This window comes from Bos mutus, chromosome 13 (genome assembly GCF_027580195.1).
Source record: "Bos mutus isolate GX-2022 chromosome 13, NWIPB_WYAK_1.1, whole genome shotgun sequence".
Lineage (NCBI taxonomy): Eukaryota > Metazoa > Chordata > Mammalia > Artiodactyla > Bovidae > Bos > Bos mutus.
Window position 1 is genome coordinate 28,871,480 of NC_091629.1, and position 72,089 is coordinate 28,943,568.

General features: G+C 43.6%; 1 long non-coding RNA gene across 2 annotated transcripts; it reads right to left on the minus strand.

The window, feature by feature from the left end:
- Window positions 1-11,479: 11,479 nt before the first annotated feature.
- Window positions 11,480-54,293, minus strand: LOC138990410 (uncharacterized). Of its 2 annotated transcripts, XR_011466500.1 has the most exons (3): window positions 53,961-54,293; window positions 51,754-51,866; window positions 46,992-50,090 (listed from the first exon to the last, which is right to left on the minus strand). It is a non-coding gene; the product is annotated as an uncharacterized lncRNA (long non-coding RNA). The 2 variants fall into 2 exon arrangements; XR_011466499.1 differs by lacking the exons at window positions 46,992-50,090; window positions 51,754-51,866 and adding an exon at window positions 11,480-14,674.
- Window positions 54,294-72,089: the final 17,796 nt, after the last annotated feature.

The following is a 72,089-nucleotide window of genomic DNA, read 5'->3' on the forward strand; positions in this document are numbered from 1 at the left end:
CTTAGATTAAATGCCACTTTATTGGAGAGAACGTAGCATCAGCTGTTTCACTCTGTGTGGCGCTTTTCGGTTTTCCTGTTCCGTTTTACAGCACCTCCACTCGTACAGCTGTGACTTTATATGATGCCTTGCCGGCATTTGCAGCGTAAAACATTACATGTAGTTTCAAGTGCCAAAAGGTGTAGGAAGTTTTGTAAAACTCTGGAAGGGGAGAGAGCAATAGGTTTATCTTAAGGTCATAAAAATTTTATTTGATTTTTTTTTTCCCTCTCCTTTATACTTGTTGCTGTTACTTTAAAAGTCTTCTGGCATTTAACTGACAATAAACAGGGCAAAACAAACTGTTCCTTCCTTTAGGTTGTGCAATTTTTATTGCTCCAGTTTACAGCCACCAAATATGCCTTTTCGAAAAATGCTTGTTTAACCACCTTCTGTTTGTAAGCAGTAGAGCTGTGAGCCAACCAGCCCCGGGGGTGAAGTTGGACTGTCTGAGCACCCCAAGGTTTGCAAAGATGCTTAGAAACAATCCAAAGTTAAGTGACACTCATGATGCTGGTTCCTCAGCCAGACAATTGCATGGAACTGAATCAAAGTCAGCTGAGCTTGAGTTGTATCCACCTGTCACGCCCAGGCGTTTAAAGCAAACAGAAATGCCAGCAGGATCGCGGTTGTAACCAAAGGAATCAGGGTGGAATTGTCCTTTTCCACGATAATTCAGAAGCCAGTGACCAGAGTAAATGCTTCCACACTAAATCGGGGAACACATTTTGTATCCCATAGGCGATGTGGGCAGGGAGGATGAGTTTTATTTTAGCTGACACTATGCCATGCTTCCAGTTTTCATATCTTTTCAGTACATCTCCACCTCAACCTCAAAAACTTCAGGGTAATGAGTCAGGATCAAGCCGGATGGTGGGGGGGGGAGGGAGATTGGGGGTGGAAGGTTGCCTACCAGTATATTCCTTGGGCAGGAAAAGAAAAGTAGGATTTCAGGGCAGTAAGTACTGTCAACATAAAAAATAGTCACACCCTAAAAGTTGAGAGTTACATGTTATTTGGTGGGAACTTTTTAAACTTCAAGCCCACAAGACAACATCTCAAACAATCCTGAGAAAACTGCTCTTAGGAGGTAGAGGGTGGCGGTTTGGGGGGGTGGGGGTGGCGGTGGTGGGGGGTAGGGGTGGTGGTGGGGCAGGCGGGGGGAGTCAGGTTATATAGAAGTTTGCAACAAAAGGTAACTAGTCTGAACATCAAAAGTATTTTTGTGAATTAAAGAAAACCAGATATCTCAAGTTCCTAGAGAAGGAAATGGCAACCCACTCCAGTATTACTGCCTGGAAAATCTCAAGGACAGAGGAGCCTGGCAGGCTACAGTCCACAAACGAGTCGGACATAACTGAGCACACACAAACATCTCAAGTTAAGGAATTTAGCGCTTTTCTATTTACGGGAAGATGCAAGAGTCTGGGTTCACTGAAATCATTCCTGTATCTAGGGCCAGTGTCCTGTGCTTTTCACACCCTGAGCTTCTCAGGGCTCCCTTCGGGGAATGGCTACATACAGGCTGATGGCTGCAGGTGCCTCAGGTCTTCTTCCTGGGTGCCCTGGAGGGCTGGAATCTCTGAGGACTGTGACATCCTTGTTCACTGAGATGGCAGGAAACACTCTGTTTCTCAGTACTTAAACATTTAAAGACAAAATTCGAAGAATTTGGAGGATTTTTACTCTTCTCTGAACACCTATATTTTTTGGCAATAAGTTTAGCCTCCAAGGCAAATAGAGCAATAATCTCCACCATCACATAGCTTTTTTGTTTGTTTTCCATCATTGCCTTCTTTATTTTTTTATCTTTGTAGTCATGGCAGCAACCTGAAATGAAAAGGTTATTATTTCCTATTTGAAAAAAGCTTCCAGACACCCCCCGGCTCCACAAAAACTCTTCCTCCAGAGTTTTCTATCTCCTGTCAGTTATTATACAATGCAATTAGAATCGTTTGTCTCTAATATTGCTTTATCATGTTGCCACCTTCCTCAAGAACACTGTAATAATAACAACAATATTATTTAATTTTATGGCACATTTCCTTCCCACTAGACACTTTGCTAAGTACATTATCCACACTGCTTATTTAGTATCACATTAGGAAGCTCTTATTATTTTATTGTATCATTTTACCATTAAGAATCATCAGCAACTTAAGTAACAGCCAAATATAGCTAGAAAGTTGAGCTCAGCTCTACAATAGTGCATAAGTGCTCAGTCACTCAGTGGTATCTGATTATTTCCGACCCCATGGACTGTAGCCCATCAGGCTCCTCTGCCCATGGGATTTCCCAGGCAAGAATACTGGAGTGGGTTTCTGTTTCCTCCTCCAGGGCATCTTCCCAACCCAGGAATCCAACCCCCGTATCCTATACTGGCAGACGGATTCTTTTACCACTGCGCTACCAAAGAAGTCCCTGCTAATAGAATGTTGAAAGCTGTCACTTTCTCACTGTAGCTCTGACAATGTTTCCTCTCAGTAGTTCACTGTTCGGTGCACCTAAGCTTAGCTGTTTGTGCATGGCCAGTTGCTTCAGTCATGTCTGTTTGCGACCCCGTGGACTGTAGTCCACCAGGGTCCTCTGTCCATGGGATTCTCCAGGCAAGAATACTGGAGTGCATTGTCATGCCCTCCTGCAGGAGATCTTCCCGACTCAGGATCGAACTGGGGTCTCCTGCATCTCCTGCACTGCAGTCAGATTCTTTATTGCTGAGCCACAGGGGAAGCCCCAAGCTTAGCTAGAAATCATATCAAATACATATGTAAATATTTACTTATTTATTTATACATATATAATTCCATAGATGTAAATTAGATGAGCTAAATTTGCTATAGTGTCTGGTTATTTGAATCTTATAACTAAGTATGAAGCACATACAAGTCTGAGGCTCTTTCACACAGGACACGCCAAGTTTTCAAATGACCAATCTCTGGGCAGGGTCCCAGTCATGTCATGACCATCTGAGGATGAGAAGGGACAGCTGATGGGGTCGCCAGGTGGCCTTTCTCTCTGGTGCTCTGTTGATCACTGCTGGGGGCACTCTGCACAGACTCCCCAGCTAGTGGCTCCCTGTGCAATCCTCTCCATGGTTTCAGGACAGCTCCCACCCCTGAGCATGTCCAGCCCCTATTTTAATGCTGTGTTTGGGGGTCATCTCATGCCCTTCACATGAAGGGCTCCCTGTGATGAGCTGGCAGGAGGTATACCTCATTTTTAATTCCAGCTCCATTGTTAGGAAACCGTGTGTCTTGCATTTCCGGCCTGATTGTAAATGGGGGTGGGAGGGCTGTGGTCCTTCTCATCCCTGGGAGGAAGATGAGATCATATTTGTGCACATCTGTGTGTTGGTGTGTGCACACGCACGTGGAGTATTTCTTTCAAGAAGTGGGAAAGCCCATGAATAGCAGGAAGCACATTTTTCCCCCCGCATCTGTCAATGTTTTCTGGGTCCTTGGAGAGGCACTAAACACCTGGTTCTCACCGTAAACGCTCTGCAGAAGAGCAAATCCACGCTTCCCTCTGGGCAGGACCTGGGGGACCCAGGGACCACAGGGCCTTCATCCCAGCCTCGCCTGCCTTCCCAATACAGGCAGCCTATACCCACTCAGGCATAAGGGGAGTAAGCCCTCTTTTTAATACGTTCATCAGTATATTTGGAAAGATAGTTTCTGTGAGCAAGAAAACAGAGAATTGAGTTGCTTACTCCTTGTAAGGGAAGACTGTTCAGTTTGATTGTATCTTTAATAACCAGAGACTTAACTCTAACATGTTTAACTGCCACTAGGAAGGGAAAACAAAAAGCGAACAACGCAGCAACCCCTTGCTTCACTCTGCATGTGTTTGTCTTCGAAATGTTAGGAATAAAGACGTTAAATATTGTCCAATACTCATGAAGATTAGAGAATAAGACATTACTTTGCCAACAAAGGTTCGTCTAGTCAAGGCTATGGTTTTTCCTGTGGTCATGCATGGATGTGAGAGTTGGGCTGTGAAGAAGGCTGAGTGCCGAAGAATTGATGCTTTTGAACTGTGGTGTTGGAGAAGACTCTTGAGAGTCCCTTGGACTGCAAGGAGATCCAACCAGTCCATTCTGAAGGAGATCAGCCCTGGGATTTCTTTGGAAGGAATGATGCTAAAGCTGAAACTCCAGTACTTTGGCCACCTCATGCGAAGAGTTGACTCATTGGAAAAGACTCTGATGCTGGGAGGGATTGGGGGCAGGAGGAGAAGGGGACGATGGAGGATGAGATGGCTGGATGGCATCACTGGTTCGATGGACGTGAGTCTGGGTGAACTCCAGGAGTTGGTGATGGACAGGGAGGCCTGGCGTGCTGCGATTCATGGGGTCTCAAAGAGTCGGACACGACTGAGCGACTGAACTGACTGACTAACTGACTTCTTCTTTTTAAATATATATATGCATACATACATGTATAGTTATCATCCTACTCTTTTATTATGAAGGATAATTTGTGGGTAGACAAGAGGGCCACATCAAATCCTAGCTGCAGGGGTCACTAGTTTTATGAACTTGGAAAATCACTCCAATTCACTTTGCTTTATTGATATGTGGGATCGCAGTGATGCCCACCTCAGGAGGTTTCGTGAAAATTCGATTGGAAGAGTTCATAAAATTTACTCTGGGGCAAGCAATAAGGAACTTCAACCACACAAGTGGCAATGAAAAATTAAAAGTAATCTTTGTTAAAAAATGTGAAGTCAGGTTTTAAAACGCCATAAACGCATGAAACCACCAGTAATTCCACAATGGAGAGGAGTTCCTGTCTAACTGCATACTGGCTTCTTGCCGTGCCAATACCTCCCTCTCTGGTCCCATCTCTGTGTGTGGTTTTTGCTACAGAAATAGGACAGGCTCCCTGAGATTCATCACCTCCTTCAGCCAAGCAGTGCTATGCTCGGGATGTTGCGAAATGTAAACATAGACATGGATCAGCTCGTTGTCATTCATGGGCGCCTGCTAGTCCACAGGACCTACCTGACCAGTCTCCCACTGACAGCCTTCATGGCTCTTACTTCCTTTTTGCCTTTTCTGTAATGATGATGCTTACTTTTCAGTTTTTGTGAACGTGACCTCTTATTGGATGAATTCCAGAAAGTGAAACTGGACACTCAAAGAGTCCACGTTGCTAAGATTTTGTGTCCAGGCTGACAAGTTGCCCCCAAAACTATCATGACAATGTACACCCCCACAAACAATACATGAGGGTACCTACTTTCCCACAGCTTTTCAGCCTTTGCTAATTTTATAGCCCAAAATTATCTTTTCATTGTGATAATGCATTTAGTTTTGATTGTTAGTATAAAAAGATGTGGTGAGGTGACATTCATGAAATTAAGCCACGAGGTTGCTGTAGAAAGTGGGAGACAGCAAACCACAATGACACATGGAGAGGACTGCACGTTCTCTGGACACAAGGGGAGGCTGGGGCCCTGTAGATGACCAAGAGCATCTGGCGTGTCTTCAAGAGACAAGCTCTGACAAGGCTCTTCCAACCCACGGTTCTAAGGGAGGACAACGTACTCATGCTGGAAGACACCTTGGGGGTGAATGGATTTATGACACTGGGAGGGCTCAAGCCCACGGAGGGTGTAGGCGAAGCTGGAACAGCCTATCTGGGAGCCACCTCGGGACCCCCTTTAGTGTCGAGCAATGACTGTGAACCACAAAGGTTACAGACCTGAGGGCAGCAGTCCAGTACCCAGACCAGGAGAAGCATTCCCAGCAACAAACACATCCATCTACAGAGCACAAGCCTGACCCCCGCATCCCTGTTCTCCTTCTCTTTGCCTGATATTTGGAGTAGGATGGCAGCCTTTGGGGCCACATAAGCCCCAGGATCTCTGGATAATTGAAAGGAAGTCTCAAGAGGGTGGAAATGGTGTTCCATAGACTCTGCAGATGAGAGCATGTCGACATTGGAGCAATTTGCTGGGAAAGAAAGAAAAACCAAGCTGGGGAAACATACCCAGTGTCATTGAAAGAAAATTTCACATGATTGCTGGCCTTGTAGAATTCATGCTCCAAAATTGTCCTATTTATAGCCTCCATCCATTTTTCCTGGACTGCTTCTCTGGCTCTTGGAACAGGAAAGAGCTGTTTATACGCTGGTGATGTTAACATTGTTGTGAACACTGGAAACATCAGGGAAGGGAAAGACCTGGGGGAGAGAAATGGAAATGCAAAGTGAAGCAACTTCTGGTTTGTGAAGACTTTTTGTTGACTTCTGCTCTCACCAATCAATTTTTAAATAGGTTAAGCAATAAAAACATTTTAACACATTTAGAAACCTTTTAAAGCATTCAGGGATTCCTAAGGGAGCCTAGGAACCTCAACTTCTTTGGGGATTAGAAGCTGCAGAATGTGAGCTGGGGTTGCAGGGATGGGTAGGGGAGAGGACTCAGTCATTCCACAGGTGGCCCCGAGAAAGAAGGGCTTTGGAGCAAGGAGAATGCCTGTGGTCAGAGTACTCTCTCTTTTTTTTTTTTATTTTATCGAAGTATAGTTGATATACAATATTATGGAAGTTTCAGGTGTACAAAACAGCCATTCACAACTTTTAAAGATCATATTCCATGTATAGTAGTTATCAAACATTGGCTAAATACCCTGTGCTGTGCAATATGTCCTTGTAGCTTATTTATTCTATACTTAGTAGTTTGTACCTCTTTCTCTCTTATCCTTATATTACCCTGGTAACCACTAGTATGTTCTCTATGAGTCTGCTACTGTTTTGTTAGTTGTATCTTTTTAGATTTCTCATATAAGTGATATCATACAGTCTTTTGTGTTTCTCTGTCTGACCTGGTTCACTTAGCTTAATGCCCTGTAAGTCCATCCACAGTGATGCAAACAGCATTATTTCATTCTTTTTTACAACTGAACAATATTCCACGATGTATATATACCACATCTTTTTTATCCATTCTTCAGTTGATGGACACTTAGGTTGCTTCCTTGTCTTGGCTATTCTTGAACATTCTAGCAGTCTAATCCATACTCCCAGTTGGAATTGGGACAACAAGGAATGTATCATTCGGAAAACAAGTTGACCTATTTTTGACAAAAAGTAAACCGTGAACCACATTTCAAAGAAGAGTCCAAAGTCTGATTTCAAATGGGAGCATGAATACTTACCATCCAGAAGCCTTGAGAATTCTCGAGCAAACATGTTCTGAACATCAGCTCCACACCAGGTCACAGAGCTGTTTGGGCACCAGGAATTTTAAGGATGTGAATGAAACAAACGATTTCAGTCAAGAAGCAGCCCAAACTCTGTAAAGACGTGCAGATGTGTAAACATACAAGTGCAATTCAGCCTCAGGTAGTGGCGTGTAATGACAAACAGCTCAGCAGAGCAGTTAGGATCGGAGGAGCTGAGGAATAACCAGGTTCCAGTTGTTAGCTGTGCGACCTTGGCCAACTTGTTTAACTTCTCTGTGTTTCACTGCTTCATCTGTAGAAGAGAAATAATAGTAGTCCCTACTTCCCAGGTTTGACTGAGGATGAAATTAGTTGATACTCATGAGTGAGCAGAACAAAGCCTGGAACATAATAACTGCTCAGGGAGTACTAGCTGTTGTATGTTCATCAACAGCTCCCAACCTCAGCCTTCCCATCTGTAACATGGGAGTAATAATTAAAGGCTGCCTTTAAAGGATGAACATGGGGCTTTCCTAGTAGTTCAGTGGTAAAGAGTCTGCTTGCCAATGCAGCAGACATGGGTCCAGGAATATCCCACATGCTGTGGAGCAACTAAGCCCGTGGGCCACAACTTCTGAGCCCCTGCTCTAGAGCCTGAGAGCCTCAACTACTGAAGCCTGTGCGCCTGAGAACATGTGCACCACAACCAGGGAAGCCAGTACGGTGAGAAGCCTGTGCACTGCAACTAGAGAGTAGCCCCTGCTTGCAGCAATGAAGACCCAGCACAGCCTTAAATAAATAAATAAAATTGTAAAAAGGATGGCCATTACCAGATGGGACTGTGTGAAGACTTGGAGCCTGGTCAGGACTGTTAGGCAAAGTGTTCCTTAACTTTCCACAGTGTTACACTTTGTGATTTTACAAGTGTTTGTTGGTGATGAGGCCAAAATCACCCTGTGATGCACTGCCTCCCACATCACACATCCCATTAAAGAGAAGCAGAGGGAACATATATACACCTATGGCTCATTCATGCTGATATTTGAGAGAAAACAACAAAATTCTGTAAAGTATTATCCTTCAATTAAAAAATTTTTTTTCCTTTTTTTAGAGAAGCAAGTAATGGATACAAATCTATCTCACACAAGACTGACAATAAAACCTTTTGCCTTCCCAAAGATACAGGAACCCAGAACCCTCTTGCCTCTGCTGGGCCACCAAGGAACCACATGCATGCAGCCTCTGGGGATCAGGACCAGGGTAATGGATTTGCGCCATCACAGAGTCAGGCCCAAAACAAAGTCTTTGCCACCAAATGGAGGATTAGTACAGATGAAGTGGCAGAACTAAAATGCTGACCTCATGAGCTGCTGTCATCATTTGCCATACCTGCTCCACCGACTGTGCAGGGAAGTCCCCTCTGGTGCCTGAAACCCTCCCACCCCAACAAACGACCACTGAGGATATTTGCCCATCCTACTTTGTCCACAGGCTTCCCCTTCCGGCCTCTCTCTCCACCTGTCCTGCTCCTAACCACCTGGAAAACCCCAAGTGTGCACTTTCCAGCTTGAATGTATGGGCAGTTCATTTCTAAAGCCCCTCATGCTTTTCTGCAAAACCTTTAAAAAGAGAAGATGGATAGATGAGGCCAAAATGAGCACACAGATCTTACTCAGCCCATCAAAGATGCTCCAACCCGTGAAAACAAGACTTTATAAATGTCACTCTGTTAATACCAGGTCAAATGTTCCTAATCACTAGAAAATAAAGTAAGATTTCTGTCAAGTTAAATGCCATTGTTCTAATCATTAGATCCTGGCATCTGAAAATAAGAGAGAATGTGTCTTCCTCTCTGCTGTGAATGACAAGCCATGAGCCATCCCTACTGTTAACTGACAGCTGTTTAATAAGCCATGTGATTGGATAAAGCTCGTCTTTCAGCCTAACTAGTGGCTCATATCAGTCCCTAAACACCTGCTGAAAGTGAAAGTCGCTCAGTCATGTCTGACTCTTTGCAACCCATGGGCTATAAAGTCCATGGAATTCTCCAGGCCAGAATACTGGAGTGAGTAGCCTATCCCTTCTCCAGCAGATCTTCCCAACCTAGGAATCGAACCAGGGTCTTCTGCATTGCAGGCAGATTCTTTACCAACTGAGCTATCAGGAAACCATAACGTCATACTCTGTTACTGCCACAGTCACAAAAATCTTAAACAAGGCTGTAAAATGGACATTTCTTTTTTCTTTTCCTCCCAGTTATTGAATTTGGAATGTTTCAGGTTACTGAGACAATTAAGCAAAGAATGGTTAGATATCATTTCTAAGTGTCACACCAAATGCTTTGGGAATGCCTCTTTTTTGTTGGCTTCATATGGTTTGGGGATTTGTTTTCCATTCCTATCACTGATGCAGAAGTAGCTAAATGCAGTGATCCTTGTCTTCCAAGAGTTTATCATCCAAAGAAGGCAGTGGGATCAACCACTGTGGAACAACTAGAGAAGGCCGGACAATCAGGGACTGCATGATGGTGGGTTTCTGAATGAAGAACATCCCTGAGAGCTGGCACAATCAGGGAGAACTTCCTGGGGAGGTGTTCCTGCTGGTCAGAACCCTCCCATGATAAGAGAAGACAGACCATGAGCTGGCTCTGGACTATGACAGGTGAGCATCAGGGTCAGTCCCTGGAGGACCTCAAGAGGCAGTGGTGGAGGACCTCATGCCTTGCGATACATGTGGTGACGGAAAATGAATGAGCAAAGAGACAGATGAAAGTAACCTTTGAGGAAGGTTAATCTGGCTGTAGTGCACAAAATGTAGGGGGAAATGGGGAGAATAGTCTGGCCATTCGTCTGTGAGGCTGTCTCAGTGATTCTGGGGTAATGGTCGCAACCTCTCCTAAAAAGACACTCTTAGAAAAAAATTGAGGGGAAATAACAGGACTTGGTGATCTGAGGAATATTGAAGGTATCTTTGGGGCTTGGAATATGTGGTTCTCCCTGTTTTCCAGAAAAACCAATGACTTTGAGTCAGCTTCGGGAGCTGCACTCAAGACTAAAGGAAGCAACGGCTTTGAAGGAGACCCTGCACAGGCTTCCTAAAGGACCAACACGCTTCCTTTATGGGGTGCTCCTCACCCACAACCCTGCCATTCCACTGTTAAATGGAACATACTTCCTTATCATTATGTGAGCCTCAGCCACTCTACAAATCTTACAGGAATAACTTCCCGCCTTCTCTGGAGGCTTGATCCCAGAGCTGCGGACCCCGAGCCCCTCATCAGGCCGGAACGACTGATGGCCTGGGTGTGGCCACAGAACCGGGTTCCGTCAGGACGCCTTCAGCACCCTTGGTGAGCAGGTCCAACTGCAGGTCAGCCAGTCTCCCATGGGTCGGGTTGCAACCCTTAACAAAGCAGACCTGGTATTCTTCTCACGGAGCACAGTATCCAAAATATCCTTTGTAATGAAGCACATTTAAAGGTTTCTTTTCAAAGCATCCTCCCAACTACTGAAAACAACTTTTTTCTTTACTACTTTTCACAGTGCAGGATAGCACTAACAACCTTGACCACTCATGTGTCTAAAACACCATTCTAATGAAAGCGATGATAAATTGATTTTGGCTGTCAAAGGCCGTTTAGATTTGGCAAATTTGGGGCCTTCATTGTGTTCACCTGGCTAAGTCATGCCCAGGACTGCAGAGTTTCTAGTAAGGACACAACACTCCTGAAGTCCACTTCCAATCTCTGAATCCTGGGAACATGAGTTACGCCCCAAAACCAAACGCTGTGATACTGTCATAAGGCCTTGTAAGCAATGAAGAGACGGTTAATACAGTACATGACACCAAAGATAAATTATCCAGCTGCACCTCCCATAATTAAGAAGGAGGCATGAAATCAAAGGTAGAGACCTAGACAAAAAAAAAAAAAGGAAAGCAGTTATACTTGTAATTCTGGTTTTCTGGCTATTCTTGTTTGGCAGACAAATGTTGGAGGTTTTTTATCTGTCAGCTCTCCCTATAAGTTCTCCATTTGGTGAACTCTTATGTAATGTTTATGCTGATTTATTTCTTTTTTTCAAATTTTTTTCTTTCCCTGAGCCCAATTATCTTATAGACTATATTTTTAATGTATTTGTTTTTAATTAGAAGATAATTGCTTTACAATGTTGTATTGGGTTTTGCCTGTTTCTTTTAAAAACAGTAAAAAAAAAAAATCCTCTAAAATGTAGTATGAAAATCTTTAGAAAGAAAATTCAGATGAAACTGTCATTTTCTGAGCCAGTTTATTTGGAAAGACTCATTACACAGACTTAAATATCAGTGAAAGAAATGGCCCATTTTCTAAGTCAAAATGTCTGTATTGTTCTGAAAACCTGTATTTGAAACCTGTCACATGAGTTCAAATTTAAATGAATCGCTACTTTCTAAAAGGGCATATTTTTAAAAAGCAAAGGATAGTTGCCATGTGTAGGGAAACGATGGTATTTAGAATTTAGTCACCAGTTTGAAAACTTAAATATCCTATAATCTTTTCTGGGGCTTTTCTGGGCTGCCCCACCCCCAGGCAGCATCAGAAGCCAGGCTGCTTCCTCCTGCAGCCCGTCTGCTCCTCCTCTGGATCCCCACGCCCTCCGCATGCTGACCTTCAGAGAACACAACTTCTCTTGTCCTCCCCAAGCCCAGCGGTCCTCTCCCGTCAAGTGGGGGGGCCACTGGGGAGTGTAGCTTACGTAGAATCTACTGAGGATGCGGGGCCACAGACAGGGGGCCCAGGCAAGAGGGAGTCTTTCAAGGAACCCTGGTTTAAAAAAGACTCTTGGTGTCATGGGCTGAACTCACATTGACATCCTCACTTCTGTGCCTCAGAAAGTGATTGCGTTTGCATGCACCTCAGTGTTCATAGCAGCAATGTTAACAGCCCAAATATGGTAGCAAAAGAAGTGTCCATCAGCTGATGAATGTTTTCTATTGCCTGCCAAGGCAGGAGATGCAGAAGACGTGGGTTCAATTCCTAGGTCCAGAATATCCCCTAGAAAAGGAAACAGTAACCCACTCCAGTATTTTTGCCTGAGAAATCCCAGGGACAGAGGTGCATAGTGGGCTATAGTCCATGGGGTTGCAAAGAGTTGGACACAACTTAGCAACTCAACAACTATGTATCTACATAGTCACATCTTCTCCATCCATCATATATATATATATAACCACCGAAAGTGAAAGTCACTCAGTCATGTCCAACTCTTTGCAGCCCCACATACTATACAGCCCATGGAATTCTCTAGGCCAGAGTACTGGAGTGGGTAGCCTTTCCCTTCTCCAGGGCATCTTCCCAACCCAGGGATGGAACCCAGGTCTCCCACATTGCAGGCAAATTCTTTACCAGCTGAGCCAGAGGAGAAGCCCCATATATATATATAACTGCTCAGCCATAGGAAAGAATGAAATTTTGCTGTTTGCAATAATACAGATGGACTTATTATTTTGCTTAGTGAAATAAACCAGAGAAAGAAAAATACTGTACTTCTCACTTATAATGTGGCATCTAAAAAAATAAAACAAACTAGTCAATGTAATAAAAAAAAGAAACAGACTCACAGATATAGAGAACACACTAGTTGGTTACCAGTGGGGAGAGGGAAGAAGGCAGGGGCAAGCAGGGGTAGGGGATTATGAGATACCAACCACTATGTATAAAATAGGCAACAGGATATACGGTACAGTACTCCTGGTATTTTATAATTACTATGAAAAGTATAATTTTTAAAGATTGTGAATCACTGTCATACATGTTAAACTTACATAATATTGTACCTAAACTATATCTCAATTAAAAACTTTATAAACTCATCCCTCACCCCCACCTCCGGTGTCTGTAAAGAGGTAATTAAATAAGAATGAGGTCATCAAGGTGGCCCTGGTCATATCTGACCAGTGTCCTTAGAAGAAGTGTTCAGGACAGAGGAAGGGTCACCTGAGGACATGGGAGAAGATGTCGACATGCCCAGGAGAGAGGCCACAGAGAAAACAGCCTGTCCTCACCTTGCTCTTGCACTCCCAGCCTCCAGGACTATGAGAAATAAGTTCCTATTGTTGAAGCCGCCCCACTGGTAGTGTTGGTTATGGTAGCTCAACACACCTGGTGTGAGTGTGTGCCCAGTTCGACCTCGCTCCTCCTGCCAACTCAAGCTTTTCCATCATCCCAGGCCTGATAAGTGGCAGGTGGTATGACAGGACCCTGGCAGAGCTATAGACAGCAGACCCACAAGTCATCAGAGTCCAACTTCCTCTACCTTCCTGCTGGGATGTGCAGAGGCCACAGGTATGGGAAGATCCAGCCAAGATGAAGGCCTGAGCGGAAGAGCATCAAGCAAACCCTCTGCAGGACCACACACCCTGCCTGGGAGAGCTGGTTCCTCCAAGCAAAGTACCTTAATATAGATGCTGTGATGTGGGGAAAATGGGATCAAACTGGTTGATCAGAATTCAGACACGAAAGAAAAGATTGAACTTGATTCATAGAATAACAGAAATTTCTGTCCCTGAGACAAAAACCTTGGGAACAGATTTGATAGTTTTTCATTCTTAAAAATAGAATTTAACTGTCACATCCTCACACCAGGATGGGTTTCAGTTCTGAAATCAAATGTGTCCTTGTTCACAATCAGTGTTCCATGGCAGTAATCAGAAGATGAAAATTTCACTTTCTGTCTCTTTTTCCATGTTCATCTGGACAATGCGTTGCTTTTCCTTTGAGCCTGTTTTAAACTTTCCCTATTTCTTCATTTTCTTTAAAACCAAAGGCTTCACATTTTAAGATAAAGATGAGAAAGAAACATATTGTTTATGGTGCAAAGAATCCCAGATCTCTCTCAATCACTGATACACTCTCAGCCAATGTATTTCTATGAGTGTAAACGTCTCAATAATTTATTTATGAAACAGCAGTAAATCAACACGACCTCATCAGCGGACACTAACTAGTTGTGTTGTCTAGAAAGTGCTGATGTGGTGCTACAGCTGTTGGTGTTTCCTTCTGATGAATGGAGGGGAACAGAAATAGAATTTCTTGGCACTGGATGGCTGTGTCTCCACACATGCAGTCAATTCCTTCCACTACAGGAGAGGAAGTGTCAATCCACGTGGCTCCAGGAAGATTAGATGCAGGGAGGACAGTGGTGGGGTGGGGAGAAGGTGGGAGGTGAGTGCTGGGAAGTGGGGTCAATGGAATCAACACGGATGACAAGACGGGAGCAGCTAACACTTGGTGTGTCTTGGGTCACAGCTCTCGACTGGCTGATGGCCGTCAACAGTCAACAACGCCTATCAGAGGTGCTGTTCCTGTCCTCACTCGAAGCTGTTTCTTATCACTTGGTTGATGTTCTTCATTGCTTGTTTCAGCAGCTCATCAGACTGAATCGACTGCATGTCAGGCACTGCGGTAGACTCCAGAATCGCGGCCGTGAGCTAAAAAGACAAAAATATTAACATCTGTCCTTGCAACCTGTTATTAGCATCTTGAAGCTGTCACCTTAGGAAACAGAATATAATAATCCGATTTCCTGCATTTTTAGGTTACAATTAAGATTTGAGTTATGTTTTGCCTTCATTGTTGTTCAATGACTAAGTTGTGTCCGACTCTGCAACCCTGTAGACGTGGCCTGCCAGGCTCCTTTGTTCTCCACTGTCTCCCACATTTGACCTCCTAAGAACCCCTGAATGATGACAGAATAAACAGGATGTGTTTTTCTCACTCAAGGAGTAGTACGTGTAGCTAGACCCTTAATGATTGGGCTGCATTCCATCCCCTGGGTGAGTTCTGTGTCTCTGGTGCTGTTTAGGACCCCTTGGAGAGAAGTTCTTTCTCTTCCTTTGGAAGCAGTATGGGATGCAAACTCAATTCTTGGGAATTTTGCAGCCATTTCATCACCATGAGGGAAATAACAAAGATGAATCATGGGATTGGTTAGCAAACCTTAGAGAAATCCAAACAATCATTGCCAGGGTACTGCTCAAACCATACTGTAAGGATAATGTCCACTTCCTACAGTTAGACAATTGTGTATTTTCTTTTACTGGATAGTGTTCATGTTAGTCACACAGTCATGTCCGACTCTTTGTGACCCCACGGAATGTAGCCGACCAGACTCTTCTGTCCACGGAAGTCTCCAGGCAAGAATACTGGAGTGGATTGCCATTTCCTTCTCCAATGGACAGTGGTCAGTGTCAAATCACTGACCACATGGAAGAGTAACTGAATCATTTCATTTTTTATCTATCCATGTTACAGCTTACTGAAATTTACTTCTCTTGCAATTATTTAAAATCGTGAGGAAAAATTTTATATGTTGGTTTAATAAGGATTACGAGGTTGCAATTTTCAAAATAACAGAATATAACAATGAAAAACATTTGAAGATTATTGATTTAGAAAGCATCACAAAACATCCATTCCAAAGCAAAGTTATCTGAAATTTGGCATTTTAAAATTTATTTTAATATCTTTGTCATTTTTCTCAAAAGAGTGATCAATGACAAATACCTTTCATGTTTCAGTGGTGAAGTATGTATTATTTGGTTTAATTAACTAATAATTGCATCATAATTTCCAGTGATGATCTTTCCTGAAGCTATACCTCTGATGATATTTATTTTGTTGGATTTTTTAAAAATCCCCTCAGAATAAATGTTTTAATATTTTTTAAGTAGTGTGGTTCATACACGTTTTAGATCTTCCCTTGTGGCTCAGAGGGTAAAGAGTCTGACTGCAATTCAGGGGACCCAGTTTCAATCCCTGGATCTGGAAGGTCCCTTGGAGAAGGCAATGGCTACCCACTCCAATATTCTTGCCTGGAGAATCCCATGGACAGAGGAGCCTGGCGAGCTACAATCCATGGAATTGCTAAGTGTGGACACGACTGAGTAACTAACACACACATACACATGTTTTAACAGAAACATAAAGCATTTTGATAGAAACACACATATGCACATGTACTTAGAGATTTTAACTTCTAGGACTTTAGAATGAATTTGGAGTTCTTATTGTCTTAAATAATTTCAGCAAACATACAAAAGAAAATGAATTAAGTTACAGTAGGTGGTAAAACTGTACAGTGTACAGTCCATAGATGTAACCATCTGGATGCCTGTGGAGAGGAGCAGAATATAGCTTTAACTGATATGTTCTGGTCTGAACAGATGTTTCCAAACCCACATGGAGGATGTGTCTCTGAAAATAACACACCAGTTCCAGGGGTAACATTAGAATTGCTAGCAACAAACTGCTATTTGCTAAAACTAATCGAGATAGAACATCAGAAGTGTTTTATAGGGGAGAGGGTCATAATGCACCCTCATTGAGAGGTACCCAACAAATATGTATAAGTGCAGCCACACTCACAATCATGTTAACAAAGATGTATAAATCCTGCAAATAAGGCAAAAGGATGGGTATTTGTGAATGTGTTTGTGTGTGTATTAAAATTATTTCACACATGAGAAAATCCTCCCTGGCAGTAAGTTTCAACATTCCTTCTCAGCTGAAATCTAAGAATAACATTTTCCCTATTGAGAGGCATTCTGTTCTCGTCACACTCCTGAACTGAAAAGCGATCCCACCGTTTACATGCCATCATCCTACCCTTTAACGTGCAATGACCAGCTCTTGCCTGTTTAAGTGTGACAACCAACCATCCAGCATCTTGTCTGTAAGTGCTACCCCTATTGCGTAAAACCCGGAGAAGGCAATGGCACCCCACTCCAGTATTCTTGCCTGGAAAATCCCATGGACGGAGGAGCCTGGTAGGCTGCAGTCCATGGGGTCGCTAAGAGTTGGACGTGACTGAGTGACTTCACTTTCACTTTTCACTTTCATGCACTGGAGAAGGAAATGGCAACCCACTCCAGTGTTCTTGCCCAGAGAATCCCAGGGATGGGGGAGCCTGGTGGGCTGTCGTCTATAGGGTCACACAGAGTCGGACATGACTGAAGTGACTTAGCATAGCATTGCGTAAAAGCAAAAATCAGAGAGGAATCCGTAAGATGGGGAAAGAAGAGGAGGAGAAAAATAATCACAAATAACGATTTGCATTTGTTTTACATGTGGTTTTTTTTGGGGGGGTGGGGGGGCATGCTCCCTAAGGCAGGAATGAAGTAAAGGGGACTGGGACAAAATGGTGATTTCACCCTGAACATACAAGCAGATTACCAAAAGCAGGTATTTGTCTTTATGAAGAAGTGAGAGGAATCCAAAGAAGTTATATATCAACTTCTAATATATTCAAATTTGACATAATAAGTTGTGGATGCTTTAATTAATATGGGATAAAATATACAAGACTAAATAAAACATCAAGGTAAGAAGTCAACATGGGAAGTATTTGTCTGAACGTTTTATAATTTTTCTGATGAGATTAACAATTGACATAAGAAAGTCTGTTTTTACACAAAACTGGAAATAAGTGTAAATGGTGTCCTTTTAAAGCAGGTTTCTCAAGTGGCTCAGTGGTAAAGAATCCACCTGTCAATGCAGGAGATGCTGCTCTTGTTTCTGGGTCAGGGAAATTCCCTGGAAAAGGGAACGGCAACTCACTCCAGTATTCTTGCCTGGGAAATCCCATAGACGGAGGAGACTGGGGAGCTACAGTTCATGGAGCTGCAAAAAAGTCAGACACAACTTAACTACTAAACAACAACAACAAAGAATCATTTCCTTTCAATGATTCTAATATTCTTGTTTCTCTCTATTTCAGAATGCTGTCCCCAGTGCCTACTAGGATTAAATTAGATTTTTCCCTCAAATTAGGAAGTCTGTGTTATTAATTTCCAACAGATGAGTAAAACCAAACTAAATTGCAAAGTTTATTGCTTATTTTTGTTAACTCCCTTACCTGTTGGTGTCAATTATGATTTAGGGTTAGAGGCAGATAGCAAAGAACTGACATAAACTCAATAACCAGACAGCTCGGTTCTTGGAGTTAAACTTTGAAAAGGAATCTCCTCGTACATAATGTAATTTGCTTGACAACAAGAGGGAATATTTTGTAACTGGACTCTCTAAAGAATACCTTTATGGCTTTGAGTAATATACGGTTTCTTACCAGAGTAAAGTGAACTGAAAGTTATATAAAATTAATTCTAAGCTTTTCAATTTTCCCTTGAAGAAGAAATCTCTCTATTGCACTCCTGCATGTGCAGAATGTGGGAATCAACTGAAATAAAGGAGGTTTCCAGGGTGCTGAGACACAACCTCGAGCCGTATTTCATTGTCTGGCCAAATATTTGGGAAGCAAACCAGAGCACAGACATGGGGCTAGAACTGTAAACAAATAACTGGTTATCTAAAACTCCAAAGCCTGCAGAGTTAAGCTTGGACTTTACCAGAAACAGCCAGCAGGCTCCCCTACAAGAATCTGGGTGTCAGTCTGTCCTGAGGCCATAAATCCCATGAGCCTGATGTGCTGGGACATAGATTTCTCTAACAACCTTCTTGCCTTTCTTACCCATGCCAGACACTGTGATCTGCTTTCAACCGTCAGAGACCAGCACAGATGCTGACGGACAAGAGAGGCCCTCCTTGGTGTTTATCAACCTCAGTGAGTTATGTGAGATGCTCTGCGTTCCTGAACATCCTTTTATGGTTATTAAGGACATACAAGGACCTAATGCTTAAGGGGCTTCAGAAACGCCGCCCCGCGCACCACTTAGGCATATTGAGCATTTCTGCGCTGGAGGTCTGGAGAACCAGCAGACACAGGAAGAGCTGTCTGACCTCCCATTTGCTATCCAAAAGCAAGTCATCAAATTCCCATGAGAAGGGTGCCCTCCCTGGACCAGGAAGATCAGAATGTTCTTATTGATGCCTAAACGAACCCATATAAGCCACCTGCTAAAATGAACTGAATGATCCATTAGACTCCCCAAAATATCTCCCAGTCCCTGTCCCACAATGTATCGCCCCCAATCCAAGCCTCTTCTCCTTGTCACCTCCCTACCGTTCCTCATTCTTTATATAACAGGCATATCAGCTTTGGAAACGCAGAGCTTCTTCAGATCTTCATTTTTCTTCTGAACACTTCCCTGGGCACATAAAAGTATTCAACACAATTTGAATGCTTTTCTCCTGTTCATCTGTCTTGCGTCCGTGTGATCCATGGGTCAGTGGTGAGTCTAAGAGTGTGCAAGGGAGGTTTTCCTCTTCTATGAGCTCACCTTGTTTTAATGCTCCTTCAGAGGAGTCCTTCTCCCTCACACACTTCTGAAGCTTCTGTTTCTAAAAGGATGACCGCAGGGCTCAGTGATGGGGTTGGGTTGGGAACTTTCCTGGGAAAAGCCTCTCCTCTGACATCTAAATAAGACATGAGTAAACCTTGAAAGACGTTGTCCATTCTGCCAAGCACATGGCAGAATCTCCTTAAATATTTGTGAAGTAAATATCTGTCAACCCATTAGTTCTTCACATGGAAAACGCAGCAGAGGTGGGACTCAGTCTGTGGGGCTGACAAGCCATTATGGGTCAGCTTTTCTTGTATTTGGAGTTGACTAAACTGCTCATCTTAAAGTGAAAAAGAATTTATCTGAAGTTATTTGCTGACTGTGCACAATTTGCCTCTTCAGAGTGATACAGTGCAATACAGTTGGGGTTTTTTTAGGAAAACATGAAAAAAGAAAAAACAAAGAGAAAATTGTACTTCTCTCTTTAGGAAAAAAATGTAATTCTTCAGTAATAAGCCCTAAGTTGAAACGGATATTGAGAGGTATGTATGTATGTGTATATATATATATATATATATATATATATATATCTCCAGTATCAACATGGTCTGATGGTTTAGTTGCTCAGTCATGTCAGACTCTTGCAACCCTATGGACCGTAGCCCACCAGGCTCCTCTGTCCATGGGATTCTCCAGGCAAGAATACTGGAGTGGGTTGCCATTTCCTTCTCCAGGGGATCTTCCCAACCCAGGAATCGAACCCAGGTCTCCTGCATTGCAGGCAGATTCTTTACCAACTGAGCTATGAGGGAAGCCCAATATCAACATAACTGAAGGTTTTCTGGTCATTTTCTACTTAGATGCATGTCTATGAGACACATCATTCAATGCTCGAGCATCCAGCTCAATAGACACTAAACCTCCTTCACAGCAAGCAGTGTATGAGACACTGGACACTGTGATAATGTGGAATAGATAATGCCCAGTTCACACTTATTGAACTTATTATATAATACTTATTATTAAAGTAGAGCAGTCCTATTAGAGAATTTCACTTCAGTTCAGTCACTCAGTCGTGTCCAACTCTTTGCGACCCCATGGACTGCAGCATGCCAGGCTTCCCTGTGCATCACCAACTCCCAGAGCTTGCTCACATTCATGTCCATTGAATCGGTGATGCCATCCAACCATCTCATCCTCTGTTGTCCCCTTCTCCTCCCGCCTTCTATCTTTTCCAGCATCAGGGTCTTTTCCAATGAGTCAGTTCTTCGCATCAAGTGGCCAAAGTACTAGAGTTCAGCTTCAGCATCAGTCTTTCCAATGAATACTCAGGACTGATTTCCTTTAGGATGGACTGGTTGGATCTCCTTGCAGTCCAAGGGACTCCCAAGAATCTTCTCCAACACCACAGTTCAAAAGCATCAATTCTTTCATGCTCAGCTTTCTTTATAGTTCAATTCTCACATCCATACATGATTACTGGAAAAACCTTAGCTTTGACTAGATGGACCTTTGCTAGCAAAGTAATGTCTCTGCTTTTTAATATGTTGTCTAGGTTGGTCATAGCTTTTCTTCCAAGGAGCAAGTGTCTTTTAATTTCATGGCTGCAGTCACACCATTATTTTGGAGCCCAAGAAAAGAAAGTTGTCACTGTTTCCATTGTTTCCCCATCTATCTCCCATGAAGTGTTGGGACCAGATACCATGATCTTAGTTTCCTGAATGTTGAGTTTTAAGCCAACTTTTTCACTATCCTCTTTCACTTTCATCAAGAGGCTCTTTCGTTCTTTGCTTTCTGCCATAAGGGTGGTGTCATCTGCATATCTGAGGTTATTGATATTTCTCCCGGCAATCTTGATTCCAGCTTGTGCTTCATCCAACCTGTCATTTCACATGATGTACTTTGCATATAAGTTAAATAAGCAGGGTGACAATATACAGCCTTGATGTACTCCTTTCCCGATTTGGAACCAGTCTGTCATTCCATGTCCAGTTCTAACTATTGCTTCTTGACCTACATACAGATTTCTCAGGAGACAGGTCAGTGATCTGGTATTCCTTTCTCTTGAAGAATTTTCCAGAGTTTGTTGTGGTCCACACAGTCAAAGGTTTTGGCATAGTCAATAAAGCAGAAGCAGATGTTTTTCTGGAACTCTCTTGCTTTTTCAATAATCCAACAGATGTTGGCAATTTGATCTCTGGTTCCTCTTCCTTTTCTAAATCCAGCTTGAACATCTGGAAGTCCACGGTTCACATATTATAGATGTTACATTGTTCCAGCAGCAGCAGCAGCACCTTGTGAGCTGTGAAGACAAAGAAGTTTGCCCAGTGGCACCCAGCTAGCAAGCTGCAGAACACTTTGGATTAAAGGATTCTCCCAAAACAACACCCACTGTACATATCCACGGGGGTGGGGCAGTCACAGAGGTTTATGTGTTGTGAGAGGACAGTCTGTGTCAGACTGTGGGATCATAATGGGCAGTGACTTTGAGGATCGGGAAGGCTTTTTCTAAGTTTTATTTTCTCTTACTTTTTATTGGAGTAGAGTGGAGTTACAATGTTGTGTTACTTTCTGCTGTATAGCACAGTTAATCAGTTATACATATACATACATTCACTCTTTGTTAAATTCTATTCCCATATAGATCATTACAGAGTACTGAGAAGCGTTCCCTGTGCTCTAGATAATATAGATATTTATGCACTGTATAGATTATAGTCCATAAAATAAAAATATAAGTATTGTATAATATATATGATATGTTATATATTAGATAAAGTATATTACATATTATTGCATATTTCTATATAGTAGATACATTATTTGATATATAATTATATATATTCTGTTTATTGTGATTATATCATTATAATACAAATACTATACTATATAACATGCTATATAATTTATAATATTGAATATTATATATGCTATATAATTTATATATCATGTATATAATATAAATTGTACTATATATGTATATATACTGTACTATTTATATTATATATAATATATAGTAGTTATGTGTAATTGTCCACTATTATAGCATGTTATATAACAGTGACCATCCCTGTGAAGCAGATGATCTTGGTCACTGCCCTGGAGCCCATCTCTCTCCTGCCAAGGTTACTGGCTGCCCTACTTGCTGTGTAGGTCTCTCCCTGCACCCCCAGATGAATTGCTGCACCCCATCCCTCCCAGCCAGCCTGAGTCCTGTGGTCTGATTTGTTTTACAGCCTCACAGTAGCTCTTGTCTCAACGCAGAGCAGGTTCAACTAAGGTTGAAAATCTGGCTGTATATGTTCAGGCTGATATCCACCCAATACCAACTGGCCATGCAGTCCCCACATTGCCACTCATCCTACCCTTGTACCTACAGGTCACTCTTCAGTCAGGCAATCCAGAAAGACTGTCCAGCTAGTGCTAGCTTAATGAGTCAAATCCTAAGAACCATGAAAACCTCAATATTTGAAAAATGAATATGTTTTCAATAATCAAGGTCTGAACTGTACCCAATCATGTTCGCCTACTGGCAAAAGTGAACGTGAATGTCTCAGTAAACCTAATGAGATGTGAAATAGGAGACTGAAGTCATGAGCGTGAACACGCTCAGGGGAAAGATCCAGAGCCCGCATCTCTCACCTGCCAGTCCTCACTGCCCAGCCGGGACGACCCCTCTGGTCCTCTGTCCTAGGTGACCAATCCAGGGCAGTACTAGCCCCACCCAGGATTCTGGCCCTGAGAAAAGGTTTCACTTAAAATAACACATTTGGGAGAAACTCTTCTCTGCTGAAAAAGATGAAGAATCTTACCTAAAGCATCTAAGCTTGTAATTCAGATGTCTTATTCTTCTCTTAAATGTGTCCAAAAATCTTACCCTTGATACGGAACTTATGTGAAGAGGGGGACCAATCATCAAAAAGAATGCCTCTCCACACATTCTTGCTAAGAAGTGGGCTGGGGAGGGGGGTTCAGGCTAACTCCACCAGCGAGGAGCAGAGCCTGGAGGAAGACAGCTCTAAAATAACAACCAGACATTCCCTCTTCATTTAAACCTCCCTCACAGGCTGTTAACATTCCATTGAAGTGGCTGACATATTTGTAAAAATTACTATATTTCTCAGCCTTGGGGGAGGCCCTGCCTGAGAAACAGCAAGTGGGCTGCCTTTGAAATAAAGTCTCAGATCCAGAGCAAGAAGATGCCATGCACCCAAGAAACCCAGGTCCCTACGGGGAAGTGCACTTTCCTGTTGGGCTCTCCAGTTCCCGGGGAACCCAGGACCCCAAGGGTACAGGGGTCCCAGGCCACTGGCCCATGGGGGCCCCACACTTTGACATCTAATTGCAGTGTTTCTCTCCCTGAACCCGAGTCACCCAGCTTCTTCTCCTGATCCCTGAATTCTGCACTTCCCTCATCAGGTTGCTCTTGAGAATTCCTGCCATCCCACCCTGGTCCCAGCTTCCTAGAGAAAGTGTTTTAGACACTTTTATGAAGTAGAAGGAAGGAGGAAGCCCAGCTCTTGGATGCCCTGTTTCTGGGCTCTGCAGCCTTTAACCTTAGATGGAGAAGGGCCACGCGGAAGGGATGACCAACCCCAGCCTCCTGATGTGACTGTGACTGGACAACACCAGGGAGTGATTGGCCCATGCTTCTGGCCATGGACTCCGACCCACAAGCTGTAAACTCATCTGTGGGCACAGGGGGCGGGTCAGGGACCAGCCAGGTCAATGGGCCTCATGTAAAGAGGGTGGTGCAGAGCTCTGGACAGGACTTGCTTCAGAAACATGAGCTTTTAATATTCATTTGGCTCCTAGTTCTTAAATTCCCATCAGACGTATGGCAGGGGCTTCAGAGATGAACTTATTTACAAAACAGAAACAGAGTCACAAATATGGAAAACAAACTCATGGTAACCAGGGGGTAAGGGAATGGGAGGGATAAATTGGGAGATTGGGGTTGACATATACACATTAGTATATACAAAATGGGGGCTTCCCTGGTGGCTCAGATGGTAAAAATCTGCTTGCAGTGCAGAAGGCTCAGGTTCAATCCCTTTGTTGGGAAGATTCCCTGGAGAAGGGAATGGATACCCACTCCACTATTCTTGCCCGGAGAAATACATGGACAGAGGAGCCTTACTGGCTACTGTCCTGGCGTCAGAAAGAGTTGGACACAACTGAGCCTCTAACACGTTTACTTCACTTCATATATAAAATAGATAATCAACAAGGACCTACTGTACAGAACAGGTAAGTCCACTCACTACTCAATAATAACCTACATGGGAGAAAAGTAGGTACACATATATGTATAACTGAGTCGCTGTGCTGTACACCTGAAACACAACATTGTAAATTAACTGTACTCCAATAAAAATTAAAAAAAAAAAAAAAAAGAAGTGAGAGACTTGGTGGTAGAGCAGACAAAGCAAGAAAAGTGCACAAGTAATGACTTGAGGAGGTGGCTGGAAGGTACAAGGACACAGCATGCCAGGGAAACCGGACAAGCCCCATTCTTCCTCTAAAAGTAGCCACACATGGATAGTCCACACTCCAGGGACTGGCGCCTAATGAAGCATATTAATTATTGAGTGATGCAATTAACTTCTATTGTGCAAACAGCTATCTGTGTGGTCTTTGTCTTGGACTCTTGGACGAAGCCTGGTTTCTCTTGCTCCTCAGAATTGGGAAAAAGTGACCAGCTCTAGATTCCCTGGTCACATTATGAATCCAAGATTCCAAGGTGGCCTGAGTGGTAATAATAGAAATTGAGGTGATTATCCCTGATCTAATTAAGTTGTGATTAGGGAGCAGTAACGTGAGGGGCTGCTGACTTCTGCTCCTGGGACTGGCTCTCTGCATGGTTCTGAGTTTGGATCAGCACAGTGATTGCCAGACATTGTTTTTATGCTCCATAGCTTTCAATTAATTGCATGAAACACTGACTCATCATTGGCCAATGTCCTCATTCAGAAGAATGTCCATTAGAGTCAAGTCAACTAAAATTCATAACGGAATGGATGCCCTGAAGCTTTCCTTTTAGAACAGGAAAGCTTGACTTGACTATTTTAGGGGTTTTATTTTGTTGGTTGGGGATAGTATATACATATTCACTTGACATCTTGAGTACTTTTATGCTTTGATTTACCCGTGATCATTTCGGAATATCAAGGTGAAACAAAATTCTATCTGAAAAACTAACTCTGGGAAAGAAAGAAATATCTTTCCCTCTGAGAATCTTTAGGGAAGGTAAAATTTGTCATGGTCGTGTGCTCAGTCACACAGTAATGTCTGCCATTTTGCAACCCCATGGACTGTAGCCCGCCAGGCTCCTCTGTCCATGTGATTCTCCAGGCAAGAATGTTGGAGTAGGTTGCCAGTTCCTTCTCCAGTGGATCTTCCCAACCCAGGGATTAAACCATGTCTCCTGCATTGGCAGGCGGGTTCTTCACTGTCTGAGTAACCAGGGAAGTCATTAAAAAATGCTAGCTTATTCATTATTGTCAAAACATGACATCAACCAAGACGTCCTTCAGAAGGTGAATGGGTACATAAACTGTGATTCATCCAATGGCTATTCAGCCAAAAACAAAAATCTTGTATTTCTTCTAGTCTTAATTTCTGCTTTTTTGAACATTGCAGTATGTTGGTTATGCAGGAAATAAAATGTAGCTCTTGCTGTGGATCCACAGATGACTGAAAGGTAATACCCAGCCTCTCCCCATCCTCTCTTATAGGTATATGCATATATTTATATATATTCATAGATACATATATATCTACGTACATATACATACACAATCATGTAATTTTATACAAATACACACACCTCAGGGTTTTTCCACCTCAGCACTTTGACATCACTTGGGGCCAGTGATGTTATTATGTGCTGAGTTATTATCTGCTGAGGGGACCATCCTGACACTGTAGTACCCTTAGCAACCTCCCCAGGCTCTGCCCACTAGATGCCCATAGCCCTCCCCACCCCTATCCCTCCCCTCCCCACCTTCCGACAACAGAAAACATTTCTAGTCATTATCTCCCGGGTTAGGGCAGACAAAATCCCCTGATTGAGAGTTACTGATATATACACTGTTTTCTTTTTTCAAGAAATATACATAAAATGTAAAAAAATGCTTTGTATCTTAAAAATAAATGAAATCATTCTTTGATTTCCATCACTGAACCAGCATTTGAAGAATAACAAAGAAAGTAGATCTAAAAACCACTTTGCCGTCTCATTCTGTACAGACCACACCATACCACAGTTGACATGTCAATCAGATCTTCCCAATTCTGAAATCACTGTTTGATCCATATTTCCATAAAACAAAGCACTCCAAATAGAAAAAAAAAGGAATATAGTTCTACCATTTATCTTCAGATTTCCTTCCAACTATTTTTGGAGCTTTGCCGAATAAACATGACTGTCTTGTGACTCTGTTTATTAGTGGACCACTTCACTCGTGTCTGGAGATGAAGATAGAAAACACCACCTCAATCAAGAGACTTGTGACTGATTTTTAAATATCACAGAGCCACGTGGTTCCCATCCCCGCAGTTGGCCAAGCCAGTGGGATGAATGTTGACTAAGCCCTGGTGTGGGGGCTGTCAGGTCAGGGGTGCCCGCAGGGAGCAACTGGACCCCAGGGAGGTGGACCACAGCAGGCACCCTCCTCCACAGGCCCCCGTGGACATCGCTGGCTATTTCTTCATCTCCCCTCTGGCTTGGTCACTGCCTGGGAGCATGCTCCCCGTGAGGTAGAGCTCAATCGATCCAATGGTCTCGTGAATGACTTCCACCCCCCTGATGTCCACCTAAGCGGTGCAGAAACAGTCAAGGTCCAGTCTCATCACAAAAAATCTCAGCAGAGCTGACTTTGGACTTATCCACAACCAAGTTCCCCCAAAGTCGAAGTCTCATTCCAACCAATAACTATTCAAAGGCTGTGATTTTCAGGACTGCCAAACAAGACTGATATTCTAGTGTCTAAAAATAAATAAACAAAAAATAACCAAGCACAACATCTTGGGTCATTTATCAATAACATCGTTGAGCTCCAAAGCTCTAAGAAGTGACATCGGCCAAAAGTGAGAGGAAACGAAAGACCAAGTTTATTCTGGAAATAAGTAGGGTATGGCTAACAAAACATGTCCATACAGTTAAACAGTCCATGACCTGAGGTGGGAGGCAGGCCGTGCTCCTGTCAGATGAGGTTGCTGGTAACTGTGCCCTGTAGGTGGGAGTCCTGGACGGGTCTGGGGAGCTGCACAGAGAGGGAGACCCCTGTGCTCAGAGCCCAGGGAGCCCAAAGTGAAGGCCATGAGGCGGCCAAGGGGAATTTGGGGGAACTGGAGTTGACCTGGCTTTTCCCAGGAGACTGCTGTGCTTATCCCAAACCCCATTGCCTTCCAAGGCCTGACAAGGTAAGTTAGTACGAGAAATCTCAAACATCTTTTAATCTAGATTTCATTTTCCCAGCTTGGACAGACAGACATCAGGAAAATAGTTCCACGGGAGCAAACATGAATGGGCAGCTGACAGGTGATGCTAACTCATGTGGCACGTCAGCGTGGCTGCCACATGGTATCTGGCCACCATCACTCAGCGGTCTCAGCCTCAGGTAATAGCTCCAAAGTCCAATGCTCCCAAAGGCCCCTCTGCCACCCCTTCTAGTCCCACGTGGGATTTCTCCGTGTTTAGCCATTGATTCAGAATTCTTTACCCCACTCCAAGAAAATCATGTCTGTGGGTGAATCTGGCCTTCAGTCCAACAGAGTGGGCCCTCTGGGTCCTGTCCTCAGGTGACATGTGAGGAGCCGGGGCAGGGGACTGTGGTCACTCCAAGGCCTGGAAGGCTGCCCATCAGACCCTGCTTCTTTCGGGTCCAAGTGTGGATTCACTGTGTCCCCAGTCGGTGAACCATCCTTTGGTCTGACCCATTGCCTTCTGCAAGGAAGCAGAACATTGTGCACTGAGGATCCTTTCATTTGCCATAAAGTCCGTGATTTCTTCAAAGCCGGCATTGCAATGCCTTTCTCCATAGCTTCATTTACTTCGAATTTGGAAAATGTGCACAGATGTCCAACTACTCATCTGTCTTCATTTCACTGCTAGTCTCTAGCTTGATACACAGACACACACACACTCACATACACACACACAGCCTTTGCCTGCTCACTAGAGACCACATTCTGCTTCAGTTAAAAAGGCCCTGCACTTGTGTGTGTGAGTGTGTGTGTTGTGTGCAGTAGTTACAATGCCTACTGACAGTTCCAAGTATAAAAACCTACATATCAACTCTGAGCTGATTTGACACTCACTCTACAAACACAGTGACAATGGCACCGGGATCAGATTCTGCCCTACTAAAAGAGAAACCATTTTCTTCAGAAAAAAATTAAGATTGTGAAAGTCACATATGCCAGGAAAATGTAAATTTCACTCTTCCTGCAACACTGATGGGAAATTCATTGCACCCTTTCATCTAAGACCAAAACGCACAATGATCAGAACTGACATGAGTCATGATTCCTGCCATAGGCTGATGAGATGAAATGCACTCGTTAGCCCCAGGTTGATAAAAAGTGCAGCTTCAGTAACATGCCAGCCCTCCGAATTGACAGAGCCGTTTCATGGGTTTTAGAAAATAGGAGATGAGTCTGTTTTGCTAAAATCTTGTCACCATCATTCTACCCAGGCCTTCAGATAACACTAAATATGGAATAGTGATTTTTAAGAATAAAGACTTGGACCAGACAGGAGGATTCTTTGCTCCTGGAGAAATGTGAGTCTTCAGGATGTGGACCCTGCTGAGTTCTCCTCTGGGATCATGGGCATTGGGTGAGATGAGGCGCTAACCTTCCTGTCTGAGCTGCAGAGGTCTGCTGGCACTGACCACTCCCACTATTGATATGCATCAGCCCTGGGCTATCGACCTGAAGACATGGGTTATGTGGGTCTGTGCTTTTGCCACAAGTAAGTTACACAGCTTTAGAGACTCACCAAACCATTTTCTGCCTGCCCTGGCTAATAGGCATCATTATGCCTGACTCCTGTACTCACATAATTATTGTGGGGAAGATGTCAGTGATTGTAGAAATCATGAACACACTGGTCTTCATTGAATCTTATTTTGATCTCTTACCCTGATGCTGGGAAAGACTGAGGGCAGGAGAAGAAGGAGGCGACAAAGGATGAGGTGGTTGGAAACATCACTGACTCAATGGACATGAGCAAACTCTGGGAGTTGGTGAAGGACAGAGAAGCCTGACGTGCTGCAGTCCATGGGGTCACAAATAGTTGGACACAACTGAGTGACTAAATAATAACAACAGCCCTTGGAAGTGTTGAAACATTAGAGAAACTGTACTTTTATGAATTAAGAAACAAACTCCAAAGAAAGACATATACCTATGAGAACTAGAAATTGAGATGAGCGGTTTATTTTGAAGTGGTAACTATAACAAATTAGAACACTTAATCATGTAACTGATATCTGTGTGCTCACTTTGAGCTAAGCCCAAAGAAAGGCAATGCCGAAGAATGCTCAAACTACCGCACAATTGCACTCATCTCACATGCTAGCAAAGTAATGCTCAAAATTCTCCAAGTCAGGCTTCAACAGTTCCTGAATCATGAACTTCCAGATGTTCAAATTGGATTTAGAAAAGGCAGAGGAGCCAGAGATCAAATTGCCAACATCCGCTGGATTATCAAAAAAGGAAGAGAGTTCCAGAAAAACATCTGCTTCTGCTTTATTGACTATGCCAAAGCCTTTGACTGTGTGGATCATGACAAATTGTGGAAAATTCTGAAAGAGATGGGAATACCTGACCTGTCTCCTGAGAAATCTGTATGCAGGTCAAGAAATAATAGTTAGAACCAGACATGGAACAACAGACTGATTCTAAATCAGGAAAGCAGTACATCAAGGCTGTATATTGTCACCCTGTTTATTTAACTTCTATGCAGAGTACATCTTGAGAAATGCTGGACTGGATGAAACACAAGCTGGAATCAAGTTTGCTGGGAGAAATATCAATAAACTCAGGCATGCTGATGACACCACACTTACGGCAGAAAGCTAAAAGAATAGAAAGACTAAAAGAAAAGGAAGAAAAACTAAAGAGCCTCTTGATGAAAGTGAAAGAGGATAGTGAAAAAGTTAACGTAAAACTCAACATTTAGAAAACCAAGATCATGGCATCTGGTTCCATCACTCCATAGCAAATAAATGGGGAAACAATGGAAGCAATGAGAGAGTTTATTTTGGGGGGCTCCGAAATCACTGCAGGTTGTGACTGCAGCCATGAAATTAAAAGATGCTTGCTCCTTGAAAGAAAAGTTATGACCAACTTAGATAGCATATTCAAAAGCAGAGACATTACTTTGCCAACAAAGGTCCATCTAGTCAAGGCTATGATTTTTCCAGTAGTCATGTATGGATGTGAGAGTTGGACTATAAAGAAAGCTAAGCATCAAAGAATTGATGCTTTTGAACTGTGGTGTTGGAGAAGATTCTTGAGAGTCCCTTGGACTGCAAGGAGATCCAACCAGTCCATCCTAAAGGAAATCAGTCCTGAATATTCATTAGAAGGACTGATACTAAGCTGAACTCCAACACTTTGGCCACCTGATGCGAAGACCCGACTCATTGGGAAAGACCCTGATGCTGGGAAAGATTGAAGGTGGGAGGAGAAGGGGACGATAGAGGATGAGATGGCTATATGGCATCACTGACTCAATGGACATGAGTTTGAGTAGGCTCCAGGAGTTGGTGATGGACAGGGAGGCCTGGCATGCTGTGATTCATGGGGTCACAAAGAGTCAGACACAACTGAGCGACTGAACTGAACTGGGCCACACAAAATCACAAAGCCTATATTAATTTATATGTTAAAGTTAAACACACACAGATAGATCTGCTGGAGCACAGTGGTTAATCGATTATTCATATGTTACATATTTCATCACATTAAAGAAATTATCAAATTTAATGGATAGCATTATTTTCTATACCACACAAATCTTTAAGTAGTCAGCACAGACCCATATTTGTCAAAATTTCCGAAAAATCAGAATGAACTTTTTCTTTTCTTTTTTTCTTTTTTGTTATTTTTAGATGAGTCGATTTTCTCTGAATGAGATAAATCCCATTTCTGCCAATTTTGACACTGTTTTCAACAAATGTCTGCTCTATAGAAGTTTCCTCTCTTCAAAACCACTGAAAATGAAATCACGTAGCCAGCCATGCGTTCTGTTGTGGTCTCTCCCCATCTTCCTCCTGAGCTGACTCAGAACCACCCCTAGTTCTCCCTTGGGTCTCCTGGACCCAACCCATTGCCTCATTTAACCATTTTCCCCATCACTTCTCTGGCTCACTTCCCTACTTGTAAGAAACGTTTTGTTTCCACATTTGCTAAATCCACACATGGCTATAAATTTGGCTCTGGTGGCTGAAAACAGCTGCAAGGTGAGCTGAAGATGAAGCAGGGGCTCCAGAGAGCTGCTGCTCAAACAGCCTCTCCTGCTATGACCTGAACTAGGAACAGGCCAGTGGTGTGGACCTGGCGATGCCCCACTGTGGACAGAAAGGGCCAGAGTCAGGCCTCATTTCCAGCCTCACATGTGCCATAAAACGTGCTTTTTGCCAAGCAGTTTCTGCCTCTGCCAGCTCAAGACAGAATGAACAGAAGCTGCCGGGGAAACTGAGGGGAAACCCCGCAAGCGTTGGCCCCTTGGAGCAGGTTCCTGTTGCTCCATCAGATGCCCCATCTCTCACTGCAGAGACTGGTTTCCAAGAGCAGAGCAGAGTGCAAAGAGCAGGCGCTGAGCCACTGCTCCAGAGAGGCTACGCTGGGAGCCAGTTCCCATTACTGCTTCCCAAAAACAAAAATAGATGCTCTAGTCAGTCACAGACGTTCAGCTGTGACTCCAGCACCCTCAGCAGGTAACTACTGTGACACCTGAGTGCCATGCCAGAGGATACACCTACATCCCTTCTGCCAACACAGAAAGAGGGATGGAGGAAGAGCAGGAGGGAGGGAGAAAAGAAAGAAAAGAACAAAGAAAGGAAAGAGAAAAAATAACTGGCACTATACAAATAGAAAATACAAAAGTGACTGTAAGGAAATGCTTGAGGTGTGACACCCATTGCTGTGGCTCACTCTAACACGTGCAAACAGTTCACGATCTCTTAACACCTGTGGGCACATTTTTCAGCTCCCTCCACATTCTTCTTAAATTTTGGTCAAGAGAGCTCTGCAAACATTCTTTCTGTTGCCTGCCAGTCTGCCCAGAGGTAAACCAGACCAAGCCACACACACGTGTATCACCAGCAGCCCAAGGTCCTAGACATTGACCACGATGGCTGAGACAAGAGACACTTCATGAAGGTTTGGCCCCCTCGTATTCAGAAGGTTTGCTCACTGGGCAGAGCAGAGACGTGTCTGACATCAGGTCTGTGCAGCACCAGCAGTGATCAATGATGAATGATGATTGGAACATCATGTATAAATGATTAGCAATAGACTTTTCTGTGTCACAGCTGTCCAGGGTAGCAGCGGCCAGCTCTATGTGGCTACTGATATTCAAAAAATTAGAAATTAAGTAGAAGTCAGCGTTCAGTTCATTGACGACAGGTGAAGGGTGGCACGAGGCTCCCAACTGCCTCCCCAGGCCTAGCAAAGGAAGTTGCACCATCATGAAGTTTCCCTGGGATGCCCCTGTCCCAACACTGACCACCTGGATCCCCTGTGCCCTCGGGGCCACCACAGTGCTGTCCAGCTTTGCATTCTCCCTCCTTCTTGCAGAAGGTCAACTTTTGTGTGTGTGTATAACTTGTCTCCCTTACATTTGTTATTTTAGCTCCTGCTTCTATCAAGATGACAGACGTGGTGCTGTTTTAGGATAAGTGAAGATGCAGCCCTGCAAGGCATCAGGATGCAGTCAGAGCTCCCCTCCCCTGAGAACAGGACAGAACACCTGAGTGGGTTGCTATCCAGAAGATCCTGACCTCACCTCACTCCCAACTCCTCGTGGTTAATTGGTTTATTGATCTGTTGGAGTCTGGGATTTGCTGGCTTGCTTGCATTTCAGAGATAGTACTTTCTGAGCCCCTGGGGGTAAGTTCCAGATCACAAAAGTCATACTAAAGATTCTGGGATCTTTGAGTTGGGGCAGGATCTATGGTGAATCCCACCTGTTCAGTTCAGTTCAGTTCAGTCGCTCAGTTGTGTCCGACTCTTTGCGACCCCATGAATCACAGCACGCCAGGCCTCCCTGTCCATCACCAACTCCTGGAGTTCACTCAGACTCATGTCCATTGAGTCAGTGATGCCATCCAGCCATCTCATCCTCTGTCGTCCCCTTCTCCTCCTGCCCCCAATCCCTCCCAGCATCAGAGTCTTTTCCAATGAGTCAACTCTTCGCATGAGGCAGCCAAAGTACTGGAGTTCCAGCTTTAGCATCATTCCTTCCAAAGAAATCCCAGGGCTGATCTCCTTTAGAATGGACTGGTTGGATCTCCTTGCAGTCCAAGAGTCTTCTCCAACACCACAGTTCAAAAGCATCAATTCTTCGGCGCTCAGCCTTCTTCACAGTCCAACTCTCACATCCATACATGACCACAGGAAAAACCATAGCCTTGACTAGATGGACCTTTGTTGGCAAAGTAATGTCTCTGCTCGGTTGGTCATAACTTTCCTTCCAAGGAGTAAGCATCTTTTAATTTCATTGCTGCAGTCACCATCCGCAGTGATTTTGGAGCCCAAAAAAATGAAGTCTGACACTGTTTCCACTGTTTCCCCATCTATTTCCCATGAAGTCATGGGACCGGATGCATGATCTTCGTTTTCTGAATGTTGAGCTTTAAGCCAACTTTTCCACTCTCCACTTTCACTTTCAGCAAGAGGCTTTTTAGTTCCTCTTCACTTTCTGCCATAAGGGTGGTGTCATCTGCATATCTGAGGTTATTGATATTTCTCCTGGCAATCTTGATTCCAGCTTGCGTTTCTTCCAGCCCAGCGTTTCTCATGATGTACTCTGCATAGAAGTTAAATAAGCAGGGTGACAATATACAGCCTTGACGTACTCCTTTCCCTATTTGGAACTAGTCTGTTGTTCCATGTCCAGTTCTAACTGTTGCTTCGTGACCTGCAGATTTAAATAATTCTCTTCAACCAGCACTCACATTAGTCAAGATCTGTATCTTACACAATCAGTCGTCACTCCTGTGAAGTGAGGGATTCCTTCTGACCTTCCAGTCCTACTGGAGAAGGTATGTTAAGTCCCACCTTCCCCTATCTGCATCACACTTATTTTTAACTTTCAAAGAATGGTTGCACCCATTATTCAAAGCCCCTTCCTGAAGATCTGGGACAGATTCTTCTCTGGATATCACCCTCAGAAGCTGTAATTTGCTGAGCCCCCAAGCAGAACTCTTTTCTGCTTTGTTAGGGTTTTTATCCATCACTTCCATTCCCTGAATCAGTGAGAGGAATCCTTATCACAGAGAATTGTGGGCATGACTGTATGGAGGAATTGATGCTGGTCTTGAATTTGTGATGCCTTGCTAATTCTTCTAATTGCCTCAGTTTACATCCCATCTGCTGGGCTAGAGGGGTTTAGGTTCCTTCTTTCTATCAAGATTAATTGAGTGATGAGTGTGTGTGTCTGTGTGTCTGTGGACGTGTACTTCAGCTTTCATTCACAACTTGAATTTCATTGGTCTCAAGGTATTTCTCCATTTTGTCACTTGTAAGAAAAGATGATTCCATAATAGATTTCTGTTTATTTTCATCCCTGTGTGTGTGTGTGTGTGTGTGAATCACTCAGTCATGTCTGACTCTTTGCAACCCTTTGGACTGTAGCCCGCCAGGTTCCTCTGTCCATGGGATTCTCCAGACAAGAATACTGGAGAGGGAATTCTCCAGGGGATCTTCCTGATCCAGGGATCAAACCCAAGTCTCCTGCATTCCAGGCAAGTTCTTTACCATCTGAGCCACCAGGGAAGCCCACTTTCATCCCTAAAAATATCTACTGTGGTATTAAAGCAGCAACAAGTTCATGGAGCCATCTGACAGCAGGAGTATCTGATGGCAATGACTGCGGGCACAGCATCCTTTCCTCACATCACTGTGCGATCTCTGTAGAAAGTCTGTGTCTCACTGGTCCAAGGCACCATGTGGACAAGGGCCATTTTCATCAAGTTCACCGAATCCCCAGTGCACAGCTTATGGCTCTCATCCATAGCAGTAATTATGGCTCGCTTTTGGAATAGCCAAAGCAAAAATGATTCTTCTTTAGTTGTTATTTTAGTTCCTACTTTTATCAAAATGACAGTCATGCATGGGTTCTAACAATATAATCCAGTATTTTTTATGACTTTCACTTGGGAATGAATGTAGGGCTTTCAATAAAGGAAGAAGGACTTTTTAATGAAAGCTTTGGAAAAATAAATTGTAGAAAAGAATGTGAAGAGCACTGTAGACCGAGTTTATACTGATCTACCCAATAAATGTAACACTATTCGGTAGCTTGTCTTTTAATTTTGTCAATGGTTTTCTTTGCCGAGCAAGTATTTTTAAGTTTAATTAGGTCCCATTTGTGTATTTTTGCTTTTCTTTCCTTTGCCTGAGGAGACAGAATCAATTTCTGTCATGGTGTTCCACCTACGTTTTCCTCTAGGAGTTTCGTGGTTTCCAGTCTTACATTTGTCTTTAATCCATTTTGAGTTTATAGCTGTGTATGGTTTCAGACAGCATTCTAATTTCATTCTTTGACAATTCGTTGTTGAGTTTTCCAAGCGCTGCTTCTCTGTCTTCTCTCCATTGTATATTCTTGCCTTCTTGTCATCAATTAATTAAAGGACCACCAATTAATGGGTTTATTTCTGGGCTTTCTTTCCTGTTCCACTTATCTATATGTCTGTTTCATGCCAGTACCATGCTGTTGTGATGACAGTAGTTTTGTGGGATAGTCTAAGTCAGGGTGTGAGGCTGGACCACACTGATTCCATCCTGTCGGCTCCATCTCAGGCCCCCCATCCCAGCCCTGCCCTGAGGTTTGCTACCCCCATCCATCACCCCTCCCCAAATGAGAGGCCCCCCTCTGAGCAGACTGGTCAGTGTGGAAGCCCCCTAAACTGTGCTTCCCTCCGTGGACCAAATCCCCCAGAGGATGGAGCCATGGCTTCTGCTTCTGCACTGAGCCCTTGGTGCAGGACGACCACACACATCAGCACATGGCTCTTTGGGCTCAAAGCTGCATGAGATAAGAGTTGAGAGTCAAGAAAGGAACATTGACGGTGATGGGCAAAGAGAGGTAAAGAAGTAAAAATGACAATACTGACTAGGGAAGAAATGCCTGTGGGACTGGAGAGTAAGTGCCTGGAAGCACAACAATCACATTTGAAAGGGACATTCATATCCTCTTCCCAAGAACTCAGGTGAGCGCCTTTACCTTAAACAAATATCTCTCCTAGGAAGAGGGACAAGCACATCGACCGAGACATTTAGAATTAATTGTGCTGGTGAAGTGATTTTTTTAAAATTCCACCAGGAGCTATAATTCATTGGCAACGATATCAACTCGACAGAATGTTTCCAGTTCTAATTTCATAGGACCAGATGAAGTTCTTATTTTTATTCTCTATGTTATATGTGTATATATATTTAACTACCATCTTCTGAACTTTAAAGAGAGCTAAAAATTGGGAAAGAAGTGACAGGTATCCTTGAGAAAATATGCATGATTTTAGAAATTTTGGTTCTCACATCACAAATGAAATATTACAGACCAATCAGGTTAACAAAAAACTAACATCTTCATTCATAAAATCTGCCTTAAGAAAGAGCCTTATCTTATCGACCCATTTATTCTGTCGTGAGTGTTTACTGCACATTTATCTGGATTCAGTGTTGAGTTCCAATGGGCAGGGCCTGCTAGAGGCCCCACCCTGTTTATCACCACCTGCTTCCATCCAATATGCATATTTTTATCTGAAAGTTGGAGTCAAAATACCTGCTCTGCTTACTTCACAGAGAATGGAATAGATGATTAGGTTCAAAAAAAAAAAATTACTCTCCAGGCATGCCAAATGATTTTATGTGATGGTAGAAGACAGACACTAAAATACACATGTGTCAGATAAAACCTAATCTATGATTGAGTGCTCAAAACAGCAATACATACAGAAAGTGCCAGGGGGTTTCAGAAAATGGGGGGCTGGGGGGAGTGCCAGGATAGGCTGCTCCGGATAAGGGAATACAGCTCCCTAAAGACTGACTTAGTGTCTCGCAATGCACTTTTATCTCTAACCCAGATCTCCACCCGACATCTTCACCCTGTTCCCACTGGTCTCATCCCCAAAGGAACCTGCCAAGCTCCCTGCTGGTGTGAAGTCAGCCTTCAGTCTTCCTGCCATTTGAACTCAGGACCCAGCACTGCTCAGGGAAACCTGGTTGGCATGCCATTCCAGTCTCAGATCTGATCTCAGGAGAGTTTCGCTCATGGCCACTCCTAAAATTCTGCAACGCTCTGGTTTCTCAGACTACCTTCTGCAAACCAGGAAGCCGCACTGACACAGGCCTCCCCACCATCCTCACCATCTCCATCCTAATAGCTTCACTTACAGGGTTAAGTTCTCCGCAAAGAAAACACACACTCACATTGCAACCACGTGACTTCACGGGCTTGGAAAGTCTTTCCAGTTTTCCTAAGGGTATCTTGTGATACTCAATACTTTTACTTTTTTCCAATAGAGTGTCTGAAAGACAGTAACTTAGGAACCCCTAGATCGAGGAGACACAAGGCAGGGGGTATAGAAAGGATGAGAGTGTCTGTGCCCTCTCCAGATCCCACTCTTCCCAAATCTTCACATGTTCACCAGTCTCAAAGCTCTTGAAACCCCATTCTTTGGGGCTTTTACAGGCTTTTTATGGAGGCAGAGCTGGGAAACTGAACCTGTCACCCAGATTGGCAATGAGTCACTTTCTGAAAATTGCACTTCCCTGATAAATTCAAGGCTCCCTACTGATTTATAGTTATGGGGTGATGATTCAGGGGTGAAGAGGTTCCACCCCAAAATATGTAGAGTGGGCACACTAGTTATTTGGAACTGAGGGTATTTGCACATACAGGAAGGGTTTTCTAATCTCCCATTTACCATCCAAAAGCCAAATTCCATGAGAAGGATATCCTCCCTGGACCAGGAGGACAGAAGACTCTTACTGTTGTCAGAATGAACCTATACAAACAACCTGCTAAATAGCCCTAATCATCGGTTAGACCCGGGTCCGCATATCTCCTAGTCCCTGACCCACAATTTACCACCTCCAGTCCAAACTTTTTTCCTTTGTCCCTTCAATCTCTAAAATTTATCATTCTTTGTTAAAATGGTATCTAATTTGTCATGCTTATCTGCTTCTCTGAGTTTTTATTTCTTCCGTAGGAAGGACTCTGTATACATACAGAAAATTAACATTGAATAAAATGTGAATGTTCTTCTCCTATTAATCTGTCCTTTACTCAGTTTAATTTTCAGGCCCAGGTACAGAACCTAACAGGGTGGAGGGAAAGTCTCTGTGGTTCTGAAGACAAACTCATCTGACTATCAAAGACCGTGATGATGCGACACCAGCCAAAATTCAGAAACGCTCCCATCATAATGACGTTTCTTCTAAAAGCATCCATCAATGATCATTCCCCAGATACATTTTTTTCTTGATTGCCATACTTTACGCACTTACTTTAATTTGCTTAAGCAGGTGTTATGATTATAAATTGGCTCTTGATTATCCACAGAGGTATTATCTTCCAATGCTTTCTGAAAATAACTAAGCAGAAGTGGTAACTGGATTGTTTATTTTCCTTCACTTTACTCTGCTTGTTCTCTTACTTTTCTGGTTCCTGTGGCCTATGTGGGATTGGGGGTTAGAAGCTGAAATTCTCTATCCCTTGAAAGAAGGACAGAATAAACTTAGGAGGCAAGAGAGCTCCCGGCAGCTTTGCTCAAGGTGCCGGGACTATGAGCGACAAGGGGGCTCGAGCAGGATGGCTTCGCAGAGGAGGGAGTCCTAGCAACCCTGGGTTTGGCTCCAAGCAGCCACCAAGAAGCCACCTTGCAGAGAAAGCTGAACAACATGGGGGGATTCTTCATTCCACTGTCTCCTCAGTAGTGTGAACATGGAGGAAGTGGCTCGGTGCCAACAACTCCCGGTGCTGAGGGAGCCACCTGGGTGCCTCGGCCGGAATGTCCTGTCTTCCTCCTGCGAGGGTGGGGACCTGTGCTCCGTTCACTGAAACGCACATCGTAACCAGTGTCTCTACTGCTGGGGGCATGTCTTAGTCCCTCTGGGCTGTTATGGTAATATGCCACAGACTGAGCAGTTGAACAGCAGACCTGCATTTCTTCCAACTCTGGAGACTGGCTGTCGAAGGTCAAGTTGCAGGCAGATTCAGCATCTGGTGAGGATGGCGTCTTCTTCCATCTGTCCCCGCCTGGAGGAAGGGGCTGAGGGCTCTCTAGATCTCTTCTATCAGGACGCTGATCCATCCTGGGGGCTCCACCTTCATGGTTTCGTGACCAGAGGCTCCACTCCTGACACCATCCCACTGGGATTAGGAGTCTACAACTGAACCGTGTGGGGATACAACAGTTTACAGCAGGCCCTGTGACACACAGCCCTGAGAACAAGCCTGGAGGCCCCGTGTGAGAGACAGGGATGGGGGTGTGAAGCCAGCTCGGCCAGGGCTCTCAAGACAGGGAACCACCTGCCGGCCTAGAGAGGGTGCAGGACCACCTGAGAGGCTGGCGGCCCTTGGGGCCTCAGCCCCACTTTTCAGCTGGTCACTCCTGTGATTGGTCTCTTATTTACAGAAACGTGCTCACCTTTTCCTCTGGGGTCAGACTGATTGGCTGCAGGGCTCCAAGCACAGGAGCCCTGCAGGCATCAAAACCATGGAAGACCACCCATCCTTAGCAGAGCAAGGATTGGAGGGGAGAGAGGCCAGGAAGCCTAGTCCAGGCGGTGGGAAGACTGAGGTCACAGCTTCCCCTGGGACCTGTGGGCACTTCCTCAGCGAGGGCAGGAGACCTGTGGCCATCCGGCTGTGACCTGGTCTCCAGGGCGTCCCCACGACCCTCTGCTGAGCTTTCCTTGTAACCTATGGAGTAACCTCCTTCCTCACAGGTGTCTTCACCTGCCGCCCCAGGCAAAGGTCAGTCCAGTGGGAGAGAGAGAGGAAGAGAGGCTGGGGGGTGGGCTGCTTGTGCGCAGTTTATTCGCTGGTTTCTAGGGGGAGGAGTTTGGAAGCTTAGAGGGGAAGAGGTGGGAGAAAGTTCTAGAGAGAGAGAGACAGCAAGAGAAACAGCCAGCACCCACTACAGAGGGCAACAAGATTTTTAAACATGTCAATGCCTGTATTCAGCTTTAATTAGTAAAGATGGTGAATTTCTTGCAAATCCTGAGATGGAGTCAAGGGCCGTCTTATCTGGACGTCAAGTAAGAATGATGTCTCAGACTGGGGAATTGATGATCATTTGGATTATATTAAAATTTATATCACATTCTTATTAGAATGACCAAAATCTGACAATACAGAATGCATTTGGTATATCCTAAACACCAAGTCATTGGCAACCTATGGCAGAAGGGGGCTTGGATGGGAGGGACGGGGACGGAGGTAACAGAGCACAGCCCCTCTCGTGTCCACCAGGCTGCAGCCTGACCCCAAGGGGCTCTGGGGTGGAGGTCAGCCGGCAGTGGCCCCACCAAGGGGGCAGGGATATCTGTATCTGGCCTCAGGAAAAAGAATTTCAGAGCCCTCAGCTCCACACCCTGCAGCCCTTCGGGGGTATGGAAGGGGGAATGACACCCCCACAGAAGAGTCTGCGGAGGAGCAAGGACTATGAAACACCTGGGATCTGAGACTCAGATTTCATTTTATAATGATTTTCTTGCATTCTTTTTTTTTTAAGATTTTTTGATGTGGACCATTTTTTAAGTCTTTATTGAATTTGTTACAGTATTGTTTCTGTTTTATGTCTCGGTTTTGGGGCCCCAAGGCATGTGGGATCTTAACTCCCTGACCAGGGATCGAACCTGCGCCCTTTGCACTGGGAGGCAAAGTCTTAGTCGCTGGACCACCTGGGAAGTGCCATCACTGCATTCATTTTTAAAGGATACCTTGTGGAATTGAACAAAAATTATAGAGAATGTCAGTGAATCTTTATTTTCAAATATTATTGAATCATCTGGGACGTCAAGTCTGGGAAATAAAGGGGTGGTTATTTTTGTCTCAGTAAGTTTTTTTTCAACCTTTAATTACCAGTTACTATAAACACTGAACGGCATGTGGATTTGATTTTGCTAATGATTTCAGGAAAGTAGCGATATTAGGTACACAAATAGAAGGACCGATTTAGAATTTAAACGCATCATGAGAGACCTACACATTGGGGTCAAATAAAACAGAAACAATTACGTAAAAATAAACATACAATTCTCTGAGAGGCAAGGCCAAGGTCATGACTGAAAACACGTGCCCTGGAGCAAGGCTAACCCTGCTTTCACATCTGCTCCTGGACTCCTGACTGGGGGACCTTGTGTAAGAAGAGAGATAACAGTATTTATCCCAGGGCTGTCGTCGTGGTTTATGTTGGAGAGTAAATGAGATCACTGAAGTAAAGTGCTCAGAATACATGCATATGCTGAAGAAATGCTTCTCAGCAAATGGAGCCATCTCTCCCCCAGGAAGCAGCCATGTGGGTGATGGAGGTGGGACCAGCGTGCTCTTGTCACTGCAGTGGCGTCATAACCAAAGCCACAGGCAGCAGAGTCATTATGTATAAGGCAGACTGCGTGTAAAGTCAGACACTTAGATAGGAATTTTATATCTCACATCTCCTAATCCTCGCTGAAAATCGGGTGCTATTATCTCCACATTTCTGCCAACTGAGACTCAGGAAAGTTTAGTCATCCAATAAATGGATAAAATAGAATTTGAAGCTGAATGTAATACTTTTGGATGGAAATGGAAAATTGATACTTGTTCAAGGAGGGGAATCATGGAACGAGGGCATCCTCCAGAAACTTCAGCATAACCCCTTAGGGTGGTAGATGAAGGCTCTGGCCATAGACGAGTGAACTCAGTCCCAGCCCCTCTCCTCTGCCTGGCGGGCAGGGATCCACCTGAAAGTTCTAGCCCTTTCAGAAAGCGGTTGGTTCCCATAAGGACCAGCCGTCATACTTAGGGGACCTAAGGGCTTCCCAAAAGTCACCTGAGTAACACATTAATGTACACATTTGTTGCTCACATCCCTTAGGGTCTCCCAAGGGCTTTAGGGACTCTGTGCCAATGGACCCCTACGTTGTTGTTCAGTCACTCAGTCATGTCCGACTCTTTGCAACCCCATGGGCTGCAGCGCCCCAGGCTTCCCTGTCCACCACCAACTCCTGGAGCTTGCTCAAACTCATGTCCATGGAGTCAGTGATGCCATCCAACCGTCTCGTCCTCTTCCATCCCCTCTTCCTCCTGCCCTCAATCTTTCCCAACATTGGGGTCTTTTCTAATGATTCAGCTCTTCGAATCGGGTGGTCAAAGTATGGAACCCTCCATACATACCAAGTATGTACCTCTTGTTGTGAATTGTGTCATCACAGTATCATTAGTCAAAGGCTTTGAGCTGGGGTGAGAAGGTCCCCACCCAGGGCCCCCCAGAACCAGAGTGAAAGCGAGGGAGCGTGGGCACCAGGAAATACAGTCCAGGAGTAACTGACTTAGTGTCAGTGATGCACCCAAATCTCTCTATTCAGTCCACATAGGGCTCCCCTTCACAAACTGAGTCTCCCTCTGGGTAAAGGAGCTTTACAGAAGATCAACAAAATCAGGCACACGAGCTCAGCATGGCATCAGAAACAGCATACTCCTCAGGAAATAGTGACTATTTGGTCATTAAAACCTCCACCACCTCCTGGCAACTTCCTCATTTTGTGTTATCCTGTCTTATTTTGCTGTCCTACTTTTCAGGCTCTGAATCTGATATCTAACCAAAGACAACAAGTTCCAACATCTATATTCTATAGTTTAGCCTTTTATGTTCACATTGTCTAAACTACCCGAAGCACACAGAAGTGTTCAGTAAATCCGGGGTGAATTAAGGAGATTTTCATGTTAATAGTATTAGCATTTATGATGTATTTTCTTTGTGCTGGGCCCCGTGCTAAGTGTTCTACATACTCAGACTCATTTAATCTCTGCTCATAGCCCTGAAACGTAAGCACTCTATGAATGAAAGATGTTTCTTGATGTGTTGCAAGGATGCTGCTTTTGTTGCCATAGCAACAGAGGTCTGGAAATACAAATCCAATTTTAGAAGGCATAATCACTGTTTTGCTCCTCTTTTCTGTCACAGTTTTAATGTATCATTAAGGGTATTCGTATAAAGATAGCTGCAGAGGGAGGCCTGCCCCCAGGAGTTTTCTGTCGTTGATGTTAGGTTCCCTACAACTGAAAGTGGATGTTCTAGAATCTAGACCCTCAGAATCCACTCAGGGCTCCCCTTCATGAACTGAGATGCACTGACCTCAGAGGTTCTTGGAACATGCTCAAGGCATATGAAATCAAAGGCAGAAAGCTGGCGTATATTTAGGGATCTTGGCTTTAATCCAATTGTTAAATGAGTGAAAACACTAGTCTTATGCTGTAATTGGCATGCTATCTCATGGAGAAGTCAGTGTTTGCAGGAGTGTTTCATATAAGTTTGGAGTTTGAAGCTGCTGCCATGGATGGTTCAGACTTCCATGGTTTCTGCCCAGGTTCTTTGGGAACCCAGAATGGGTCCCAGGAATCTCTGGTGTGCAGGCAGTCTCATGTCTAAAAAGACACTGTATCTAAAAAATGTCCTTAGCAAGAGGTAAGGACTGTACTTTTTATACTGCACTGTCTACTGGAGCCTGTAATAAATCTTGGATGGTCATTCAATGCAGAATGAAAGCATAAATACGGTTTTGTGGGAAAAAAAATGCTGAAGAGATATATACCAATTTACAAAAATATATATGTATATGCTACAGATTGCCCAGTTTCAAAAGGTAATTGAAAGCCAAAATACACTAGTCCATTTTTCTTACATTTTTGTTTTGGTAAAATATGCATCTTGTAAAATTTATCATTTTAATGATTCTTAATAGTGATTTTTAATATTTTCAGTTCAGTACTGTTAAATACATTCACTTGTGGTGGAACCATCAGCACCATTCATCCCCAGAACTATCTCACCTTCCCAAAGTGAAGCCCCACCAAACACACACACACACTGCTTTTGTTTGCAACAGCTATCACAGTAGACACTGCATGAAGATTCTTGAAACATTCATATATATACACATCCATCTCTCCTATTGTGGGATAGTCATATCAGATGAATTTCAAGGTGTTGAAGATCTTTTCTGTGGAAATGAGTGTCATGTGAAACTTAGAATAAGGAGGTGACTTCCACTCTGTTACCGTGCTAAGGCTTATTATGTGCATACAAGTCAGTAGATATCAAGCTTGAAATTTGAATAAATACTGAATGACTGGGGAGAAAAAGCAAAGGCAATTGTGTCTAAAAGGAGCAGGAAAAGGAAGTGGGTGGAGCTGCCTACTGTAACAACTTTCAACGAGACTATGGTCCAGTCTCTCAGCTTCATGTGTTAATCTCAAGCTCAAAATGAGTTACATGAGATTACTGGACTAGACATTACTTTGCTGAAAATGGTGCATTTAGTCAAAGCTATGGTTTTTCCAGTAGTCCTGTATGGATATGAGAGTTGGACCATAAAGAAAGCTGAGTGCCGAAGAATTGATGCTTTTGAACTGTGGTGTTAGAGAAGACTCTTGAGAGTCCCTTGGACTGCAAGGAGATCCAACAAATCCATCCTAAAGGAAATTAGTCCTGAATATTCGTTGGAAGGACTGATACTGAAGCTGAAGCTATAATACCTTGGCCACCTGATGCAAAGTGCTGACTCATCAGAAAAGACTGATGCTGGGAGGGATTGGGGGCAGGAGGAGAAGGGGACGACAGAGGATGAGATGGCTGGATGGCATCACTGACTCGATAGGCTTGAGTTTGAGCAAGCTCTGGGAGATGGTGAGGGGCAGGGAAGCCTGGCATGCTGCAGTCCATGGGGTCGCAAGGAGTCGGACATGACTGAGTGACTAAACTACAGGGTTAGTGGTAAAGAACCTGCCTGCCAATGCAGGAGGCATACGAGATGCAAGTCCAACCCCAGGGTTGGGAAGACTCCCTGGAGTAGGGCATCCAATTCACTCAGTATTCTTGCCTGGAGAATCCCATGGACAGAAGAACCTGGCAGGCTACAGTCCATGGGGTCACAAAGTGTTGGACACCACTGAAGCAACTTAGCACACATTTCTGCATGCTCTGCTACTAATACTGTTATGATTCTACATTCTAATCATCTCATGTCTCACTTGCCTCCACAGGTTGGTCTTATACTTTTGTGGGTGATGCTTTAAGTGGGGAGAAGATGGAACCACCCAAGCAGTGGATCTATATCATGGCAGTGGCCACCCAGCATTAATCTAGAACTTGTCAAAGGCAGCTGTGAGGTGTTGTTGCTGTTGTTCAGTTGCCAAGTCATGTCCAACTCTTAGTGACCCCATGGACTGCAAGACACTACACTCCCCTGTCCCTCACCATCTCCCAGAGTTTGTCCAAGTTCATGTCCATTGAATTGGTGGTGCCACCCAACCATCTCATCTTCTGTTGCCCTCTTCTCCTTCTGCCTTCAATCTTTCCCAGCATCAGGGTCTTTTCCAATGAGTCAGCTGTTCACATCAGGTGGCCAAAGTATTGGAGCTTCAGATTCAGCTTCAGACCTTCCAAAGAGTATTCAAGGTTTATTTCATTTAGGATTGACTGGTTTGATCTCCTTGCTTTCCAAGGAACTCTCAAGAGTTGGCAGAACTGGGTCTAAATAATCATAGAACTAAATTCAGTACATATTTTTGAAGGAGAATAATTTTGATTCCAGAATTAGCTTTTCTAATTCTTTTTTCTTTCCCAAGTGGATGAGCCTTTGACTTGTCAGAGCACTTTTCATTCATTACAGATTCATTGTTCCATCTCCTCTGGAGGACAGTCCATGAGATTTAGAAAGAAGTTTCTGGCATTACTAAGTATCACTATTTTAATAGCAGTATGGCTGGGAGAACATTAAAGCTAAGCTAATGACCAAAAAAAAAATGTATTTCCCTACTTTTGAATGGTCTGCTTATGTCTTGAGGCTGTGTCTATATAAGGACATTCTTACTGATGGCAATGAACTAAATTCTACACATTTTATAACATTTATAAAAAAAAATTCTATTCTCACCAACCTGCCTCCCTAAAATCTCAAGAAACTCTATCAGAAACAGTAGATTTTAAGTAAAACTGAAAGAAAAAAAAGAATGTATAACTGGAGTATATAGAACGTAATTCTATTAAAAAATTTTTTGATAAGGAGAGAAAAAGGAAACAAGGGCTTCTTGGTGAGTCCACCATGAATTAGAGACTCTTTCGACCTTGTTTCAGGTCCACACCACAGAGACTGGACACAGGTTAGCCAGCAATGCATTAGACTTCAACATCACAGAGTGATTTGATAGAAACTTGCTTTCATGCTAAGTTGTTTTAGTCGCGTCCAACTCTTTGCCACCCTATGGACTGTAGCCTGCCAAGCTCCTCTGTCCAAGGGATTCTCCAGGCAAGAATATTGGAGTGGGTTGCCATGCCCTTCTCCAGGGGATCTTCCTGACCCCGGGATCAAACTCACATCCCTTACGTTTCCTGCATTGGCAGACAGATTCTTTACCACTAGCACCACTTGGAAGCCCATTTTGTTGGTTCTTATTTCTATTAGAGATATTTTGTCCATAAAACTATTGGCTCTGAACGTCATTGTCAAAAGGAGCAAACATACTAATATTAGAATCCCAAACAGTGAAAACAGATCGTTAATTAAGGTAAATAGATAAAGAACAGATACTTTCTTCTCTAAATCCTCTGAAAGCCATCAGCTGGCCCCATGGGCAAAGAGGCTGGTCCAAGCAGGAAGCCTGCCTCAGGCTCCTGTCCAGGTGGACCCCCAGCTGACCATCACCTCTTACATCATCAGTCCCTCCCAACTCCAAGTTTGAGGATGTGGAGACAATAATTTGTTGCAGTAGCTGTTTTCCAATCACCACTGCTCCCCACCTGCCACTTCCTTGTCCATCACTTGTCTGTCCATGGACAGTTGACAGGAGGCTTCTGCCAACTGTTGGCTCTTTTCTAAACCTTGGGAGTTGAGAAAGAAGTAAAACAACTCTGCCACTGGCAAGAACAGTTTCCAACCTCTGCTGTGGTTCTTGGGGATTCATTTAGCTGCATCTGGTTTCCTGGGCTTCCCCAATGGCTCAGTGGTAAAGAATCCACCTGCCAATGCAGGAGGCACAGGTTCAATCCCTGGGTCAGGATGATCCCTTGGAAGAGGGCATGGCAACCCACTCCAGTATTCTCGCCTGTATAATCCCATAGACAGAGGAGCCTTGCAGACCACAGACCCCCATCCATAGGGGTCACAGGGTCAGACACAACTAGGCACACACACATGCACAGTTTCCCAGGCAGAATTCCCTTGAAACATTAAACAGACCTCTACTTTCACAGCCATCAAGTTCCTGGCCCCTCCTGTTCCTCTCCAGTATTGACCATGAGGTTTGCTTGTGAGGGACACACACAGCCCAAGCCTCTGTGGCCAGAGCACTTCCCCAGGGTCTCTCCCAGCCTTTAACTAGGTTAGGAAAAGATAGCCCACCACACAGAAGGCTTGAAGTTCACCATCCAAACTGAACGTCTCAGCATGCTCACTGCCCAATGTTCACTTAAACAAAACTAAAAAAAAAATTGCAATTAGGAAAGCAAAAAGGAAATGGAATGCTAAAACCCACTTGGGGAAGAAGGAGAGGATGGGACAAATTGAGAGTAGCATTGACATCACAGATAGCTAGTGGGAAGCTGCTGTTTAACACAGAGAGGCCAGCTGGGTGCTCTGTGATGACCTAGAGGGGTAGGATTGGGGTAGGGGGCAGGAGGGAAGCTCAAGAAGGAGGGGCTATATGTATACACATGGCTGATTAGAGTTGTATAGCAGAAACTAACACAACATTGTAAAGCAATTACACTCCAAGAAAGAAAGAAAACCCACCTCACCCAGACTAGCCACCTACTATTATTCCCCACTCCTGCACTTAATGGTTTAACGATGGTCATCAATATTTTAGCAGACAAAAAAAAGAAGCTTTTTCTTAATAAGAGATCGTTCAAAATATAGGATAGTAATTAAAGAAAACTGTGGGTGTTTATAGCCTTATAATCCCCCCATTAAAATGAGAGATGTACGGAAAAATATATATATCGTAAATGGTGATTATGGGCAGGGGAAGATTATCTATTTTAAGTTACATATAAATAATTCATATGTTTCCCATAATAGCACATGCTATCTTGGATCTTTAATATACATTCATGGCACAAAGAAACCGATAATATTACTCAAAGACACTCATTAAAATATTTCTAGTTTCCATTTTCTACCACAAAAAATGCTGGTGATTATTTAGAGCAGGAGTTTTAGGGTTTTTGTTTTGTGTTTCTTTTCTGAAATCACTTGAACAAAACCACTTCCTTTAAAAATGCATGATGAAGGAAAGCCTGCTGCTCATTGCAAAACACATCTGGGCAAAGTTGCTAAAGACTCTCTCCTAACATCTCGTTTTTTTCTGAAAGTGCATCTCTTGTGCTTCGGTGGTCCCTGAAAAGTGTTTGTCAATTTGCAGGAAGAGATTTTGTATGGAATGTTACTTTAGGTAGAACATTGGTTTAGGTAGAAAAAAACTACAATTAAACCCTAATAAAAAGAGTTTACACATTACTTAAAAAGGAAAGTGAAGTCGCTCAGTCGTGTCCAACTCTTTGCAACCCTATGGACTGTAGCCTACCAGGCTTCTCAGTCCATAGGGTTTTCCAGGCAAGAGTACTGGAGTGGGTTGCCCATTGCCTTCTCCAGGGGATCTTCCCAACCCAGGGATTGAACCTGGGTCTCAAGCATTGTAGGCAGACGCTTTACCCTCTGAGCCACCAGGGAAGCCCACATTACTTGTGTGGCCTCAAATATCTTCTTATTACCTAGCTGTACCATGTTTGCTTCCAAAGTAAGATGTGGGCTTGACTTAAAAACACATGGATAGGATACAAGCACAGATCATTAACAGGAGACTGAAAGAGTTGGTCAAGCAGCTGATTTTCCCAAATCCTGCAGGAAAACTGTAATTCCAAAGCTTGTATCCTCTCTGGTCCACACCTGCTTAAGAATGGCAGATTGTATAGTAGGAAGAATCTGGGATAGGAACTACAGGCCTTAGGAAGCTCCAAACGTCTGCCATGAGTTTTAAATAGTCGTATCTGACTCTTTGCGACCCCATGAACTATACAGTCCATGGAATTCTCCAGGCCAGAATGCTGGAGTGGGTAGCAATTTCCTTCTCCAGGGGATCTTCTCAACCCAGGTATCGAATCCAGGTCTCCCACATTGCAGGCAGATTATTTATCAGATGAGCCACCATGGAAGCCTAAGAATCATGGAAGACAGGAGAGAAGTAAATGTCCCAGACAAACAAGTTGGCAAAACAGAGATGTTGATTTGTGTTGTGCTGTGTGTGGTTCCTCTCCTTTCATGTATTTGGACCCATTATTCACAGAACCATCACTCTCCATGACCAGGTGGGTAGAGGTGGTAAAATTAATAGGAAAGAGTAATCGATCAGTCATAGAGAATAAAGGGAAGTGAGAAATTAAGACTAGCCTGTAAGTTTGGAGTTTGAACGACTAGAGTGATAGACGGGTAAGTAGAACCAGAGAAGCACTGCTCTTCTCTTTATTTATTTACGTTTATTTATTTGCTCGAGAGTTCCTCTTTTGTCCAAACTAAACCTGTGCAATATATTAACCCAGCAGAGATTCACAAGCCTGGAGCTCATAAGAGAAGTCATAACTAGAAATTCCAACAGCAATTCCCTTGCAGAATGACAATTTTCAGAGCCATACATCTGAATGAGGTAACCTGGGAGGGAAAACTGCTAGAGAGAAAAAGGGAATCAGGAATCTATCTTCCCGAATATCAGCTTTGAGAAGATGAGAAAGAGCCAGCAAGATAGACTAAGAAGAAGAGGCCAATAAAGGAGAAGAAAAATTTGGAAATAATCATGGAAATATATGGTAAACTGTGTCAAAGACTACTGAAAGTTCAAATAAAATAATTCCAGAGAAGCAAACATTGGATTTTGCAATGTACAGAATGTTGTTGACCTTGAGAAAGCAGTTCCCTGTGGAATCATAGAAACAGAAGCCTCCAGCATGGTTAAGTGCTCAACTTAAGATGTGGAAAAGAAGGTGAAGTCATGATATTTCTATTTATCCATCATCCACTTATTTATCCGTCCATCTATCCATCCATCTATCCACCCACCCACTCATCTATCTACTTACCCATCCATCCATCATCCATCCATCTATCCATTCACCCACTTATACAATCACCTACCTGTCCATCCATCATCCATCCAACCATCCACCCACCTACCCAACCACCTACCCACCCATCCATCATCCATCCATTGCTTATTCACCCATGCCTCAGGAGAAAGCACTGGATTAGAGAGAGAATGATGCCTAGTGTCCTAATAGGCAAGAGCTATTTGAAGTAATGGTTCCATGCCCAAGTGGTATGTCTGATAAGGACAAAATTTTCAAGGAAACGATTAGGCTGCATATAATGACACAGAAGATACTCAAGTCCATGAGTGTAGGTAGGACCAGTGAGGAAAAGACTTACTGGGAAGAAGGGAGAGATCCATGAGAAGAGGCCTAGTGGCCAAGGATAGAAGCAGAGAAATAAAAGAAGCCAAGGGGTAAAGATAAGCTTTCATCAGAGAGCTAATTCAGGACCCAGACCAAAAAACTGCAAGAGTCCAAGAGGTTATTTAGGCAAATTCAAGCCAAGGTGCAGGAGGCAAGAAGTGATCCTCCACTATGACTTGTTACTGAGAAAGAACCATCACCTGCCCCAGGACACAGCTGGGAGCCCTTCCACAGGCCATGCCAGCATCACCTAGGTGAGCTGGGTTGAGGGTGGGAGGGGGGAACGTGGCGGGGGTTGCAGAGGGAATGGTGGGGTGGCAGAAGAGCTTCTGGGGCTTCCAGCAGCCTGACAACCCCTCCAGAAGGCAGACCCACCTTCCTTCTGATAAAGAAGAAGCTGTTCTCCTCCTGGAAGATCATAAAGCCATGAGACGGAAAGCACCTGGAAACTGACGTCAGGTGTTACACTGGTGTTCCTCCAACAGAGGCTAAGGAAGTAAAGCAAAGAAGAATCAGGTGTGGGAAGCAGGGAACAAAATACCTTGTGATACACTTCAGGCCATTCAAGTGTCCATGAATAACTTTCATTCCTCATGAGAGTTCTACTTTCACAGGGGTTGGGAAAGAATGATTGGATTTGGTGCCATGAAGAATCATCTAGTAATAGGTACCTTACCCACGAGGGGCTTTCCCACTGGCTCTGGAACCCAGGAGAACTCCGTCCTCCTCATCCTGACAGGAGCTCCCAGGATCACAGCCCAATGTTTGCGGGACATAAGCGGCCAGTTGGCTGGTCTACTGGCCCAAAGCCCATCACAGAAGACCCTCGTCCCAACCGTCCAGGCCAGCCCACCACCCCAGCCCACAGGCAACCCTCTCACCCCTCCATCCAGCGGCTCAGAGACATCCTCTCTCCAAGCTTTCCCTCCGGGGTGCATGGCATAGTGAGCTTCTGACATTTAGGGCTTGGGAAACCAATGTTGATGGTTTCAAGATTCAAAACTTTCATCTGTGTTTACCTATGTCCCTACTATTCTTATTTCCTCAACAGGAACCCATGAATACAGGCAGCCTCAGTCTTTCGTGAGGAAGAATGGGGACACAAAGGAACAAATCACTAGTTTGTGTCTTGAAAGATATTATACTGCCACGTAACATACCCCAACTTCGGCATCCCTGCAGCTACAAGTGGTGCTGCCTTCCCTTCACATGATAACCAGCTTGGTTCCTGGATCTCCTCACGTGACTTAGCCTCAGCCACACCCACCATTTCCTATCACCCCCACGAACAGAACCTGCTCACCTCCAATCTCACTCTGCCACACTGTGTCTCCTTTAAAATTTTTAAATAGTGGTCCTTAGAAATTTCTCTGGAAAAATACCATTTTTTTCAAATAAAACATCCCCCAAAAGGTTGGCTAAATAAACACAAACAACTGAAAAGTCACTCAATTATATAGGTCAGTAAGCAAATTGCAACTGGAAAAAAAAAAAAAATTCAATGAGAAGGTTTCCTGATCAAAAACATGTTATTATTCAAAAGGGAGTCCTTTTTCTAAATCAGCCTTGCTTTATAAAGGAACTCCGATGATACAAGGGAAAAGTGTGCTCATTAACAGAACCCAAATCAAGGCCAATGTAATTATTCAGGTACCAACTCTGTCTGAACACCCATCACTGCCTCGATAAGCATCTGTTAACCAATGGAAAGACTTGCAGTGAAATTACTTTTAGCTGCAGAAATTTGTGACTTTAATAACTAGATAAGAAAGATTAAATTTAATTAATTTTAGCATAAAATGGAAGGACCATGTCCTGATTCCCTTAGATACTAAGGCAGCCATTTTCCAAGATAATTGATTAAGACTACCATATGCAGCTTTCTATGTTTTTCTCAACACATAACATTCCTGTCTGTCTTTCCGACTACCTGACTAGCCCTCAGTAATGGCTTAAATATATTCTGATAAAAATTACCTGATATTACTATAAATAAATATATTTGTGGGCCAAAAACTCTGACATGAGTTTTTTTTTTTTTAATAATGGCTACATTTTAGAAGCTGAGAATTAAATGATAAATGAGATTCAAAATTCACATCATAATTACAAGGGTTTTTTTTTCTATTTCAACTTAGATCTTTACTAAAATAATACAGAATGTATTTCGTATTGAAGTATAGTTGATTTATAACATTATGTTAACTTCAGCTATACAGCATTTTTGAAGATTATACTCCCTTATAGGTGATTTTTTTTTTTCCAAAAAGCAAAACACGGCCTTTACACTGTATTAGTTATTATAAGTAATCTAGAAATGCTTTAAAGCATACGGGAGGATGGAGGGAGATAATATGCAAACATTATGCCATTTTATATGAGCATTTAGGAATTTGGGGTCCTGGAACCAAATATCCTCAGATACCAAGGGATGACTGTACAATCAATCCCTCAAAGTTCCATTTAAATCTCTTCTCCATTATCACCCCACCAAAGGGCCCCCAGTGCAGATTTTCAAGTTTTCTTCCAGACATTGATTCCCACCGGCCCACCCCGCCACCCGAGACATCATGGCTTCTGACCTGGGATGAGGTCCTGCGTTTAGCCAAACACAATTCAAAGTGATCTTCGACTGCCATGAAGAGGTTCTGGAATGCCACAGCTGCCCAGTTGAGGAAGCGCTCCAGGAGGAGTTGCTTGTTGGGCTACAGCAGCAGGAGACACAGTACTCGTAGGCGCTACAGCAGCCATTGCACAAGCAGCATTCACGGCAGTACTGATTACGGAGAAGGAAATGGCAACCCACTCCGGTGTTCTTGCCTGGAGAATCCCAGGGACGGAGGAGCCTGGTATGCTGCTGTCTATGGGGTAGCACAGAGTCAGACAAAACTGAAGTGACTTAGCAGCAGCAGCAGCAGCAGCATAGTACAAGATAATGTCTATGGTTCCCTGTGCTGTACAGTCAATCCTTATTGCTTACCTATTTTATACACAGTAGTTTGTACCTGTTAATTCCATACTCTTAACTTGCCCAGTCCCCTTCCCTCTTCTCTTTAGTAAGCACAAGTTTGTTTTGTATATCTGTGAGTCATACAGAACATATTTAGTCAATGCTATTTGATTTCTTAGAACTCTAGCAACTGGAAATTTTTTTTAGCAGAATAAGATTTTCCTGTGTTTGAGAAAGCCACAGACATCATACGTGTCTGCAACTGCAAAAGGCATGATTATGCTGATTGCTTTACTAGTATTTTGTTTCCATGGATTTTCTTTCTTTTTTTTTTTTTTTTTATTTATTTATTGAAGGAGTAATTAGGACTCCTGTATATCAGACAGTTCTCTCCATGGGTTTGGCTTTGTTTTATTTCTGTTTTGTTTTGCGTTGCTTTTCATAAAGAAGAAAGTAAATGAAACTTTTAAGACAGAGTTTTCTTCCTTTCACTGAAATAGAACATGCTGGTACTGAACTTTTGGAAATTTCCCTTCATGATCTATTACGCAATAAGCCACCAAGAGTGAAAGTTCCAGGACACTCTGCAGACGTAGTCCCTGGGACTCGGCGCTCCTGGGCAGCTTGGAGCAAGGCCTTGTGACTCACACTGTGCCCAGAGGAAGGGGTTTCCTGATCCCTGATTTCTCTCTCTTTTTCTTAGTATAACTTGAGCTTTAAGTAAACCACATTTCCAAACTGTATAAAATCAGCAGGTGCATAATAAAGGTCTCATTTGAAAGAGACGTTTAGTCATTTGGGAAGACTGGTTAACCTTAACACCACTACCTATTTCCAACCCCTTCTCTGCCAATATCACAGAGTCCGTGATTCACAACTGAGCAAAGCTACACCTGAAACTGGTGACAAATACCAAACATATCGTCTAGTCTTTCTTTAAAAAAAAAAAAAGAAAATTCAAATTAGGTTAAAAAAATAAAAAAGTTTATCTTTTCCATTGTAACTTAATGGCCCTCTATATCCTAGGATGAAAAAGCATCTAATGAAGAGATCATTTGGATTTTCTTTGATCAGTTATTTCAGACTGGTTCAAATTAGTTTATTTGCATTAATTTTTCTAAGACAAAGCAGACTCTAATGACTGGATTACAGCCTAATTAGACCTACCCCTCGTCTCCCCCTGAGGGTGACATGGGTGGTGGGTCCCTGAGTCACAGCCAGGCCCAATTTCTCCAGGACGGCTTCCTCACTGACTTTTTATTTTACTTCTAGGTAACAAATATTCAGGGCCTTCCCTGGTAGCTCAGACAGTAAAGAATCCACCCGTCAATGCAGGAGACCCAGGTTCAATCCCTAGGTCAGGAAGATCCCTGGAGAAGGGAATGGCAACCCATTCCTGTATTCTTGCCTGGAGAATCCCATGGACAGAGGAGACTGGTGGGTTACCGTCCACATGGTTGCAAAGAATCAGACACGACTGAGTAACTACACTTTCATTTTCAACAAATATTCATCTGGGGAGGTGCAGTGCTTTTGTGTGTGCTCATCTGCAATTTGTAATATATTCCACCAGGAGCAAAAACAGTCATTTACTGAAATGAGGCCTGGCATGAAGTCTGCGTAACCCACAGAAGCAGCCGTGGGTTTGATGTGACCAGCGCACTTTTACCGTCACCCTGCGGGAGGCGCTGTGGGGGCTCGTGAGCACGTGAGGGAACAGAAGCTTGGTCCCGCTGTGTGGCAGATCCCAGAGGGTAGAAAGGGACTGTTTGTGTTTAAATTGTTACCAAAAAAAAAAAAAAACACTGTCATTAAAACACTGATAATGCCGTCTTGTGATTACCCAGGGAAAACAGTGCTAAAATCGAGAGCAGCCATATTCTTCCATCACAAACTTAAAACTTTCAAAGTCATAGCCATCATCAATTGTCGAATACTTATTGACCAAAAAAAATTTTTTTAATCTTCAATTTACCGTTTGTATTCTTCTTCCACAGCTGAACAGACGACAGAAGATGTGGAATCCTAGATGGATGATAATAAAACCATCTCGGGATCAAAGTCATATTAAATAAGTCCAGAGGAAAGATGTGCACACATAAATGTGTCCCGTTCCTTTGGTCATTAGAAAATGCTGAAAATATGATCTAGTCACCTTAAAGAAATAATGCAAGACATAAAATTCACTAGGGCCTTTTAACCCTAGCTGAGGTCAGACACAAAATGCAAGTTAAGGGCAGCCCGGTGTTTTTTTTCCTAGCTTATAAAACTGCCAACAAGCATCACAAAGTTTGGAGGCTAATTTCAAACTGGTAGACCAAATGTCTGGATGCTGGGGGTGGACCAAGGATGCTGCAGATGGAGGGCGAAATATGGCCTGAGTACAGGCAGTGGGGGATGCATCATCTCTGGAGAACTGAAAACAGTAAGGAAACCAGCTAAGAGTCAGTCTAGGAGTCAGTCCTCCATCTGCCAGGAGCTGGCGTTGCACGCAGCATCAGTGATCAAGTCTCGGTCCTGGAGAAACCTCTGCCCTCCCACCCATCACCCACCCCTCAGCCCCTGACCACATCTGCCTCCTGCTCTACAGGTCTCATTGACAGAAGGGAAATCCCAACATTTTTGAAACATTCATCCTCATCATCACTTGCTGATAATCATCAGTAACTTAAATAAATATAGAAACTCTCCCTTTGAGCCAACAAACATAAAATAATACTGGATCACAGTTATTTGATGTGTTGATTGTCATCCCCCTGTAGTTCAGGCTTGGGTCATACATCGTCAAAGGACTGAAGTAGAAATTGAAGATGGCATCTCCAGAATGGAAGGGACACCCTGCCATCATCTGATTGAACACATTCAGTGTTTCCAAGTGATATGTTATGGAATACATGATCTGGAACACTGCCATGACTTTCTTTTTGGTTTCATTGTCAAAAATAACTTCAGATGGACTTCAGCCACCAAGATTAAAGGACCTGGTATGTTCCATGAGCAGCGCTGTTGAAATCTGCTAACTTAAAGCAGGCCATGAACATTTTTGAAGTGCTATTTTTTTTGTAGTTAATTTATTCACTGTAATATGTGCCAACACACACCCTTGCAGTTCCAACATGAAAAATGAAAGAAAGATGCAACATTCCAGGCACGTCGCTGGGGCCAAGTGAGAAGGCAGATGAAAGAAATACATCAAAGAGGAAGCACATTTCTAATCAGCCTCTGAAGAGAACACAGGATGGAGTGTATACAGTTAGTCCATACACACACATACACACACACACACAGCCGGTGCTTAGTATCTATGCAGATATACAGTTGGTATTTAAAAAATGTGTGTAACCAGGCATGCTTAGTGTAGATTTATGTATACAGTTGGTACTTAATGTGTATACATGTATGAAGTGAGAGCTTTACCTGCAAACACTTAGGGCCCCAACAACCCACATGTAAAACCTGTGAGAACTGAGATGTGGGCTAGTCTGTGAAGAACGGCCAGCAGTTGTGTTTGTTGTTTTCACTGTTGAAAAACAGGAGTAAGGAAATAAAATCACGGACGGACCGCGCAGGGAAAACACTCATACTTAATCCTACACTAGAGAACTTTCCTCATTTCTACTGACTCTCCACGCACTGAACACACCTTGAACTTGCTTCTTCTGTCTTCAGAACAATGAGGATCTCTGCAAAGAGCACACACTTCCCGCTGTGTGGGGCTTCCAGCTCAGAGGTGTCCCGATCAGCATGTCCTTCATCCTTGGTCTTCCCCTCTGCATCCCTTACGGTATTACAGTCCTAGGCATCAGCAGCTTGGCTTTCCAGAAGCTGAAGATTATGGTGAAAAGCAAGGAGACCATGAAGGTTAACAAAATTGGTAAATAATGACCAGAAAGAAGAACACTACTTTTAATTGGGTTTGATGTCTCAAAAAGGTAAGGAAAAAGAGAAAGGAAAGGCAAAGTGAGTAATTTTGTCTTTGAATAGCTCAAAGATTTAAGACTGGAGTAGGTACTGAAGCTGTATCGAATTACTTGCTGCTGCTGCTAAGTCGCTTCAGTCGTGTCCGACTCTGTGCAACCCCATAGACGGCAGCCCACCAGGCTCCCCCGTCCCTGGGATTCTCCAGGCAAGAACACTGGAGTGGGTTACCATTTCCTTCTCCAATGCATGAAAGTGAAAAGTGAAAGTGAAGTCGCTCAGTTGTGCCCAACTCCTAGCAACCCCATGGACTGCAGCCTACCAGGCTCCTCCGTCCGTGGGATTCTCCAGGCAAGAGTACTGGAGTGGGGTGCCATCGCCCTCTCCGAATCACTTAGCACTCAATTAAAATAATGAGGAAAAAATATCTGCTCCTACTGATACACAGCCCATTTGGTTTTAAGTGGGTAAAGCAGCATTTCTGACACATTGAGGGGCAGAGTTCTGAGGTCTGGTCACATGAACCTGTGGCTGGAAATTCCTGGTCACCAGCTGCCACCAGTGGCCTCTTGAACCACATGGGCCAGCTGGTCCCACCAGCGGAGGCTTCACATACAGCCTCCGCTTCTTCTCCGCTCCTTCACATACAGTAAGTTCAGCAAGGAACACAGGCCAGGGCAGGGCACCAGTGCCCTCGCCCAGGCCTCTGCTGGGAGCTGAAGAGCTCATCTGATGTCTGTATTTTTTTCTGAAATAGCTTCTTCCGTTTGCTGCCAAAGTCAGAATCTTCACACTCTCATTATTTTTGTGACTGCTTCACTCCACCCTTCTCTTAAGATCAGAACTTTGAGCTGTTGATGGAACACAATGTCTTCTAAGACAAGTTAAATTTGGAGCCTTAAGACCATGGTCAAACCAGTCAAAACACACCAGCTCATCAGCATTGTTTTTGTACACTGTCCTTCGCAACTTTGAAAATCCAGGTTCATCCTAACTGGCTTGTCATACCAACTGAAGTCAGAAAATGTAGGGGCTTTCATGTTTCAAGGTTGTTTTCTGTGGGGACATGATCAGCACCAGCCACATCTTCTCATCCTAGACATTCTTATTCATCTCCTATATGTCCTGAAATAATTTGGACTGCATACCTGAGTTTGACATCCTTTCCCCGTTGAACAGGTTGAATGACAATCGTGAAGTATAAGGTTTTATTAATAGTTACGTAAGTATTAATAGGCTTCCCTGGTGGCTCAGTGGTAAAGAATCCACCTGCATGAGAGAGACCTGGGTTCGATCCTTGGTTGTGAAGATCCCATGATGAAGGAAAAGGCAACCCTTTCCAGCATTCTTGCCTGGGGAATCCCATGGACAGAGGGGCCTCTGCCGAAGGTATCATCGCAAACAACAGGTGCTTTGCAGGATGGAGCTCTTTGCAGAGTCCATCATCATGATCTCATTATTGTATTTTCTTCCATTTTTCATTTATTTTTATCTCCTCAATTCCGGTCAGATGTCAGTTCAGAAACAGATACGAGTCTGAAGTCTGTCTAGAGTTTACAACATCCTGATGAAAATACTTAACTTGTGACAGTTTTGTACAACTCCTATTTCCAAACATGAGAATTCAATCATTTCCAAAATTGTTCCCAAATCCACGGGATTGAGCTTGTGTTAAGCTGCACATCAGAGTATCAGATAAGCAGCTGAAAATGCTTGCTAGGTTCAGAGGGAATTTCATTTCCTCCAAATTTCTCCTCCTGTGTCAGTGATAATAGTGGTGGGTTAGGTCATGTCTCGTTCTAAGGTGAGATGACTCTGTTTCCCGCTGCCATGAGCTGAGATGGCTCTGGCCGGGAGCTTGCCTGCTGCCGCTGTTCCTGATGTGATGGTGACAGTGGTGACTGACAATAAGACACTAATCCCACTTGGGTAACTCCTGGGGGATGGGTGTGTGGTGTGGGCCAGGTGGCCCCTCTGGATGTACACACTTTTCCCCCTGTCCTCCAGGAGCATAGGCAGCTGAGCCAGAATGGCTCTGACCCCCAGGACTCATCTCACCCAAGGTTCCTGTCTCTGCCTGGGGACAGCTGGATCTGACGACTGTTCCAAAGGGGATGCAAAGGCCTGGCACCCGGCTTCAACTCATGAGACCCTGCGGGGCCTCAGCCCCCAGCTCCTCCCAGGGTTACTACCAAGGACTGGAAGGCTTTAGAGTCCAGCTTTTCTGGCAGCCCAGTCCTGCTCCTCACTGCCTCCCATCTGTGATCTTGAGAGTGCACTCACCCCCAAAATCTCCGTCTCAGAGTGCTTCCAGGAGCCTGGTCCTTCCTGGACCCTGCTGACCACAGCATATGCGTCATGTTCCCAGTGCGGCTTCCTCTCATAGATGAAGAGACAGACATGATTGAGAGACAAAAGAAATGAGACCTGAATACTGTAGGAGACTAACATCAGGGCACAGGTTCAAATCGAGGAAACTTGAATCCAGTTTTCAGTCCTTCTACCATGTCCTGGCAGTGCCCACCTCAGTCTCCAGGAGAGACTTAGAATCCTTCTGACATTTATCATTCATAAATCCACTTATGGTTCCAAGAGAACTGTTGTATTAAAAAACTAACAACCCACTTAAAGAAGTAAACAACATTCATCAACAGCCACAGAGTGGTCGACCACTACCTTTCTCCCAATTTAACTGATCTTCTATGAAATATATGCAAGAGTGATCAGATTTCTCTGTAAAATCTGAGCACTCAAAAAAGCACAGGTTCCAAATCTCTGGAATACCCTTTGTTTGAGAGGCCAGCGTGGCACGGAGGCCGTAGCTCTGGGATCAATCAGCATGGCTACTTCCCAGGCCTTGGTGCCTGGCTCCCGGCCAAGCTTCCTAAACTCCGTGTCTTGATTTTCTAACAGGGACAGTCGTATCAAATACCTCTCCGTACCACTGTAGGGATTAAAGTAGATATGTGTTCATCTTTTATTGGGCTTCCCTGGAGGCTCTGCAGTAAAGAATCTGCCTGCAATGCAGAAAATGCAAGCTGATCCCAGAATCGGGAAGATCCCCTGGAGGAGGAAACAGCAACCCACTCCAGTATTCTTGCCTGGATAATTCCATGGAAAGAGGAGCCTGGTGGGCTATAGTCCATGACACTGCAAAGATATGAACATGACTTAGAGATTAAACAACAACAGTCACCGTTAGGTGTCCTTAAGGCATCTGTGGTGGATAAAGAAATCAATCAGTGTTCCATACATGCTTTTTAAAACCATTGATTCAAATTTCTAAAAGGTAAGACACATGACCAATCATAACAATGTCTGTTGTTAGTAAGTGTTGAAGTATGCCGTGGTAAGTCCTAGATGTGCCCTCAAAAGTTTAACTCAATCAGAAAGCCATCAGAAGGCAGAAGTCTCTCAGATGGGGGGTCAGGATGGGGGGGAATCCCAGCCAGCCTCCTTTGAACCACATGGAGAGAATTCCCATCAGGATGCCCCCCTTGTAAGCAAGATCATGTCACTAAAGAGTAGCAACCAACTCTGAATGTTTCAGCTACAGCAAATAACTTCCACTCCAGGAAGCAAAATAAAAGCTCATGGGCTTCCCTCGTGGCTCAGCTGGTAAAGAATCCGCCTGCAATGCAGGAGACCTGGCTTCGATCCCTGGGTTGGGAAGATCCCCTGGAGAAGGCAAAGGCTTCCCACCAGTATTCTGGCCTGGAGAATTCCATGGACTGTATTGTCCATGGGGTCACAAAGAGTTGGACACGACTGAATGACTTTTTCACTTTCACTTTCCATGATTTTTCTTCTATTTTGACCAATCCTCAGTAAAGTCATACAGGAAAATGGATGTATAGGTGTGGAGGAGGGCAGAAACTCAGGATGTGGGGCGGGGAGCTGGGGGAGAGCAGACAGGCTATGAGTTTTTGATCTGTTCCTGACCCTTGTCTGGAGCAGGAGATATTCTTAGATCCTTTTCTTGAGGTGGAAGAAAAAGACTGAGAATCTCCTAGAAATAATTTTAGGTAACCACAGCTATTTTTATATCAACGTTCAGGAGCTAGTGTTTAATTTAAGGACAGAAATGAAAACAGTATTAAAAAAAAAAAGAAATGTCAGTTGTATGTTTTGATTTCTTTTTAGTTCTCTCTCCAGAGGCAAGATTTGCTTAGTCACAGAAGCCAGAGATGTCTTCTTAAAAGGAGTTTAAATCTGTAGCAGAACATTATTAAGAAAAGTTAAACCCATTGTCAAATGAAAATGAAATCTACAACGATAAAGCTAGAGTTAATGTTTAAGAAATGGAAACCAGATGCAAGCTAACCAAATGCCATCTGTAAACCTTAGTGATATAAAAGGGGATGCTGAACCTTTCAGCCCAGGGATGGGATTCTGTGGAATTCCAGATGACCTCGGGTTCACAGGGTAGCATCTGGAAGGAGATGATCCCCACATGAATCTGGAAGGTCTCTGACAAGGCGGGGGTGGGGTGGGGGGATCAGGATAGGAGTGCCCATGCTGGGGCAGGGGCCCACAACCTCAGGCTTCTGCTCTAGGTCTGCTCTGCTTTAGGAAAATGCAAGTCACTTCTCTAAGGAGAGGAATGTCGTGGATGAGTCACTCAGTCGTATCCAACTCTTTTCAGCTCCGTGGACTGTAGCCCACCAGGCTCCTCTGTCCATGGGATTCTCCAGGCAAGAATACTGGAGTGGGTTGCCATGCCCTTTTCCAAGGGATCTTCCTGACCCAGGAATTGAACCTGAATCTCCTGAGTCTCCTGCATTGGTGGGCAGATTCTTTACCATTGTGCCACTTGGAAAGCAAACACCTATCCATGTTCCTTTCAGAGGCCACATAGGTTCACTGCACACACACCCAGTAGCAGAGCCCGGGCCAACATCTGGTCAGAGCAGTGTGGGGACCTCCCTCCATCTACAGGGAAACCTCACATCTTAACATTGCTCCTCTCTCCTTCCCTGGGGACATCTGTCCTCCAGGTGCTGTTTGTTGCTTGTGTGTGTGTGTGTGTGTGTGTGTGTGTGTGTGTGTGTTAAAGATACAGAGGAGATGGAAATGGAGATAAAAGTATGAGAAAGAGAGTTCATCATTATTTTTCTTTGGTTTCCGGTCGCCATCTCAAGTGCCGCTATATTCCCCAAAACCCAGCAGCATTGTGGGAGGCAGAGTATGTGTCCACCTTTGGGGCGCCCTGTACCAGATGAACAAGGCCTGAGAACAATGTGCTGCCTTCAAACACAACCTTTCTCTTCTTCACACAACATGTAAGTTAGATGCTTAGTATTTGGTGCAAAAATTAAGAAAATAAAATTTTCTGGGCTTCCCTGGTGGTCCAGTGGTTAAGAATCTGCCTGCCAATGCAGAAGATATGGATTTGATCCCTGCTCTGGGAAGATTCCACATAACTTTCGCTGGGCAACTGAGTCAATATGCCACAACTGCTAAGACCATGCTCTGGAGAAATGACTGAAGCCCTCGTACCCTAGAGCCCATGCACAAGAGAAGCCACTGCGATGAGAAGCCCTCACATCGCAACTAAAGAGTAGCCCCCACTTGCTGCAACTAGAGAAAGCCCTCGTGTAGCAATGAAGACTCAGCACGGCCAAATAAATATTTCTGAAATCTCCTTGCAAGTTTCTTTAAGACCTAAGATACCTAACAATATAATTCCGTAAACATCCCTGAGCATCTAAATATCTAATATCTTTGATTAAAAAAAAAGATAAGTGCTGCCAGTAACAATGAACTTGCTAATTGTTTTGGGTTCAAGAATTTGGACTGTGAGTGTTATTTATGGTTTTTTAATTAGGACAAAGATCAGCAGCTTTGCTCATCAGATTTAGACGGCAGTGAGATTTTTAGCTCTGGCATCATTGGCTTAGGAAAGAGCATCATAGACAAGCTCTCTGTTCTCAACTTATTTACATTTTAGTCTGCATTACATGTGTTTTTTTCTTACAAGTAAAATATCAACAACTTCCCGAAGATAGCCCCTGAAGCTGAAAAGGACTATGATTTCATAAACGATTAGACTATAGTCAAATTATCTTGCTGTTTTGGTTTCTTCCCTATGGCTTAATTATACACCACAAATCTTTTGCAGAAGCAGTCTATTAACTAAACATGTAGAGATCAGCCCCACAAAAAAAACATGCCTCAGTGTGTGTTTTCTTAATCTGTCTCAGCAGAAAGTATATGTGGCAATAAAATGGTGTGGTCCTAGAATTTGAGCAGTACCGGCTTGTCGTTTAGTCACTAAATGACAACTTTAGTGGACACAGTTGTGTCCAACTCTCTGTGACCTCATGGGCTGTAGCCTACCAGGCTCCTCTGCCCATGGGATTTTCCAGGCAAGGACAATGGAGTGAATTGCCATTTCCTTCCAGCCTCATGTCAATTATAAAGCATCATGTTTACTTTTGGGGAAGATGAACATATATTTCCAGGGGATGGGGTGGGGTCTGCCTTTTCCTGGAGGCAGGAGAGAGGCTGTCACCATCACGCTCCCGGTGACGCTGTCACCAAGGCCATTGACCAGCAGACTGTGAGGGGTCGTCCTCTCTCTTACCTCTGCTTTCTGAACTCCAGAGTCACAATAAGCCAGAGCACCCCTAAGACTCCTGTAGTTCTTCATGTTGTGAACTGCAATAGGAGGTGGTCTGCACAGAAGGGGAATTTGATGTACTGCATCATCACTTACTGATCTGATCTGATCATCACCCACACTTTTGATTACTTTGATGGCAGGTGGTGATGACTCCCTCCTCTTGTTCTTGCAGGATCTCTGAGGGGATTATATGTTTCTCTCCACCAGGGACCTCTGTCCAACTCCTGAAATGCAGCCCTGAGAACCGAGCTTCCTCACCTGAGAACCTCCTGGGCTCAACAGAGTTCCCACTTGACTACAGTGTGACAGTTTGATGAATGTTCTCACTCTTGTTTATTTTCATAGTTTCGAGGGGGACAAACAGAACCACTCACTCTTACAATCTTCCTCATGGTTTTTCCTATTCAGTTCAGTTCAGTTCAGTTCAGTTGCTCAGTCGTGTCCGACTCTTTGCGACCCCATGAATCGCAGCACGTCAGGCCTCCCTGTCCATTACCAACTCCTGGAGTTCACTCAGACTCACGTCCATCAAGTCAGTGATGCCATCCAGCCATCTCATCCTCTGTCCTATTAAGTATACTCAATAAGCAATTAAAATTCCACAAAAACACTTTCCTTCTGCAAACCAAGTTTTCATATTTCTAGGGCTTTTTAAAAATTGTATACCCATTACTTTTGTACATGATTATTCTTTTAAAGGATGTGTCATGAAAACTATGTACTGTAGTCCTTACTTATCTGTTTGTTGGTGATGTTAAAGGAGAAACAGTGCCACCATGTTGAAAAACATCACTGATAACTTTTGGACAAGGAAAATGAGAAAGTGAAAGAGGAGAGTGAAAAAGTTGGCTTAAAGCTCAACATTCAGAAAACAAAGATCATGGCATCCGGTCCCATCACTTCATGGGAAATAGATGGGGAAACAGTGGAAACAGTGTCAGACTTTATTTTTTGGGGCTTCAAAATCACTGCAGATGGTGACTGCAGCCATGAAATTAAAAGACGCTTACTCCTTGGAAGGAAAGTTATGACCAACCTAGATAGCATATTCAAAAGCAGAGACATTACTTTGCCAACAAAGGTCCATCTAGTCAAGGCTATGGTTTTTCCTGTGGTCATGTATGGATGTGAGAGTTGGACTGTGAAGAAGGCTGAGTGCGAAGAATTGATGCTTTTGAACTGTGGTGTTGGAGAAGACTCTGAGAGTCCCTTGGACTGCAAGGAGATCCAACCAGTCCATTCTGAAGGAGATCAGCCCTGGGATTTCTTTGGAGGGAATGATGCTGAAGCTGAAACTCCAGTACTTTGACCACCTCATGCGAAGAGTTGACTCATTGGAAAAAACTGTGATGCTGGGAGGGATTGGGGGCAGGAGCAGAAGGGGACGACAGAGGATGAGATGGCTGGATGGCATCACTGACTTGATGGATGTGAGTCTGAGTGAACTCCGGGAGTTGGTGATGGACAGGGAGGCCTGGCGTGCTGCGATTCATGGGCAAAGAGTTGGACACGACTGAGCGACTGAACTGAACTGAACTGAAAAGAAAATGGCATCTGAAGTGGATTTCTGAGAAGAAAAAAAATTCATAAAGATAGTTATGACAAATAGTTAAAGAAGTGGTACAAATGCTATTGTAATATTAAAGTGACATTAATTTGAGCAATTCTAGGCTCCAGTGCAATACTACTGACTAAGTGTTCACCCTGCTCTTTATTTCTGTGAAGTTTCTAAAAGTTTCTAAAAACTACTTAATTTCTAAGGGAAGATGAAGCCACCTGGTTTGGACATGAAAAATGAAGAAAGTAGTATTAACTGTCTGAAATATCTTTAACTCGGGGGAAATCTGACACTACATCTCTGGGAAAATATGTTTCATGTATTACAGGGTCATTGTTCGGTCTGTCCCAGTTCAGGCACCAAGTGCTTTCTAAAAGCAGAGCGCGATGAGGCAGCTCTGGTTGGAAGGCGGCAGGGAGGAAGGCTTTTCTCTACGTGTCCTTGAGCAGGCGAATGAGACGCATTTGTCTCCATTTCTGCATTCATAATGTCAGAAATAAAGCATGCTTCTAAAACTACTGAAAGACCCCTGGTAGAAAGGTGAAGAGACCCACTGGCGTCTTTATGGAGCAGTACATCAGAGGATTAAGGACTACAGAGAAAAAGGCCATTGCCAGAGAATAGATGGTTGCAAATGAAACAGCAAATTACATGCAAATTTAAAATTAAATGTAATGTCATTCTGCCAGACCCTCTGAAAATCTGTGCCTTGGGTATTTGAACCTGGAGGGCACACTCATTTTGAGAGTATATAAATTTCTTTAAAGCTACAGTTATTTATAAATTATTGGTTGTACACTTTAAAATTTTACAATTTAAGCTCAGTGGGTTAAGTGACAAGACAGGAAACCTTGGGAAGAAAGTGAGTTACTTACTGTCAAGGTGTCAAAGGTCATGTTGGAAGATCTACTGGAATTTGACTTTAAATATGAGGCAATAAAGTCATGGAGTGGGCCCGTAACTGGGATGAAATCTTTCAAATTTACATGTCTATAAAGTGAACCACTGTCTCAGAATCAGAAATACAGGGGCTAATAGATGGTTTAGTTGATTTAATTTTCAAGTTTTTGATACATACTCCTTACTTTGAAAGGACTAATATGACTTAAGTCACTTTTATTTTAAAACATTTAACAATTTCCTTCATCTTGAGCGTGTCAGGTTCTCACATTTAGAAAACAAAACTTTTTTAAGTGTGTGCATTTTTCTAAGATGACGTTGGTTTTAAACAGAGCTCCCAGCCTCTAACTCTGCTTCCATCAAGACTTAGGGGGCTGTCCACTGCCCTTGAACGTGGACTCTGCAACTGCCTGGTGGAATGTGGTGGAGGGGACACTGCAGGTTCTCTGTCCATGCCTGGAGGAACTATCTCTTCCTCCAAGAAACCCTGAGGCCCCCCGGAAAGGTAAGCAAAGCCCTGAGCCCTCAGTCTAGCCAAGCTCCCAGCTAACACTGCACTCCAGCTGGCCATGTTGGTGCACCATCTTAACAGTGGGCTCTCCAGGGTCACTTCCCCAAATAAGTTCCTGTTCCTGATCTGAGCCATTAGGTGTGAGGGTGATTTGTTCTTCAGTCGTAGGTAACCAGGGCAGATCTGGGGACCTGGCCACAGAGTGCTGCCCTAACAAATGCCTAAAAATGGGCATTGGCTTTGGGACAGCAGCAGGTAGATGCCACAAGGGCCTGGAGAAGCATTTTTGTAAAATCCTGAAACGCTTCAACATACCAGAAGTGAAGGCCCCCCTGCATGCCCTTTTCTAGGTATCTTCTAGTAAACAACTTCAATCCCTGCTGGGGTGGGAGTGGGACAGGGTACAGTTAGTTGGATGGTGGGGAGTTCATGGTAAAGCCGGGTTTCATGGTAAAGCTGCATTTTCATTCCTTCCGTTTGTAAAAGTTTGTCCTCTCCCTTTTGTTTCCAAGTTCCCAAAATATAAGCGCAGAAAGTCACTTTCAAAGTCTGTAAAAGGAGAAGCGGGAGGCTTTGCCTTCCCCCATCTGACTCACTGTCTCTCTTCCCCACCTGGATTTCTTGATCTTGCCAGACTCCATCCCTTGCCCTCCAGGATTTGTGAAAGCCTCACCTTTCGCTTCCTGTCAGAATTCAAAAGCTGGGGCAGGCAAGCTCATGCGGGACCACATTCAGGGCAGTTCAGAGACGGCTGCACAGCTAATGAGATGTCGCAGCCCCGCGGGGGCTGGGGGCTCGGGGCAGAGCAGGCTTCAGGGGGAGCTGCAGACGTGACACCGAGCGCTCCCCGTGGTGAGCGACCGCAGGGATGAAAGGAGCCCTTCCTGCCTGGCCTAGATTTCAGATGTCTCTGTTCAAACCAGAACGCTAAGGCCTGGCAGGCAGCTAGCACTTTTTCTCTTTTAAGAAATATAAATGGATCCAGCAAAAGGGGGAATCCAAAAATAGGAGTTGGTCATCTAATCAGAAAGATACCCCACCAGCCTGGTGGGGTTCATGTGTAGACGATGTGCTTGCGATATTTTTTTTTAAGGAAAAAGAGAAAGAAAAGATTCTTTTATTGTGTGTTTGGTTCATTTGTTCAGAAGCTCCCCCTCCTAAAGCCTTAAAAAGAGATAGCGCTTTGTGTGTTTTAAAATTCACCCTGTATTATTTGAGAGAAAAATCAGCGGGAAACTTTTTCTGCAAAAAAAGATGTTTAATTTTATCCTCTGAGCAACAGCACCAGCCATGACTACAGTAACCAGCACCAGATGAAGAAATGATAAACCAATTTGTTTTACAGAGAGTCCAAATGCAGGTTAAATGTGCAGAACCACTCCTTAACTGCTGAAGGGGCTTTCAGCATTTAAGATGTTTTTCTAATGGGTTTTTTTTAACTCAGAGCACAATTTCATGCAATTTTTATGCAAAGTTCCCTGTGTGTTTATTTCCTGAGTTGCCTTCCTCATTCAGGATACTGAGGAATGAAAGCCCTGCATAGTCAACACTCAGTGTGGAAGATGTTACAGGCAGATAACAAGATGTTACAGTCAGACTTACAACACGAACCCTTGCCAGGAGCCATGCACCATGCAAGCACTTTTTATCTGTTACCTGATTTATCCTTCACAGCCAACCAAAGCAGGCACCTTGGGCAACATCCTGACTTTACAGATGAGCAACCTGAGATGGAGAACATCTCTGTCCCTCCCTGAGGACCCAGAGTCAGAAGAGGAAGGGTGAGGGTCCCACTCAGTGGGTCTCTGCAGGGAGACACCCCCCCCCGCCCACCCCGTCTCTCCTCCTTCATGATGGTCAGGGTCTTTCCTTCTCTTCATGGCCAAACTTTCTGCCTCTCTCCACTCTGTATTCCATAAAGAAGCCAAAGAATTCTTTCAAAAAAAATTCCTGAACTTCAACCGCTGAGTGTCTTCTCCATGGTAAGCGCCATACAGACAGGAATTTTGCCTCCTTTTATTCTAATTGATCTCTGCCACCCTCCTGGTACACAGATGCTGAAATGTATTTGTTAATGATGGTTTGAGGAGGGGTTGTCTTAGCCTTTCAGATCTAGTCCTTAACCTAGTTCACCTTGTGGATCAGTACATTTGATTTAAACACTCATTCTTAGTGATGTGAAAAGGAAGTCATATTGATTTGGGGACTTTTTAAAAAGGCTTAGGTTTCTACAAAGGTGGTAGAAATCTGTGTAAACAAGAACTTTAAGGTTTATAAATGTATCCTTTTTAATTAAATGAAAGAAGTTTTACTCAAAGCTACTCTTCCCTTCTTTTAATAGATTACATAACTTCTTTAGATTTGGAAGATAAAATTCCAAATATGATTGTTACTCTCCTGTCTGTATCTAACATTTGAGTGGTCTACGCTGGAGCCTTTTCATCATTTTGTTGTTGTTGTTGTTTTGACTGGAATATACAATAAAAGTAGAAGAGAATGAAGGAAGAAAATCTCCAAGTTACCATATATAACAGGAACATGAAGATGACATAAAGCTGCTCCCTCCAGCCTGCATCCTGGTCCTCAGCCACTTAGAACATGGACTGCCCACATACTTTCATATAAATTTCCTCACCCTTATTGGAAGCCATGCAAGCATGCTAAGTTGCTTCAGTCATGCCCTATTTTTGTGGCCCCATGGACTATTGCCCACCAGTGTCCTATGTCCATGGGATTCTCCAGGCAAGAATACTGGAGTAGGTTGCCATTTCCTTCTCCAATTGGACACCATATTCTCTATATTTTCTATTTTATTCCATCCTATTCAGTTACATTATTCCATGATATCTTAATCTATCATATTCTATGCCATCCTACTTTAAGATATTGCTCTACAACCCCCTAAATTAAATTACCAACATGGCATGTCTTTTTCAAAATCTGCAAGATGCTAAAATTGATGCTTTCAAAGTAGAACTAACTCAGACAAAACAAAACCAAAAAGCATACTGCCATTCTTTATCAACTTGTTTTGTCGATATGTCTTTTCATCCCCAGAGATATAAGCTACAATGATTGTAAAGATTAGCATAAATCTGGTGAATAAACACAAAAGACTCTTTCCCAAAGTTTTGCCAAAGTTCCGTATTAATCAGAAACACATGGCCACAAACACCTGTTACATGAGGAGAGGCCCTTTTGCAGTCAAGAGCTGTTCAGAAATGTTGAGCTGAATTATGCACAGTTTATAAGTCCTGAAATGAATCAAACTCTGCACAGAGCAATTGCCAGTGAAAACCACACATCCATCTTTTCAGCTCTATAACTCAGATATGGAAACCTCCAGTAAACTCTATACTGTTAAGAGATGGGACATCCTGGTGACTCAAATGGTTAATAAACGTGGTAGTCCACATGCGTTAAGTCTAGACACATTCATTTTCTCTTTACCTGGGGATATCCAGAGAAATCAACCAAATGGCTAACTTTGACATCAGTTGTTATGGCAACAACTGTAAACAAAAGTTTAGCTACTGGCTAAAGAATAGGTTGAGATCTCTTTTTAACTAGTGAAGACTGTTAACAAGGTGAGGAGAAGACTCTCCCATGAGCTGGTATCCAGGAACTGTCAGAGTATTTATAGTTCAAACATCTGCCCAGGGCATGACTGAATATGTGATTGGGATGTTTTTAGAGTTTTTTGCCAGTTGTCAAGAGAGATGAGTCCAAAATTCTTACAATTCTAAGACTGAGTGGCAACTCTGAGAAGTTTCTGCTTGCACTCATATTTTTCTGGACCATTTATATCAGGACCCATGGCCCTCTTAAGGTCTAATAACTTGCCTCCTATGACTCAAAAAGCATCTTCCAACAGGCAGCTTCATAGGTCCTGGGCCTGCTCATGGCATTCTGTTCTTCCCAGAATCTTGTACACAGACACAAGCAAATTCTCTTCCGTTATTTTTTCCATTATGTTTTTCATTATTTTTGTCTATCAGCCTAGCACCTTGTCCACATCAATTGTTCTCTTCTCTATAGAGACTGATGGTTGTCCCTTAATTTCCTTTTTCCTGTTGTTCCATAGAAACAGAACCCCTGGATTTTGTCTTTCACAAATGACTGCCCAGAATAGATCCTCTATTTTGAAACTAAATGAAAAGTGTCATGTGACAGCTTCCAGGAAATGTCCTTTCTGCTTTCTCTTTGAATCTCTCTTTATCCTGTTACTTGGACATGGATGTGATGACAG